The 66,381-nt window shown below is 39.5% G+C and overlaps 1 protein-coding gene and 1 long non-coding RNA gene across 7 annotated transcripts; one reads left to right on the forward strand and one right to left on the reverse strand.

Moving 5' to 3' along the window:
• Window positions 1-507: 507 nt before the first annotated feature.
• On the forward strand, window positions 508-58,798 carry grm3 (glutamate receptor, metabotropic 3). 3 transcript variants are annotated; one of them, XM_055174114.2, is made up of 7 exons: window positions 508-700; window positions 1,366-1,441; window positions 17,897-18,503; window positions 20,413-21,286; window positions 49,397-50,472; window positions 53,513-53,690; window positions 57,962-58,798. In XM_055174114.2, the coding sequence occupies exons 3-7, from the start codon at window positions 18,045-18,047 to the stop codon at window positions 58,036-58,038; spliced, it is 2,664 nt and encodes an 887-aa protein (XP_055030089.1). In that variant the 5' UTR covers window positions 508-700; window positions 1,366-1,441; window positions 17,897-18,044; the 3' UTR covers window positions 58,039-58,798. The 3 variants fall into 3 exon arrangements, with proteins under 3 accessions (XP_055030089.1, XP_055030090.1, XP_055030088.1); XM_055174115.2 differs by having other exon boundaries at window positions 1,366-1,413; XM_055174113.2 differs by lacking the exon at window positions 1,366-1,441.
• Window positions 29,787-44,442, reverse strand: LOC129455375 (uncharacterized). Of its 4 annotated transcripts, none has more exons than XR_012357745.1 (8): window positions 43,188-44,442; window positions 42,571-42,703; window positions 32,978-33,046; window positions 32,518-32,667; window positions 31,957-32,036; window positions 31,230-31,698; window positions 30,533-31,119; window positions 29,787-30,364 (listed from the first exon to the last, which is right to left on the reverse strand). It is a non-coding gene; the product is annotated as an uncharacterized lncRNA (long non-coding RNA). The 4 variants fall into 4 exon arrangements; XR_012357747.1 differs by having other exon boundaries at window positions 31,230-31,553; window positions 31,635-31,698; window positions 42,571-44,442; XR_012357746.1 differs by having other exon boundaries at window positions 32,518-32,637; window positions 42,571-44,442.
• Window positions 58,799-66,381: the final 7,583 nt, after the last annotated feature.

The following is a 66,381-nucleotide window of genomic DNA, read 5'->3' on the forward strand; positions in this document are numbered from 1 at the left end:
TAATGACAAATTATGCCCACCCAAATCAAATCAGTAGAGAAGTGACTGGATACAGAACTAAAGTAGCCTACACCTGAGACCCTGACCACGTGCTCTTTCACGAAAAGTTGATCTCTCTCTCTCTCTCTCTCTTTCTCTCTCTCTCTCTCTCTCTCTCTCTCTCTCTCTCTCTCTCTCTATCCATCCTTTTAAATGCAATTGTAGCTACACTGATCCTTATCCCTTTGAGCGTGCAATTCGTATTAATTGTTTAAAGGTGACTTCTCTCTCTTTGGCCAATAAAAATACATGCACACTAGATAGATTGTTGTTGCTAGGAGACAGAAGCATCCTGAGGCGAGGCAGCATCGCGAACGCCAGACGTGTGTGTATTCTACTACAGCAACAGCAGTATTTCTCCCTCTGTATTCTCTCTCTCTCTCTCTCTCTCTCTCTCTCTCTCTCTCTCTCTCTCTCTCTCTCTCTCTCTCTCTCTCTCTCTCTCTCTCTCTCTCTCTCTCTCTCTCTCTCTCTCTCTCTCTCTCTCTCTCTCTCTCTCTCTCTCTCTCTCTCTCTCTCTCTGATGAGTGAAAGGAGTGCTGTCAGCCTCTCTGCTGCGCTTCCAGCTTGCGGACACACACTAACTGAGTTAAGGGACAGTTTGAAATCACGCAAAGATGGAAAAATGCGAGATTTCCAACAAATGGACTATCTAACCGAGGTAACGCAGGAGAAATTTTGCACGCATAATTTTAAATGATGTTTGCTGCTGTTTCAATGATGCATGCATAAAGAGCATAACATATTCGGGCTTCATAAATCGTTTAGGCTTCATAAATCGCATGTTTGGTTGTAACGGCATTATTCATTTATGGTCGCGGGCTAATGCGTAAGTATGCGCGTAAAACTTGATGTCAATATTTGGTAAATGTTTCGTACTTACGTAATGGATTTCAAATGTATCTGCGTTATTAACTACACTTCCTAACGCCACGCAAACTTTGCGTTGGGGTGTTTTTTCTCTTTTGACATTGATCTTTGCGCGATAAATGCGTAGTTTAGCCTACATAAATGTCTTGCGTAAAAGTAGACTAGTCTACAATTCGCCGCTGTTTGAACACTCCAAAGTTGATCAGAACTAATTTGACATTGTTTGTGCGCAAATATATTTTCATTCCAGTAGCCTACGTAAGGATGCCCAAAACTGTTACGTGGACTGGTCCACAAGTCATTGATAATGTTTTGTTGTTTTATAACATTACATATCGTATGTTGAAATTGAAACTGCAGGTGAAATGCATGCGCTTTTAGCTAAAACTCGTGGTCATATATTAATTTTGGTAGAAATGCGTATTTATTGGTAATGGAGATTTCTGTCACCTGTAGGTCCACTGTAAGGTTGCAGGTTTAACGTGGACTGTCCTAGCCTTGCAGGTGGGTCTGTCATTGTAAGTTTACTTGGGTAAGTCTCTTTGGATGCTGATGGACTCACTCTTTTTAGTGCGCATATTTCGTGCGTTCTTATCAGTCAGACCCATGACCAGTGTGGTTGCAATGCTTTAGACTTCACCTGGATCTGTAAGATAACCAGAGAGAAAGACGAGAACGATCCATAATTTATTGCGTCCGGGGTCTGCGCTGAATTTTAATATCTGTGTGCATGCGTTATGCCGGAGAGATGAATGTTATAGTGAGATGTGAGGTTGTAAAGTCTGATGATGTTTGGATATTCTGCGCGCAATAGAGGTGGGGCTTCAACTCGTTTGGAATAATAATTGGCAGAAGTAGGTAACCAGGAGAACATTACAGAACAAAGCACACATTAGAAGGACCCTCACTTCAACTCCACCATTAATATAAGCAAATACTAATTCAATGTCTGTGTTGCCCTAGGTTACATTTACAGAAGGCATAATTAAACGAGTGATGCATGCACTTAAAATTGATCTCTTATATGTTTATTCTGTAATTTCTTAGAAATGTGAAGAATTTGCATTAATTTACAAATTGTTATTTACATGGGTTCGTGAGTTGCGAGAGGATTTAAGTCTAATTTGGACATTTAAAAAAAAATGGTTCTGAAGAGGCTCATCACAGTGCAGTGCCATAGGAAAAAAATTCCCATATGGTTCTTAAAAGAACCATAACTTTCTTACCTTTCGTGCAACATAAAGGTTGGATGTTAAAGGTTTATTTTGGAACCACACAGGCCAACAAAGAACTTTCTTGGACCATTTTAAAATCCTCATATTTAATTATGTGTGTGTGTACGTGCATGTGCGTGCTCCTTGCATTTAGAAATCAGAGCTATTGTACAGAAGTTGGCCTTGAATAAGCTGGACCATCTCATTGAAATGCCAGAGAGTGTGTCTGCGTATGTGTTGTTCTTTGCATATGCTGTATAGACTCACATACATGTTCGATGGTGATATGCATTGCACTGCTGCTATAATTTATAGCTTATAATGAAATTGCACATGTTCATGAGTGCACATAATTGCGTCTGCTAATTAGTATGCGTCAAAGTTGTTAGTCAAAGTGTCCTTTGGGATTTGCGAGTTTATGCATGTGTGCACAAGCGTGCTTTTCTCCAATGGCATGTGCGTGTGTGGCATTTGTACATGTGTATGTGTGGGAGTTTCAATTGAGAAGATGCACTGACAGCCTTGTATAAGACCGGAACTGGTGCTACATTTACTAAAATGCATTGTGGTATAATAATTATTAATCTTTAAACAGTGTGGTCTGCTCAGCGCATTTAAATAAGTTCTAGGGTACTCCACCCCCAGCACTCTATATACCATTCACAAGTATTATGATGAGCATGTTAGTTAAATATTGGTACACTATCACCTTTAAAAAAGATCCTAATATGTACCATTTAGGTACAAATATGTATCCTTGAACTACCAATTATTTGCATTTGAAGTACTACAGTAATATGCACTCTTTGGGTACAAAGGTACCCTTTTGAAAGGGTACTGTTCCAGTGCCTACTTTTGTACCTTTATATCTGAGAGTGTATTTTTGTAAACCTTTCATAACCTTTATTTCCTTCTTACCTTACCTTTAAAGAACTTTTATTTTTAAGAGTGCATTAAAAGCACATTAGTGCAAATTAGAAACCACTTTAATAAGCTAAACACAAAATGTTTTGAATTCCTAATTGCTGGCAAAGACAACAGAAGTAGCTTTGAATATTTATCTTTCGAGTTAATAATTTTTGGATTACATTCCTAAATGCACGATCCGAAACATGCGAGAAATGGCATTACAAGTCCAAGCCAAAAAAAAACATAGATGTAAACCGGAGCGAACACGGCTGAAGTATTTGTGAGCTCAATGATGTGAATGCAGTTTATCTCTATAAGCGTTGAAGAATCCTGAGCGCTTATATTTTTCTTCCTCCCACGCGTGTGTTCTCTAAGCTTAGGAAATCTACCTTTGTTTGACTGCCTATTCTCCCCCCGACGAAGCCCACGGGTGCAGAGCTCTGTTAGAAATTCTGCTTCAGTAAGAGACTCCAAGGCCCTATCAAGCTTTCAAAAGCCTTGCCTTCATATTCATTATTATGGAAAGCGTATGGAGCTGAAAACTAAAGCGACGTAATATTGTCCCATGTTAAATATCCAATTTGTTGCTCGTGCACTTTTAAAGTGCATCCTACTTACACTATGTGCATACTGTAATCACCTGAACTATGTCTCCGTTGACACAGATCATTGTGATATCTAAAAGAGCAGCTATGCATTATTACAATAAGAAAAATTAAAGCTATGCATCGCATTGGCATCCAGCGTGTGGCGTTCCCACTGAAAATGATTTTATAATCTTCAAAACAGCAATTCTGTTGCATAAGTCATGCATCAATCAGTAAAGAGATGTTTGAGTGTGTCCGCCTGTTTGCATGCAGAAGGAAAGAGAAAGTGATATGCAGAGATTTCAGCCCCACTCGCTGCAAAGTAAATCCATTTAAAAAGAACAGCTTTGTAGTTTTTGCAGTGTTGCTGCTGCGGAAAAGTAGTACGTTCAACAGAGCTCTACGAGTTCACAATGCAAACTGAGCCACAAACTAAATTTCAAGATGCAATAATGATAAAAAATATACAGGCGCTTTCCTGGTGCAAGACTAATAGTACGAGCTGGACTTTTTGGGAGAGAAGATACTGTGAACATTTAAAAAAATGGTTACAAGACATCACACATAAGTAAATTTACATATTTGATTGATACTGGTTTTTAGATGGAGTGTTGAGATGAGCAGGTTTAAAGGTGCAGTGTGTACATTTTAGCAACATCTAGTGGTGAGGTTGCAAATTGTAACCAACGGCTCAGTCCACTGCTCACCCTTTGCTTTTAAAATGCATAGAGAAGCTACGGTAGCCGCCACCGGAAAAACATGTCATCGTCGGAGACAACTTAGTAAAAAAGTTCATCCGTTAGAAACATGGCGGCACAAAATGGCGACTTCCATGTAAGGGGACCCTCTGTGTATGTAGATAAAAAGGTCTCGTTCTAAGGTAATAAACACATAGAGGTTCATTATGAAAGGTCTTTATACACCCCTGATAATATAGTTTTGTATATTATTTTGCATTTCTGTCAAGAGACTCTTCTAAAAATTACACACTGCACCTTTAATAGATTTGTGTGTGTGGAAGGGCCACAACACAATGTAAAATGTATCACCAACTCCTGGAGGTATATGGATCATGGTGTCACATATTAGCCCCCAAAAATTTTGTATTTTTTGTAATTATTAAGATATATTGTGACACTATTTTTATTGTCTTAGATTCTTTTTAATGTAATGCATCACTGTGTTAAGTGTATTATAGTTTCAATATCTTATAAATAAAACATAAGGTTACTTAAGGTAACAATAATTAATAGCAATATAGTTTTTCAGCATTTATTATTCTGTATTAATGTTAATGTTCACTGGTGTGGTGCATTTTGCGACTGACAGCGCAATCCAAAAGCTTTGAGAGCGGCCGAGAGCGTTGGGAAAGTTGGGCGCTTCTCTACATTATGCAAATATCCAGCGGAAAACACTGGGCAACAGCCAATCGCTTTGAAAAGTAGACAAGCCAAGATTTTGATGCATGTTTCTGACTATTTGCAGAACTGGTGGATTACTAAGATGAAACCACATCTTATTTTCTTTAAAGGGGACATTTCACAAGATTTTTTAAGACGGCAAATAAGTCTTTGGTGTCCCCAGAGGGCGTTTGTGATTTTTTTAGCTCAAAATCCAGATAATTTATTACAGCATGTTAACTATTTCGCGGCCAGCGTTTTTTTTAAAAGTTGCCCGCCAGCACCAGCATTTTTCATGATTTTAACAAAAGTTTAATGCCTTCCAGAAAATATTCTTCTTTAAATATATAAACACACAATACATCAAATGAAAGAACAGACCCTCTGCTTTCAAACAAAAAAGTTTCATCCTACCTTTAGCAGTTCTTTTGTAATCAGCTTTTGAATATGGGTAGGTTTCTGCAAAAACACCACATTTTGAGCAAAAAGCAGAGATAATTCCATTTTTGTGACGGACTTTTCATAGAAATCCCTTTCAGAGCGACCTTTAAAACAGACACGGACATGCAGCTGCTTGCCATAGGGCAATACTTCCGTGTTTAAAAAGCTGCGGAAGGGCGCCACCTGGTGGATAATAGCAGTATTGCGGAAAGCCGGAAATACTCGTCATTGGCAGGGAAGCGTTTTCTCTTGATTGACGAGATATCTCGTCAATCAAGAGAGATATCTCGTCAATGGCAGCGAAAGAGTTAAAATTGCCACTTTGTAGGTGTGAGCAAAAATGTTTTGGGGTGTTTCCTTTTAAATGCAAATATAATGATCTCTGCACTAAATGGCAGTGCCGTGGTTGGATAGTGCAGATTAAGGGGTTATCCCCTTCTAACATCACGGGGGGAGCCAAATTTCAATGACCTATTTTTCCACATGCTTGCAGAGAATGGTTTACCAAAACTAAATTACTGGGTTGATCTTTTTCACATTTTGTAGGTTGATGGAAGCACTGGGAACTTTTACAGCACTTAAACATGCACTGTAAAAAAATTCCGTAGAAATTACAGTGTTACTTGCAGCGGGTTGCTGGTAACTTACTGTAGATTTAAATGTTTGTTATTTACTGGCAAGAGTTTGTTCAAAGTTAAATACATTTTAAATATTAACAAATCTTTATCTTTACAGAATAAAACTATACAATAACAGCCTCATGCAAAGCATTCTGGGAACCAGAAATCATCATCAACCTTTTTCTGTTTTTTGCTTCAGATTTTGTTTCCCAGAATGCTTTGCTTGGTGCTGTTATTTTAGTTTTACTATGTAAAGACAAAGACTTGTAAATGTTTAATGTTCATTTAACTTTGAACAAAATGTTGCCAGTAAATAACATAAATTTAAATCTATGGTAAGTTACCGGCAACCAGCTGCAAGTAACACTGTAATTTCTACAGAATTTTTTTTACATTGTGGAAAAAGTCAGATTTTCTGACCCTATAGGTGTGCTATAGAGTAAATGTACTAACACGCCCCAAAGCAAAGGTGTTTTAGCATTGCCAGTGGCACTGAGCGGCATAGTGGACACCTTATTTTAACAGTTATAACTTTTCATTTAAAGGTGGTGTGTGTAGATTTTATCTAGGGGTGAGATATAATAACATAACGTCATCTGAGACAACGTAGGGACAAAACGTAGAACAGTTTTTAAGTTTATGGCTACTGTAGAAACATGTCAGCGATTTCCATGTAAGGGGACCTGGGGTGTAGATAAAAACGTAAAATAAAAACAATACAGTTTATTATGTAAGGTCTTTATACACCGCTGATAATATAGTTATGTAAATTATATTGCATTTCTGTCAAGAGATCCTATTAAAAGTTACCAATGCACCTTTAAAAAATGTGACCCAGTCTGTGAAAACCCAGCAACACTGACAATAAGCCAACATTGACAATACTCACAAAAATATTAAGCGCAAAATAAATAAAATATAAAAATGATATTTGTTTATGTAGACCTAGACATATTTTTATCAGATTGACTCAATACAGTTAATCTTCATACATTGTTTATTATCAGTATTCATTTTTTAGAGAAGTGAGTATCTGCCTTAAAATTCACTTTTACTTGATGTTGAACCAGACAACATCTGAAGCAATGAAGATGTTAAACATAGCGTAACGCACATCTCTCTCAGACTTTCTAATGATAGTAATTACTGACAGCGACGGCTTGGCGGGAGGCATCAGAGTTTGACTGCAAAAACTTTCTGCATGTAGTCCGGAACGAGCAAACTACTTTTGTAATTTTTTTTAGAAGCTTGATTGTGTGAGAAGATTGATCTGTTTTGTGCGTGTGTGTGTGTGACTAAATAAATGATGTGTTTTATCAGCTCAAGCCTGTGGCTTCTGTAAGTCACCACTGCAGTGCCGAATTCCCTGCTGCGTCACAGCATCCTGTCATGCTCTCTCTTTGACTTCTCTGAATGTCTTTAAGCCCCCCTCCCAAAAAACAAACTTCATGATCATTTACTTGCATCATTCTAGAGCCATAAGATTTTTTTATATAAAAAAGGGGGAGTTTAAAGAGACAGTTAACCAAAAAATTCAAAAGCCTTTTCTATACAATGAACATGAATTATGCTGTCATGCTCAATGAAATTAGTGAAATAGTGCTATTTCTTTATTTTTAGAGCTTGACACCCTTGGTCACCATTCACTTTCATTATATAGATAAAAGTAGCGGGAGCTATTAAACTTTCTGGAGGTGAATTTTTTATCCATACAGCTCAATAAACCCTCAGTAAATAAATACTGTACTCAGTATAGTATAAAGTAAATGTGGCTTCTGTTCAGTTTCTATAAAGGTTTAAATGAAACACATTATGCACATTATCCTAACACTTTAAAGAGCACCAATGGTCCGATTCAGGATTTTACATCCTTTGGTGTGTAAGTTTATATTAGTTCATGTTAACGATATGCAAAAGGTAAACGATGATGCGAGTTATCGTCTCCAACGTAAATCTCTTTTCTTGGACTACAACAAACACACGGATTGTAGGCAATGGTTTACTTTCTTGGATTGTTGATGTAGACAAGACCAACATTATCATAACTCCTCCTGCTTTGACTCACAGTCTGTAAGTTAACTCCTGTTAGCATTGAATTGTGACTGAATCTTTCAAACATGGTAAGGAGCGTCACATTTCTGGCTGACGTCAGAGGTATTCAAGCCAATCACAACGTATAGATTAGCTGGCCAATCAGGGACACAGAGCTTTTCAAATCCGTGCATTTCAGGAAGAGAGTGAAATCTGGAGCTACAAAAATGTATGATAAAATAGTGTGTTTTTTAACCAAAAACAAACTAGATACACAAAATAACATAGTTTTTTAGCAATGAAATAGGTGCTCTTTAAAAATGATGGGGTAAATAAGTCATGACAGCAAAATAAGTTCTTTAAAAGAAGTTAAGTAAACAGTAAGTGAAGTAACTCCTCACCAGTCAGGATTTTAAATATTAAGTTAAATTGACTTCCCAATTTTGTTATAGGGGAGAGCAGGGGCGAAAGTACCATTTTTCAGAAAAACTTCTTTGTTACTTTTGTCCCGACAGGATCTCTTCATATTTAAACTCAATTTGCTTTATTTTAAACATTTCAGGATGTGTTAGAGCACTAAAATAACCTGTAGATTGATCAGCATTGTAATACATTAAACGAGAAACAAAATGTGTTATAAGAAAAAAATAGCCGCTTTAGGAATTTACTTATCATGGTTGAAAACACCTATCTGGATCTACACGCGGAAAACGGTGAGTAAATAATGCGATATTTGTCATGTCTGTCAAGGGTTTTGTGCCTAAGATGCTGTCATAGTTTGGGATGCATATGTTATCAGAGCTCAGAGAAAATCGCTTTGTTACTTTCACCCCGCGTTACTTTTGCCCCGGTTCTCCCCTACCTAAAAATGTGGTTCAGCACATTTCTTAAAGTGCATGCTCAAAATTGCTGCATTAGGAGTTTTTAGTGCCACCCCTCAGTTGTGCGTTTATGGATCAGTGGCTTTACATCTGTTAAAGGAGCACTTTTAATATTTAATGGTGTGCGTTCACTACGGCGTTTACATTGTTTAATCTACAATGCATTTATCATCCAACAACAGCCATCATTTACCACTAAATATAACAAAGAATTTGTAAAAAAAAAAGTCCCTAGCTGTCCTGTCACTAGGGCAGTATCCTTTCAAAAAGTGCACCTGTGCACCTAAAGAGTGTATATTAGTCCCTAAGATGTGCATTTTAGTATTAAATAGTGCAAATTACATATTAGTACCTTAATGGTACAAATTAGGACCTTTTTAAAGGGTACTGTGCCAGTGACAGCTTGGGACCATTTTTTTCTGATAGTGTAGAGCAGGGGTCTGCAGGACATCGGCACTCCAGGACCGACGTTGCCTATCCCTGGTGTAGAGTTTCACATTGAAGTGTTTGTTCTGGTTTCGCTACTTACACTAATTGGCATTAGTAGCTCATTTCCATAACATTTATTTCCGAGCATTTATTGCAAAGCAACTTTGGATTCCACTATTTTTAGAGCACGATTGTGATTTAAACCTGCAGTCTTTGAAGTACCAGGCCTGATTCTTAACCATCCGGCCACCACTGCCCCACAACAGACAGCACACAAAGAGATTAAGCTGTATGGGAAACAAATGAGGAGCTCCCTGGCTTTGAATAGCTGCTTTCATTTAGTGGAGCTTGTGCTGTGTGTTGTGGTGCCAAGTCTCAGGTACAGTTTGGTTTTTAAAGGCAAATGTTAAATTCTCCTTCATTTGTAATCCGCATTTTGGATAGTGAATAAAAGTAACCATATATGAAAGGTTAAAGGAATAGTCTACTCATTTTCAATATTAAAATATGTTATTACCTTAACTAAGAATTGTTGATACATCCCTCTATCATCTGTGTGCGTGCACGTAAGCGCTGGAGCGCGCTGCGACGCTTCGATAGCATTTAGCTTAGCCCCATTCATTCATTCGGATTTAAAAGAGGAACTATATTTTATGGCGTAATAGCACTTTTGGGAGTACTTCGACTCGCCTGAAAAGTCCGCTCCCCTTCTCCCTCTCATAATGGGAGAGGGAGGGTGTTACTGCGCCGAGTCGAAGTACTCCCAAAAGTGCTATTAAAAGCGCTACGTTTTATTTTGTACCACCAAACTTGCTCGTATAACTACTCGTCTTAAATAGGAAAAACATTGATGTGTTTGGTCACTTCTAACTTTATCTCTAAATGGTACCATTGAATGAATGGGGCTAAGCTAAATGCTATCGAAGCGTCGCAGTGAGTTATATTATTATTTTTATAATGAATGAGATTTGTGATATTTCCCTGGCAAGAAGGATCAAAGTTAAAGATAAGCTTAATGTTGCTTTAAATGACTCTGTATCAACCCAAGCCTTTTTACAAACCAGAGACCCAACTAGTTTAACACATGATGATTTCAAAGAGACCAAGATGAAAACAGAGGTTTGTAATGAGTTGTATCTGGTACCAGACACATGGGTGAGTAATACGTCCTTCGTGCGTAATTTGCCTTCTACTCCATTTTTAAACCATGTGCTAGTTTAATGTAGTGCGCTGTGGTAATGTCCTCCCTTGATCTGCTTTGCTGATTGGCAGATGAATGGATTGGCACACTGGCTAAGACTCTCTGGCGTCTCGTTTGGTGCGTTTCATCATCCAAGGAGAAACTCGCAAAGAGGACGAGTTATCAAAGGCGATAGTGTATATTACAAGTGTGCAAATGCAAGATCTGATGAATGATTGGACGATGTCATACGTCTCGGCCAATCACCTCCTCTCGTTTTACTGCAGTAAATCGCTTTTGTGTGTACTAGATGATAAAGTGAATCTAGTCAGAGGTGGTAAATAGTACGCATTGTATGGTCAAGGTTGACAAGGAGAAATACATTTATAGTTTCAAGAGTTATGATTTTGGCCAAAAAGTGGCATAAAAAATTGTAGGGTCTTGCTACATGCGTCTTGATGTTTGGCCTTCACCCAATCAAAATGCATTAACTTTTTACATGGTCCATTACTCACCAATTTCCAAAGTGCTTTTGTTCAGTCCTACCCAGTCTCACAAAAATACCTATATTAAAAAATACCCCAAAGTATCTACAGGGGAAAAAAATATTCTTTTTCGTGATACTGTCACGAATTTCCGCGTTTTTTCGTGAGGGTATCACGAATTTCTGTTTACGTGTCATTGTCACCTATTGGTTACTCAACTGCTTTTTCCTATTTTCAAACCATTTTTGCTTCGGTTTAGGGTTAGATTTGGTGTTCGCGTTAGAATGTCACTTTAAGTATTGGTTTATACGATTTTTTTTCAGATTGTTTTATATTTTCTAAATTTTAAACCATTATCGCCTGGCATTAGGTTTAAGTTGGGTTTGGGTAAGGACGTCATTTTAACCGAAGCAACAATGGTAAGAAAATAGGAAAAACAGTTGAGTAACCAATACATGACACGTAAGCAGAAATTCGTGATACGCTCTCAAAAACACTCGGAAATTATGTGCCTATGTAATTTCATGAGAATTGGCTGTTGAGTCATTTAACAAATGTTTCAAAATGTTTTTTTTTTCAAACCTCATAGCTAGCTACATAATGTTAGTGACAAATATTTAAATGATCAGAATTCACGGCAACAACACTAAGTGAAAAATAGTTGCGTTGTTTTAACCCATGGTTGGGTCAATTATAGACAAACCCAACATTTGGGTAATAAATAAACCTATGCTGGGTTATTTCAACTGAAATGCTACCGAGACAGCAGCCGATTCTGGGCCAGATCCGCAGCTATGGTGTAGATCCGGTGTGGATCTGGCCCGGGGTCATCTGCCGTCTAACAACATCCCAACATAGGTATGTCCATATTTGACCCAATCATGAGTTAAAACGATATATCACAGAAGTTGTTTTCAAATTCTTGTAAAAGCTGTAAAATGCCGTTTGATAAAAAATGATTGTTCCAGAAGGATCTATAATGTCTCTAATAAAAATCATTTCCAAACCATTGCTTTGTGACAAAAGTTCTCTTTTGCAAAATACTTTACAACATTTACTAGCAAGTAAAACAAGTTCATTGCTTGAAACGGATGAAGAGCACTGATGCTTGGAAAAAAGAAATTTCTTTTTTGGCACAGGATTGTAAGATTGATTTTTTCGAACCGACTGTTTGATTTAAGCATGCTGTTAAGAAACTGCCTACAAGCTAAATCCAATTAATTCCTGGGTCTCTCTGCACCCAAAAACGCCCTGTGCCACTTTTTAGTCGTACCCCTCTAAACTCATTAACATGATAAGCCAAGAGGAACTTTTAAGATAGGATACAGTAGGTGGCTTTGGGAAGGAACAAAAAACGCCTGCAACTTCCCATCAGTCAAAACGGTTTGATTGGTTTAATAATGGCTGTCTTCAGATTCAGAAGTTTAGGGATTAGTTCGACCTTGGGTCACCTTTTTTCCTTCCTTTATTGAGGTACAGTGCACGCTAGAGCGTGACCACAATGACGGCCTGTTTAGTAATAAAACAACTTTTTGGATTTGTTTTTTAATAAGCAAAACACATGATTATCGTTTTAAATTCAGATGGCTATGAAACGTGATTAATTAGGCCATTTTGAGAAGTTTATCATATGTTAACACCTGCTCTTAAAATGAGATGCCAGCTTGGCTGGAATTTTAAATAATTCATTAGCACACATTTTGCATCAGGGTTTTCTTAATGTACAATAATATACATCTGATTATTACATTCTCACTGATTTAAGGCATACTTGGAAATATAAGATACATTTAAAGCTGCAATGTGGGACTTTTGGAAGGATCTCTTGATAGAAATGCAATATAATATACAAAATTATACTATCAGTGGTGTATAAAGACCTTACATAATGAACTGCATTGTTTTTATTACCTTAGAATAAACAGTTTTTATCTATATACACTGCGGGTCTCCTTACATGGAAGTCGCCATCATATTTCTACAGTAGCCCTAAACGGACAAACTGCTTTGTTCAGAGCGCGTTTCGTCCCTACGTTGTCTCAGATGACGACATGTTTGTCCTGTGGGGCTACTGTATCTTCTCTTTGTTGCAGTTCGCAACTGTGATTTCCTTGATGTTTAAACATAAAGCATCTTATTATGTTTTTCCACTGTGTGGCACAACTTGGCTCAGCACTATACTTTGGCTTGCTTTTTCCAACCTAATCTCACAAATTTCCGTGGTATAGTCACGGAATATTTAGCTAATTTATCCGTGTCATTTTCACGGATCTCCGCATTTTTCCATGTCCATACCACAGACTTTCTTTTCCGTGTCAGTTTCACGTATTGGTTACTCAATTGTTTTTCCTATTTTTAAACCATTGTCGCTTGGGTTTGGGGTTAGATTTGTAGTTTGGGTTAGGATGTCACTTTAACTATTGGTTTATACTATTTTTTTCTGATTTTTAAACCATTGTCGCCTGGCATTAGGGTTAGAGTTGGGTTTGGGTTAAGATGTCATTTTATGTAACAGAAAGTCGTACTAACCCCAAAACCAAGCGACAATGGTAAGAAAATAGAAAAAACTATTGAGTAACCAATACGTTAAACTGACAGAAAAGAAAGTCACGTGGTACGGACACGGAAAAATGCTGAGATTCGTGACAATGACACGGAGAAATGAGCAGAATGTTCTGTGACTATACCACGGAAGTTTGTAAAATCATGACATAATCGTAAACGCGACACAAACAAACGCACAACACAGGAGCAATGTAGCATATTGATGGAATGGTGTTCTTGATTCTCGGCATGTGGATGTTTTCCCCACTAAGAAAGGAGTTTGGGAACTTGTACTGTACAACAAAGCACAGATGATGACATCACTTGGTTTGCTCAATGGCGCATGAGGGTAAGCAAATCTTGCATTTAGCAATGACGCTGGTAGTGACGATTCTCTCGGACCAATCAAAGTCCTTTGCAGTGTTATACGTCTTGTTTTAGTATCTGTACGGCTTGTTTGGAAGTATTAGGTACTGTACACATTGAGAAAAAAAACACAAATAAGCCATACTGAGCCATCCCGAGCCATATTTTTCATATCAGTATTTCTGGTGTTTTTTATATTAACACAGATAGAAAGCTCCTAGTTGTCCCCAACAATTTAAGCGCAACACAGTTTCTTGCATGTCAACCAACTGACAACATCTAACATACCTTCATAACACTTCCTTTAGTTATGCTAATCATCAGGATGTGATTGGGAAAAAGCATGCATTTCCTGTTTGCCTACAAAGATTTAGTGTTTAAAAAAACACCAGTTCACTTCTTTCTTTCTCCCCACTCCCCCGGCCCACTAGATCCCCACTGGCCTGTCAGGAGAAATAGGAAGATGCTTTAAACCGGTGGCGGCCGCTCAGCGAGGGCACCATTGTTGCTGTGTGGTTGGCAGACTGAATCGGGGTGGTGGAAAATAATGACTAAAGCTGCCGATGGTGTGATGCTGCCAGAGGCCTCCATGTTGTGCTTTGTGTTGCCTTGCGCAGTAGAGATAGCATCACTGCGGTGGAGTGTTATCCAGCCCTGAAGCCCATCTCCGGGCCAGACCGAGAGTCTTTGTGCGTCTGCCAGAGCTGTGAAAACCCGTCGAGCCTTCTCACACACCTTGTAAATTTACCTCCCGCCTCCATCGCTTCTACTCGCCCACCGTTCCGAAAGCCAAAGTGGGAGAGGAAATCAGATTAGGAGCGTTTTTCTTTACAAGCGCTGAGATCAAAAACCAAGCTTAGATATCAAGCCTGCCTGTTCCAGGGGTTTAGCATTTTACTGTTAATGGAGACCCGGCATCAGATTTAACAATTAGTGGCAGATAACTTTCACTCTTTTGCTGAACACCCAGAGAGGCTATTTATTCGTGCGGCTAAATTTGTAGGATTTTCTGTCAGTCGTAGGTTCAAGATTTAATTAGCATTTCATAACTCTGTCATAAGCTCCATATTAACAATGGGAAAAATCCAGGGTTTTCACACATAACACTAACTGTGGAAAAAAACACTTATCTTCATTTGAGTGAATCCACATAACATGACGTAACAGACCCAGAAATCTTAGAAATGTCTCTCTTATATAAGAAGAGCAGTGGCGGTTCTAGAGTATAGTAAGTGTGGGGGTTCGGGCCACTTATGCTTTTACTGTGCGTTCACACCGCCAACCGCGAGGGCGTCAAAGTGTCCGGAAGTCATGTACGGTGTGAGCGTCAAGGAGAGTTGAAATCAGCTCACCTTTATGGTAATGAGCTATGACGCATATCGGCGGCAACTAATCGGAAGGCGGAAACCTCTGTTTGAAAGGATTTCATATAATGCATTCGAGTGTCAGACTCTCTAGAAGTAAACTAATAAGCAAATAATTGCTCTAATTGCTTTATTGTTTACCTCATTTGTAAGTCACTTTGGACAAAAGTGTCTGCTAAATGACTAAAGCCCGGGATACATTGCACGATTTTTGGCTGTCCCAGACGAAAAATTGCCATCGTGAAACAATCATCGCAATTTCTTTGATCGTGGCTCTTCATCGGTGGTCTTATGTCGTACAGTGAGAGAGGTTCAAAGATGTCCATTTTCTCGGTCTTGCGTCCCAAGATAGCCTACGATAGTTTCCTTACAGTGTCAGAAATTCAGCTTGATCAACGCACAGTGTGTTTGTTGCGTACCAGTATTGCGCGGTGACGTTGCGCTAACGTGTGATGCAGCCGTTGAAGCCTCCGTGTCATCATCGTACAGTCTACATGCTTGTCGTACCCGAGTTTAAACCATCCATGTAGGAGTGCGATCCATGTTCTTACAGGAGTGCAAAAATCCTGCAGTGTATTCCAGGCTTTAATGTACATTAAGAAAAGTAGCGGATCCATCAATTCAAACAAAGTTTAGAACATACAACAAGAAAACAAAGAAGAGGAATTAAACATTATTGTAACAAAAATGCTCCATAGCTTTGTGTTCTTAGATGAAATGAAAATAAAAGAAGACAATGGTGTGTGCAAACGCTGTCTATTGCCTTTGTATGCTGTTTGTAGTGGAAAAGTCCTGTTTAAATATCTTCTCTCACATGCACTGTTGTACACAGACTGGACGAAAATTACGTCATGCAGATGGTGCACGTATGTGGATGGCCCGAATATACCCTGGGCTTTACATGGAAGTCGGCATGTTTCTACAGTAGCCCGCCTAAACTGGGGTCTCATTTATAAAGCTTGCGTACGCACAAAACGGGGCTTGAAATGTGTGTACGCCAGTTTCCACGCAAAGGTTGTAATCTATAAAAAACAAACTTGATGGAAAAATGGGCTTGCAGGGTGGGATCTGAGGATGATTCATGCATGCACACTTGCAGGTGATCTGTGACTTTTAAAACAAAGCAATGTTCCCTTTATAAGTCGTAATATTTTTTGCCGTATGCCATTTTTTACTTTTGTGCATACGTAGGCTTTTAGTAAGGATCCTACGTTTTGTAAATGAGACCCCTGTAGAGCACATTTTGTCACTACATTGTTACAGACGATTAAATGTTTGTCCTTTGGCGGCTACCGTAGCTTTTCTATGTGTTTCGAAAGGGAGGGGTGAGCTGTGGACTGAGCCATTGGTTGAAATTCACTGTTACAATCGCATTGCGTTGCTTGCTCAAGATTACTCGCGGGATTTAACTTTGTGTCATGCAAATTTTTCCCTGTAGTTGAATATTTTTAACTTGGTCGAAGACGAGTTTGAGGCGAATAGCGTGTGTTTTCACGGCAAATGTGCCGCCCATATCGCGTCATTCGCATCACCCTGTCTTTGCATTGACTTTGTATGTAATCTACTCGCGCAAAACTCGCATCTGGTGTAAACCCACAGTTAGATGCCGCTAAAAATCTATACAGTGGACCTTTAAATGAAACACAACTGAAATCTCTCGAGCTATGAAAGAGCAACAATATTTTCCTCTGGGACTGCCAATTTTTGAATTCCTTTAGAAAACCAGGTGCTAAAACATCAGCGGCCACAGTTTTTAGTGAATCCACCCCCCGGGTTTACCGCTGGGATGAAGTTTGTCTCACTCCTTACTTCCTCAGCAGTTGCTATTGCCGTCTGAGCTTCTGTGCCAATGAGTTTATCTTGCTTGGGTGTTTTCCATCCTCAGAATCTGTTTTGACAAATCTGTTCGAGAGGGTACGGGAGACGCGGGGGAGTTGGTGATGGGTGCGTTCGCTGAAATTCGTTTGTGTATTTGGCAGCCTGATTTTAAGAGAATCGTCTTTCGGCTGTTAACGGTAAACTGTGATTACACAGAACAGACTGATCCTGCAAAACACAGAGGGTCTGAATAATGCTACACTTTTCCATCCAACTTTTTCTGGGTCATTCTGTCATAAACTGGTGTCTTGTAGATGAGGTGATTTTTAAAATAAACTTTATTTAAGACTACCTCAAGCAAAATACAATCTAAAAAAATGTCGAGCACTCTTTGGGGCGGATTCCCGGACAGGGCTTATCCTAATCCCAGACTAAAAGGCATGTTTGAGATGCCTTAATTTAAAAACAACTTGTGCTGACATATATCAGTGCCATTGTTTTGTCTTAAGATGCACACTCGTAAAGCTGCCGGTAGAGGCGCTAATTTAGTAAATGCATCTATTGGACATATTTGGTGAACTAAGGCCTAGTTAATCTAAACCCTGTTCAGGAAACTGCTCCCAGTTGACAATACAAACTAAACAAATTGATGCAGATGTTTCTTAATATTCTTTCCTCAGTATAGTTGTGTAATTTTTTTCTGTCTGTCTCTCTGCAGCTTAAAAGCAGATTCCAGTCCTGTGCATCTCCATGAGTAACCAGACAGAAGTCCCTGCTCCCCCTTCATGCCTTATTCAGGTCTTTGACATCCTCTCTTCACCCTCTCTCTCCCCGCCTGACCGTCACACCTCCTCAGTCTTCCCCAAATGATGTCGTCTGCAGTCCGAGCTCTTCTCCTGGTTCTGCTGGGGGCCGGGGTGCTGCTCTCCAGCGGAGATTCTCCCCGCAGGGAAATTAAAATAGACGGAGACCTGGTGCTCGGTGGTCTCTTCCCCATCCACGAGAAGGGTCAGGGCATGGACGAATGCGGCCGCATCAATGAAGACCGTGGGATCCAGCGTCTTGAGGCCATGCTCTTTGCCATCGATCAGATCAACCAGGACGTGGGTCTGCTGCCGGGCGTGGCGCTGGGCGTCCACATCCTGGACACGTGCTCACGGGACACGTACGCTCTGGAACAGGCGCTGGAGTTTGTCAGGGCGTCTCTTACAAAAGTGGATGATACAGAATTTATCTGTCCAGATGGCTCTTACGCATTTCAGGAAGACAGCCCGCTTGCCATAACAGGTGTCATTGGAGGATCATTTAGCAGTGTTTCTATACAGGTTAGAAGCAATCCATTTGATCCAAGGTTTGCATGTAGGATATTTGTCTTTCAGAATTAATGTACCACCCATGGTAAGCAAGAGATTTGTTTAAATGGGAAACATTTTTCGTTGTCTTTGCACCTCTTGTGTCTGTGTACAGCTTGGATAAAATCCATCATTGGTTTTACAAAAGTATTCGATTCTCTGGCTCTTTTAATTTGTTCCCTTTAGAAACCTACTTGGCAAAACAACACAGCCCTTAACTGAGCAACTAAAGTACTGTACGAGATACAAAATCCATTATTTAAAGGACCGACCCCAAAAAATTTTGCATTACTCTTATATGCCTGTAAATCCAATTTGCTTTGTATTCTTCATTCTTGTGTGTGTATGCATTAGTGCTGCATCTACTGTATGTGTGTTGTTTGCTGTTGTTTTCTAGTACCATTGGTGACAGAGCCATGGGAATTTGCATCACATTTGCATAACACCCTCCCCATTTGAGCCTCACCAAAAGCTGAGTACTGCTATCAGTTCCGAAATCCATAATCTGTCTAAACCCCCTTAACTTCCTTTTTCCGTTTTTGCTTTCTTTTACTTTCCCTGTCATTTTAGAGATATTGCTTTTCTGGCAAACAGCTGAGAATATTGTGACCCCACAGTGGTCTCTTGTTAGATAACCGGTGTTATTCATTTCTTTCCTTTCATTGCCAGCAACCGGGCATTGTTTTCTCTCACGACGCCGGCTGTTGTTTGCCAATCCAGTCTGCCTCTATCTGGCAGACCCTCTTCATATATCCTCTTTATATCCCAACACAGCGTCCAAATGGATAAAGTAATGCAGGTTTACTTTAAACTGAACAAAAAGAAATTACGTTTTTTGAGGAAAACATTCGAGGATTTTTCTCCATATAGTGGACCTCAATGGTTTACAGTTTCAATGCAGTTTAAATTGCAGTTTCAATTCATCTTCAAAGGTCTCTAAAAAATCTCAACCAAGGCTTAAGGGTCTTATCTAGCAAAACAATTTTGGCAAAAAAAATTACTTTTACACCACAACTTCTCTTCTTGCACTAGCCTTGTGACATGCCAGCGCGACCTTGCGTATTACGTAATCAGCCTGATCTCACCAGAAATCGTACATATTTTACGAGTTGGCTAATTTGTATCAATTCATACGAAGTTAATCGTGCAAAATAGTACGATTCTAATTAAAAAAAAAAAAAAAACGAACCCCTAACCGTGCACCTAACCCCAACTTCACAAGGGTTAAGGCAAATCGTACCAAAACTTACAAATGTGGTCGTATGAATTAATACAAATTAGCCAAATTGTAAAATGTGTACGAATTCTTGTGATAAAGCAATATCATTTTCCATAAACCCATCATTGGTTGAAAGTGAGCAGTAATCCATTTTGCAATCAAGTATGGCAGACTATTAACTTTTAATAGTATTGGTGCATGGATCAGAAGTCCTGTCTGATTTATTTTTATTAATCAAATTAACATGTTAAATGGACAGCTCTGATAATATTGTACTTAACATCCAAAATAATTAATGTATTTATCAGGACTGAACTATAGCATAGCTTTGACGTAATGAGTAAAGTCAGAGCCGCAAGCTGTGATCGTGATCGACGATGACAGCGTTATGCAAGGAAAGAGACGCTATCCAGCGCATATCTGCGCAGTTAGCGTGGGATGTGTCATATGGAAGAGCCAAGCTGTGTCTCACCAAAGAAAAACATTTCCACTCTGCTCAACCCTGCTGAGAGTGCCTGTGTGTTTTTAATTGGGCTAATGTGACTTGATCTAATCTAATGAAATAGAAAAACTATATATTATGTATTAGACTTTGGATAATTTATTCACAATGTGTTGACTTATTGATCGAAACTGTTGTGCATTTGTGTGTTTCTCTCACAGGTTGCGAACCTGCTCCGGTTATTCCAAATTCCTCAGATTAGCTATGCTAGCACAAGTGCCAAGCTCAGCGATAAATCCCGCTACGACTACTTTGCACGCACCGTACCTCCAGACTTCTACCAGGCCAAGGCCATGGCTGAGATCCTGCGTGCCTTTAACTGGACCTACGTTTCTACAGTTGCCTCAGAGGGTGACTACGGAGAGACGGGCATCGAAGCTTTCGAGCAACAAGCACGTTTGAGAAACATCTGCATTGCCACTTCAGAAAAAGTGGGGCGATCGAGCGCGAAGCGTTCCTCGTACGAAGCCGTGATCCGTCAGCTTCTACAAAAGCCCACGGCCCGCGTAGCCGTGCTGTTTCTGCGTAGCGATGACGCACGGGAACTCATAGCGGCTGCAGCCCGCCTCAATGCTTCTTTTCTTTGGGTGGCCAGCGATGGATGGGGGGCCCAAGAGAGTATTGTAAAAGGGAACGAGTTTACGGCGGACGGAGCGATTACGCTAGAGTTGTCCGCTTACCCGATACCCGAATTTAATCGCTACTTCCAGAGCCTAACCCCCTTCAATAACCACCGCAACCCCTGGTTTAAAGACTTCTGGGAGCAAAAGTTTCAATGCTCACTAAGTGGAACTTCATCAGCGGGAGCAGGGACACCCAAGCCACCTTGTGACCAAGATTTGAGGGTGAACGAATCCAACTTTGAGCCCGAATCGAAAATCATGTTCGTCATAAACGCAGTGTACGCCATGGCGCATGCTTTACACCGCATGCAGCGAAGTTTGTGCGTCAACACGACGCGGCTGTGCGACGCAATGCGGAGTCTTGACGGCAGAAAGCTCTACCGGGACTATCTGCTTCATGCCAACTTCAGAGGTAACCTAGCTTGGTTTATTTTTCTTTCTTCTCTATTTTCATTTACCTTGTGTTTCCCCTTCCTGCTACTGTAACCTGACTGTATGCCGTTTGCCGCGTATCGTGTCACTCTTCGATTGGAAAAAGACAGGTTTATAGGCTCTGTAATTAGACACAGTGTGTGTCTTCATTCTCCCAGTCGCAATCAAGCAGGAGTCGGGCGTCTTCTGTCAGTGCTGCCGAGAGATCGGCTTTGACTGACAGGTGAGGAAAGAAAGAGAGAGAGGCAGGTAAAAATAAACTATGTAAAAGTGCTCAGCACGCTGAGGTTGCCGTGGCAGGTAGATGGGATTATGCCACACTTATCTGTGACTATGCACAAACACATTCAAACTCAGAGTGGAGGAAAGAGTTTCGGGAGAGGAAAAGATGAGAATTCTGAGGGAATGGCAGCACAAAACTCTATAAATACATAATGCATAAATAATAGAGATAAAGGATAATATACAGTCAGTCAGTTGGTGGTTTGTTACCAAATAAACCCTGACAGGGTGATCAAGGCCCCCAGTTTGAAAAAGTGGGGTTTTCTGTAGTTACATCGTGTACTAAGACCCACTGAAAATTAAAAGTTGCAAATTTTTAGACCGATATGGCTAGGAACTATACTCTAATTCTGGCTAATAATCAAGGAGTTTGCTGCCGTAACATGGCTGCAGCAGGCGCAATTTTATTTAAAATAATTGAATTTTCTGTCAGTCTTAGTACACGATGTAACTACAGTAGAGTCAAGTTTTAAATAGGAAAAATATTGAAACTCTTTGGTTATATTTTAGCGCAATGCTAATGTTCTAATCAGATTCAATTGATTATGCTAAGCTATGCTAAAAGTGGTACCAGTTTGCTCTCAGTTTGAAAAAGTGGGGTTTTCTGTAGTTACATCATGTACTAAGACCGACGGAAAATTAAAAGTTGCGATTTTTTAGATCGATATTGCTAGGAACTATACTCTCATTCTGGTAATAATCAAGGAGTTTGCTGCCGTAACATGGCTGCAGCAGGCCAAATATAATGTAAAATAATTGAATTTTCTGTCAGTCTTAGTACACAATGTAACTACAGTAGAGTCAAGTTTTAAATTGGAAAAATATTGAAACTCTTTGGTTATTTTTTAGCGCGATGCTAATGGTCTAATCAGATTAAATGGATTGTGCTAAGCTATGCTAAAGGTGGCACCAGTTTGCTCCCAGTTTGAAAAAGTGATGTTTTCATTACCCCAAATTATTTTGCAAGATGTTATCCTGCTCATGATATGGCTTTTTACCAAGAAAATCTATAGATGATAATATAATTGCAGGTACATTCTGGTGTCCAAAGTCTGTTTTTTTTCAAATGTTTATATTATTGGTATTATGTGATAGTATTATTATTATAATTGTGTACTATAGTACAGTACTATACAGTAAATTATACACATTACATTAGACTACAGTATACTAGACACTATCATCATCCATTCTTTAATGTACCTTGGAGTAGCATGTAAATAGCATGGTTCTTACAATCCTAAGGTATAATGCACAGTCTGATAAAATGCTTCGTTTGAATGCACTGCAAGTCATTCTGGAGCAAAGCAAAACAAAATGCATAAATGTTAATGTACATAAATATGGTAATCACATATAACCATGGTGATAACGCAACAGTTTTTCGTAGGAGCCAGGCAATCGCATGTATGTGCATGAATGAAAGATAGCAGCAGAGAGAGATGGAGCTACATTTACAGAAAAGAGAGAGAAAGAAAGAAAGAGAGAGATGGAGCAGATAAAATAACGGTAGAGAGGTTGAGTGGGCTGGTACGCATCAGTAGAAGAACATTCTCTTTGAACTTCACCATCTTCATTTTTCAAGCGCAGAATCAAAGACGTGTGGGGTTTGCTGTCTGGGGCGATCGAGAGGGAGGCAGGAGGCAAAGCCATGCAGGAGAACAGGAGGGAAAATCGTCATCATCGTAGAGACTAATGGATGGAGAGAGAGGGAGAGAGAAAGAGAGGATATGGAGCTGCTGAAGAGAGACAATGATTTTAGTTGTGCTTGGAATCACAAAAAGGGGGTTTGGTAGATGATCTGCCATGGAAAAGGAGCCAAGAAAGGATAGAGGGAAGAGTAGGAGAAGGACTTGGTGTTCATACTCTCTTATACAAATATGGTCAAACCCAAACAACCCAGCACAATGTTATATAGCCCTACAGTTGGATTTGTCCGATTTTGACCAAACTATGGGTTAAAACAACCCAGCATTTTTTTAGAATGTATGGTCCCATGAAACCTATAAAAGTTTTTAGGGCTTTTAGTAAGAATTTGTTAACCTTAAGGATGTTTATAAACGACTGTGCTTAAAAACATTGACAAAATTCACATTTAGAACATTTAAGCCCTTAGAACTTCCAGCAAGATCAAAGAATTTTATGACATCATTCTGCACTTCAGATTGCAGTGAGGTAAACTTAAAGGGACACTTCACGTTTTTTTGAAATTATGCTCATTTTCCAGCTCCCCTAGAGTTAAACATTTGATTTTTACCGTTTTGGAATCCATTCAGCTGATTAGACTATTAGCATCACGCTAAAAATAACCAAAGAGTTTCGATATTTTTCCTATTTAAAACTTGACTCTCTTGTAGTTACATTGTGTACTAAGACCGACAGGAAAATTAAAAGTTGCGATTTTTTAGGCCGATATGGCTATGAACTATACTCTTATTCTGGCGTAATAATCAAGGACTTTGCTGCAACAAGGTTGCAGGAGGCGCAATGATATTACGCAGTGCCTGAAAATAGTCCTCTGCTATTGAAAGTTACCAAGTCTACCCAGAGATTTCAGGGTTAGCCAGAGATTGCAGTTAGCTAGACAAGGTTGTTGTGTCCCACAAAACGTTATTCACATCATGCTGTTGTAAAGACTTTGCATCAGTTTTTGTGTTGTGAGAGGTTGTCACATCTCCAATGGTACTATTAGTTGAATGCCCTAACACAATGTGGCAACATACTGTTGCTATAGCAATTAGGTCGACACATGGGATCAAGCAATGAGGTAATCCAATAAGATTAAAGGAGGTGTCCTGTCAAAAGTTCTGTCACCAGCATGCAAGAAAAATAGAGCAACACAATTATTTAATCGAAACAAAAACAATGTTTTTATGTAACGCTTTTTTGCAATGTTACATTGTATCAAAGCGGGTTTACATGAATAAAAACACAGAAACCGGGAAAACGAATGACTACATAATAAACTTTATACTAAATGTACTAATACTAATGCTTAAAGAGCACCTATTTCATTTCTAAAAAACAACGTTTTGTGTATTTATTAAAATACAATGTGTTCGCATGGTATATGTTTAAAAAACACATTATTTTCCACATATCGTACATTTTTGTAGCTACAGATTTCACTCTTTTCCTGAAATGCACGGATTTGAAAAGCTCTGTGTCCCTGATTGGCCAGCTAATCTGTACGTTGTGATTGGCCTTAATACCTCTGACGTCAGCCGGAAATGTGACGCTCCGTACCATGTTTGAAAGATTTGGTCACAATGCAATGCAGACAGGAGTTAACTTACAGGGCTCTATCTTAAACCCGGCGCAATGCAGCGCAATGCGTGACGCAAGTGTCTTTCGCTAGTTTCCACCCTAATTTTCACGTTTAGCGCCGCGTTGTTTAAATAGCAAATGCTGGTCTGAAAACAAGGTGTGTTCAGGCGCATTGTTGGCGCGTTGCTATTTTGAGGCAACTAAAATAGACTACACCATTGACCAACAAAAACCTGGTCTAAAGTCTAAAGTCAATGGCGCAATGTGTTTTATGTTATTTAAAGAGCGCATTAGTAATATGCGCCTATAAATGGGAGGACAACGCGGGTTTGCTTATCACAAAGTACATGAATGCGCAGCAGCACAAAAATGCTTTTAAATATGAAAGATTAAAGGATTGAATGTAAAAGATTATTATTGAGTCTCTTGGACATAAATGAGGACTAATTATGAGACGTTAGAAGGCGCAAAGAGCTGCTTCACCTGTAGCCTGGTAAGAAAATAAATGCTTTGCTTTAAACAAATGCATCGGTTTTTAAATGTTTTTTAAATGCTACCTCACGGATTTATTGTATATGATGACTCTGTACCTGCGGATATGGTGAGATGAGAAACATTTTTAAGTAATGCTTAAAAAAACTCTTTGCTAAAAAAATCGCTGTCCAAAGTGCTGAAACGCGCAGAGAGCCGTTTGTAAATTCTTTATCTCATGTTTGTTACAAATAAAGTATTTTAGAGTACAAACCTTTTCTTACATACTTGTAAATTATTTTTTTGATGATATTGGATAGCCATACATTTAGAGCAATTACAAGCCTGCTTTTTTACTTCCATGACTAAAAGAAAACGGGTTTTAAAGGTTTTAATAAAAAAATAACAATTTCAATACAAGTGAAAAACAACACAATTATTTAACATTAATCTTAAACTGGGAATCTTCTTCCTCCGCTTAGTTTTTCAGTTTACAAAGTTCGTCATCTAAATAGGGATTAGACATAGCGCCAGCGCAACTTGCTTTTAAAGGGGATGAGAGCTGAGACTCTCATTGGTTTACTGCACGTCACGCCCAACATACTCCCATTACAATAGGACCAACCTTTTTCGACCATGCGCTCGGCGCACAAACCATTTTTCCCGTCGTTAAATTAGCAAAAGTGGATTTGGACACGCCCATTTACACGTTGCGCTGTGCGCTTTAGACAATGCGCTTAGATCGTTAAAATAGGGCCCACAGGCTTTGAGTCCGAAGTGGGAGGAGTTATGATAATGTCGTTCTTGTCTACGTCACCAATCCCAGGAATTAAACTGTTGACTACAATCTGTTTGTTTATTGTAGTTCAAGAAAAGAGATTTACGTTATTGACGATAAATCGGGTCATCGTTTACTTTGGGGTATGTATTTTTTGCATATCGTTAACATGACAATAATACACACTTACACACCAAAGGAAATGTAAAAATGTGAATTGGACCATTGGTGCTCTTTAATACTAAATTTAAATGTATGTATTTGACAGACACCTTTATCCAAATCAACTTAAAAGCTATTCATTTATCAGTCTCTGTGTTCCCTGGGAATCAAACCCATAACCTTTTGTGCTGCTAACACAATGCTGTACCAAGCTATAGGAATACATTTACTATTTTTCAAAACTAAATTGATTCAATTTATGACTGACATTCCTCACCATTCCTCCTAAGATGCACTGCTTTGTCGTTTTAAATATAAATGCGTTTAAAAACCTTGTTGCAATGCATTCTGGGTTTGCATTCTCTGTAGACTCTGCCTTATGCGGCTTTCACATAGGACGCGGTTTGCGCTACGCTATGAAACCCATTCATTTCAATGGCTTGCGCCGTGCGAAGGCGGTCTTTTGTTGCGTCGAGCAAAGCGCTCTGTGACGATTACCCGCACGGCCAATAGAAACGGGGCATCCAAACAAGCAAAATGGATGAAAAGCTTATACTCGGAATTCCCGGAGCTTTATAATACAAGTTTATGCTCCTACAGAGACATCGGAGGGAGAGCCGTGTCATGGAAACAAGTAGCAGTTCAAGTTGGCATGTCAGGTGTGTTTTAAGTCAAGTAGCTTGTTGTAGGAAGGCAGCTTAAAGTTACGTGAAATGGAGACGGGCAACGTGAAATGCTCGGCCAGAGCAAGGTATCCAAAAAGGGATAGTTCACCCAAAAAATGAAAATTCTTTCATAGTATTCTTTTTTCCTGCTATGGAAGTGAATGGGGCTCAAGTTTGTAACAACATGAGAGTGTGTAACTGATGACAGAATTTTCATTTTTGGGTTAACTATCCCTTTAAAATATATGCCTATTTTTTGGAACAGCCTTTACCTCAAGAACGCCTTTAACTGTCTAGGTAGCTTAGTATGGAGATGCACACAAAGGCACACACGAGACACAATAGGATATTTGTGTTTTGCCTTTTCTCAGACACTTTCAACCCACACACCATGAAAGAATACAATTGGCCGCCCACCATCAACACACAAACACGCAGACACACACATAGCTTTAACCATCACCTCCATCTGTAGCCACTAGATCACTTACAACTAATTAGCCGCCTTTCAAATTCACAGATCCGGAGTAAATATTTATCATGCCTCACAACAATAGATTATTATTTGAACGCTACTGTAGTTTCTGAGCGACAAAAGCGCTTGGCGATGATGAGCATCTACTGAAGAGATTTCACCTTGCATACACACACACACACACTCGGCTGCATGATAATACACTATAATAACAACACAATCGCTCATCCACCCACCATTAACACAGACGCACATCACAGACACGCACAGGAAAGAAGAACTGTTTTATTTGTTCTGTTGAAGATTTACTGTGGTGGGTATCATGATGCCAGGCTTATAGGGTTGTGTCGATCGAATGTTAATGCTACTGATATTATATTGAATGAGATTAAGAAGAGATTTCATTATTCATTAACAAAAAAATACCTTTAAATATCTCTAATCTAACATTTCCAACATCCAGCAAATTGCCTGAACATTGAATGCCAAACTGCAGCACAACACCACACTATTAAATCTACAGTTAGACCAATAAGATTTAACAGTGGGTGGTGCTACCACATGCTGATTATTCTAAAAACACACGTTCCTCTGACTCGAACACAGCGGTACAGCTGAACAAACATTTCGGCATACAGCCGGAAAGATCTGCGGATGTGTTTGTGACTATCTCCTCATGACACACCTCTCTGTATGTTTCTGTGCCCTCATTTCTGTATGAAGGAGCTCTTCATAAATCAAGTGTCAATCTCAGCTGTTTGTCTTCAACAAAGGTTTAGTATCTGAATGGTGACTGTGAGCTAAATAGGTGTGTGAGATCAAGATACATTGTTTTGTTTACGTATTGCAGTACCTCGAATCCCGCAAAGCGGTGATGTCACATCGCCAATGTATGTGTGTCTCTGTCAAAGCTATTAGAATATAACTGTGGAACTTAAAGAGTAAACGAGAGCGAAAGAGAGAGACATTAAAGTGACGCAATTTTGGTTTATTAAAAATAAACATTATTAAAATTGTATTCGATTATTAGATTTGAACCCGAACCTCTTACATACAAAATTGAACCTGTACCACTGATTACACCCTAAAAAAATTCATTTTTTTTCAACCATTGGGTCAAAAAGGGGCAAATGCAGCCCTTGAGCTAAATTATTCTCCTTAAATGTTTATATTTGACCCAACAATGGGTAGGTCAAAAATATATATATGTTAATTACAACCCAGCCAGTTGGTTGGTTCCTTTATGACCTAGTGCTGGGTTGAAAATAACCCAGCCTTTATTAGAGAGTAGAGCATACTGTCAAATACTTATAAATTGGTATTAAACTGTTGGTTAAACATTTTTGCTGCCAAGCATCATGGGAGTAGCTGGTGTGATATCACAAAAATAGATGCAGGTAAATGAAGAGTTTGGTTCCAAAACGCGATAAACGCCTTTTTTTAAAAGAATAGTCTACTCATTTTCAATATTAAAATATGTTATTACCTTAACTAAGAATTGTTGATACATCCCTCTATCATCTGTGTGCGTGCACGTAAGCGCTGGAGCACGCTGCGACGCTTCGATAGCATTTAGCTTAGCCCCATTCATTCAATGGTACCAATCAGAGATAAAGTTAGAAGTGACCAAACACATCAACGTTTTTCCTATTTAAGACGAGTAGTTATACGAGGAAGTTTGTACAAAATAAAACGTAGAGCTTTTCTAAGCGGATTTAAAAGAGGAACTATATTTTATGGCGTAATAGCACTTATGGGAGTACTTCGACTCGGTGCAGTAACACCCTCCCTCTCCCATTATGAGAGTGAGAAGGGGAGCGGATTTTCAGGCGAGTCGAAGTACTCCCAAAAGCGCTATTACGCCATAAAATATAGTTCCTCTTTTAAATCCGCTTAGAAAAGCTCTACGTTTTATTTTGTACCACCAAACTTGCTCGTATAACTACTCGTCTTAAATAGGAAAAACGTTGATGTGTTTGGTCACTTCTAACTTTATCTCTGATTGGTACCATTGAATGAATGGGGCTAAGCTAAATGCTATCGAAGCGTCGCAGCGCGCTCCAGCGCTTACGTGCACACACACAGATGATAGAGGGATGTATCAACAATTCTAAGTTAAGGTAATAACATATTTTAATATTGAAAATGAGTACACTCTTAAAAAAAATGGTTCTATATCGAACCAGAAATGGTTCTATCACCCGCTTCATATATGGAACCCCCAAATGGTTCAATATAGAACCACTTTAATGGGTTCATTAAAAAGAACCCCAAATGGTTCTTTGAATCAAAGTTAGATGGTTCTATTTAGAACCATTAAAGGTTCTTTATTATTATGAGTAATTTATTATTGATAAGAAATTATAACCGATCTAGAAAATTATAAAAGTTTACTATTTATTAATTGTATTATACAGAAATATAAATCTATAAAAATTACTTAAAATCACATCTCTTTATTCTGTATTAGACAGCAAAACTTTAGTTTACATTTAAAATGTCTCATTACATTCAACCATTTAGTTATTTAATTATTTCCATTAAGCATTTTCACTTTTTAATAAACATACATACGTTTATATCTAAATAATATATATAAATAAATTGCATCTCTGTATTAAACAGCAACTCTTAATTACACTATACATTAAAAATTTTGTTCGTTATTTCCCTTACGCATAGATACTGTACAGTATATGCAGTACTAATTTTTAGTAACTTTTACATGTGTCTGAAATGATGAAAAGAAATCACGGTAACACTTTACAATAAGGTTCATTAGTTAACATTAGTTAGCTACATTAGTTAACATGAACTAATAATGAACTGCACTTATACAGCCTTTATTAATCTTTGTTAATGTTAATTTCAACAATTACTTTATTAAAATCTTGTTAACATTAGTTAATGCACTCTGAACTAACATGAACAAGCAATTAAAGCTTAAATTTTTATTAACTAACATTAACAAAGATGAATAAATACTGTAACAAATGTATTGCTTATGGTTTGTTCAAGTTAGTTAATACATTAACTAATGTTAACTAATGAACTTTATTGTAAAGTGCTACCGAAATCGCAATGCATTTAAAGACAATTCATGAACAATCTATTAAATAGAATGACAATTTACACAAGTTGATTGTACATTTGTTTTGTACAGGTATTAAAACTTAAGCATATATTTTATAAATTAAAGTCACTGTATGCTTAATGGCAAAAGGGTATTGAACATTGAGGAGAAAAAAAAACGCAAACAGTTGTCACGGAGTGACTATGCGGGGCGGAACCAAAAGGAGAGTGAAGAGGCTCCACCCGGACCGGTTTGTACAGACACCGGCACTTGCTGAAACAAGGCACAGCTGTGTGAGTGACGTGGCGAGCGATGGTTGGGCGAGCCACGCCATGGAGGAGGATATAAAGAGAGAAGGTAGAAGTTACCGGAAGGGTCGATTTTCGTGCGAGTCAACTTCCGCCTTGGGCAGCACAACGAAGACCAGCCTCCGAAGAGTCCACAGGCTCTGCTGATCCGGCGACCGCTAGGTAGCGGGCGGAAAGAGTGCGAGGCTGGTCCGGGCGAAAGGACGGCGTGGTTGTGTATAGGAAGTTACTTGTCAGAGTGAAGTTTGATCGCGTTGGATATGTGCTGCAGATGCCGGCTGGGTTGTTAGTCCTTCGGGTGCTGAAATACGTATTTCTGCTACGGCTAGGAGCTGTGGAGAGAGAAGAAACACTGTTCAACAGTCAAGTAAGAACCTCTTGAAACGGAAATACACAAAGCTTTCTTGAAGTGTTGTGCTGTGTCCTTGTCGTCCGTACTCACCTTAGGAGGGTCTTGGACCTTTGTGGATGCCATCAGGGGCCGCCGCGACGGTGTGTGCCCAACCCACCCAGATACGCTCTGTAGCGGTGTTCCAGCTGGAGTCACGTGGAAACCCCTCCAACGTCCCTGGCCCCGTAATACTCCCCCTGAGGACGAGAAGCGAGATTTTTAGATTCCCTTTCCCATTCCCCACTTTAGTTTTAAATAATTTAAATAAAGCTTCTATTTCTATATTTTACTTATCTCTGGTTTGTCTGGTCATTGGGGTGCTGTGGGACCTCCTCGAGACAGGGGCGGTCCGCTTCTCTGGTCCGCTTCTCCGACCTGTGACACAGTCATTCCACAGCCTGTGATGTCAATGTCTTCCACATATTAAGTTCACATTGTCCATTATAAAGTTGAAACTTTCAGATTTGAGAAGATCAGGAGAGCCGTTGAACACTATGGTTGGTGTGGGACCTTTGGGTTCCTGTAAAACAAACATTTCACCTTTTAAGTGCTTTTTACCAATTAACAGAAGCCATCAAATAGACTAAAAATTATCCCATAATAACACAAATAAATTATGACAACTAGGCAAGCGACACTCACGAACCAACAAGACTCATAATAATTGATGTGGAGCTGTATGCTATTTAAGGGTAAACAGAGTAATATTTTTATATTTGCATTGAATGTTACTTTCAATAAAGTGCCTCAAATGCTAACTAAATTACAGAAGACTTACACTATTTACACAGTAAAGGAAGCTGGGATTTTCTTGAAATAATGCTTGCAATAACATAAGTGCAGCATTCCTCACCAGACCTACAAAGATACAAATTATTGTACATTAGGTACAGATATCAATTACAGGGACATTTTACTCAAAAAAGAAAACTCATTCACTCACTCGTTATTTCAAAAATTCACAGCTTTCTTTCTTCAGCAGAACACTAACACAAAAAAGATTTTGAAGAATGTCTGTAACCAAACAACTCTGCTAGCAATTTAATGGACACAAAACCAATGCAGGTCAATGGGCACCATTGTTGTTCGATTACCATACTTTTTCAAAATTTCTTCTGTTGTGTTCTGCTGAAGAAAGTGACGACAATTTTAATTTGTGGGTAAACTTTAACTCTTTCTCAGCCAGCGTCTCTTAATTAACAAGTTTACTCTTCAATGGCAAGGAAAAAGTTTATACTAACATTATTTTCATATTTTCACTTATACAATTTATAGGTGCTAGAACCTTTACATTGACAATGCAAATAAGGCTACTTTACACTGGACAAAGAACAAGCACCTTATGTGGTTTCCTCTCCAATGAGATTGGCATAGAGATGTTTTTTACTTCCTTCTTTTGCACTCCTGATGATGTTTGGGGCCATTTTATTAAGAGATGTTTCCATGTTCTTCACCAAGTCTGTAACCACATTGTCATTCCATGCAGCATCTTAAAACACAAAATCTTTATATATCCACTTTCAGACAAACAAGTTCCTTAAAGTCTACATTAACTTGAGGTTGCAATTGACTAGTGATGTATTTTTCAAAACACAATGTTCAATAAAAAAATAGTGTGAAATATACAGAATTTAAATTAAATCCTCAAACACTTTACAGTCTTTAATGCTAAATTCTAAATGAAATACATACAGTAAGAATTAGCATTAAAGCTACAAAACACAGATTTCTTTTATTTTGCTCTTTGATGAACATTAGGGACAGAAGTCAGATTTACGAGGTCCTTTTAAGCACCTTACCTTTTTGCATCAATGGGGTTTATATTTTAAAACCAGTGACGTGTCTGACCATTTATTAACCATGGTTATCTGTGAGGGAGAGGAAAAAAAACATATAAATTACACTTCACAAACCAAATACACATAAAAACCTGAACAGGTTTGGTTTTTAAAACATTTGAATGTTAAATGTAAGTGTCTTAACAGCTACCATCACATTAATTAATTGTGTGCATCACAGAAAACATGCATGTATAGACTTATTGCGGATACGAACGCTGCACTGCAATCGTGCATTTATAATACAGACCAGCAGAAAGTTCTTAACTGTGGCCAGCAGTTTCCACTTTCCTTCAAGGTTTAGCTCCAACCCTGATAAAACACTCGTGAACAAGCGAAAAATACTCACGGAATATGTGTAAAACTGCGTCAAACATTTACATATATGTGACAGAGCCAAAAAGGTGACTCTGTCAGTGACTACGCCACTCCAATTTACATGGGTAGGAGATCCCACAAAAAGGGCTTCCTGCACAGTTATCCAAATAAATGAATACACTCAGGCCAATATTGCATTAAATCAATTAATTTATTAGATGGTTTTTCTCTTTTTGACTTAATCGTACTCAGGACTTAAACCATCATACGTGCACAGCAGTTATTTCTAGTGAGGGGTTAGCCACTTCACAATACACTTCAAAAAAAAGGAAAAATAAAGATAAACCAAAGTGCAAAACAAAAGGAACCCACACAATACACACCACACTGGTAAACTTAGTAGCGAGTAACCCCCCTCTAATGGTCATAAATAGTACGCGACCTGGTGTAATACTGTCCTACTGATGTTAGGAGCACTGTAAGTCATTAAGGAGACAACATAATCATGGGCCGATAGAAAATAAATCAAACAAACTGAAAATAAATAATCAGCTTCAAATCCAAACAAACTACACAAAGAAATAAAGGTAGGGAAAACAGTGATCAACAGGACCACCAGCACATAGCACTCTACAAAAAAAAGACAATATATGGAATTAAATACACAAATCACACATCAATCCATGATTACACTGCACCATTACATGATTCCAAATAAAGGCATTAATCCAATCGCTAAATAACACAATACAGTACATCTTAAACCCATCTAAAAGCATTAATTTATTATAATCATTAAAATCCCAATATTACATGAATCAGTTAAACAAACATACCATTTTACAGTTTCTTTTACTGCATACCAGACCCAACAGAGAGTTGCTGCAGCCTCACGTTTAATACAATACAATGCAGCACATAGGTCTTTCAGTGTTCCCCCTGCACCATCAGTATTAACTGGTGACAATATCTAAAATGCACACACATAGAACAGACTAGGACAAGAAAGGAACACAATTACACAAAACCAGTCTTATTCTGAGTATAAAAGATCTTATTTAATAACATACACTCACATGCAGTGTGCTGCACAAATCCTTTACGTTCACCGTTATCGACCAGTATGGGTAACCGCAACGTTCGCGTCACATATATAAAATTAACTGAACAAAGGAAAAGGATCGTTACACCCAAATCCCGTTCTAAATAAACCACTTAAATGCCATCAGTCAGCTCATTTTAATAAATAAACTCACATGTAGCATCCAATACCAGCCTGACAGCATTTACAAGTAGAGTGTAGTAACTAAATGCAGAGTTTGGACAGCAACACTCAGAACATACTAGTAACAAAGAAATAAATAAATCAATAAATACATCAAACTCCCTTAAATACCTTCATTAAAAAGAAGACCTACCAACACTTTGTCCTTCCAGCAACGAGCAACCACATGCACGCCAAACAATTGAACAGCGCGCTGTATCCACCGGAAGTGGCGTATATAAAGGCAAAACTACCCAGCCGCGGATGACGCAATGAGGAAAAATAGCTCAACGGCACCCCCTACTGACCCTACTACATACACCCCTGGCTTAATGATCACCGTCCCGGTGAATACTCAACCTATATCACTACTGCCAAGGTCTAAAGGGGGTGAGCAGAGAACTAACTTCTCCTATCCTAGGGGTAACATTCGGGGTCACAGCTTGGGGCAGACGAAAAGGATTTGGGTGCTGGCCTGCTGTACTACGTGTAGAACGTCTAACGGGGTCAGACATTTCTGACTCCTTAATTAGCTGGTCTACAGGGTGATCTAATGGGTCATCCTCAGTACTAAAATCAGACTCCTGTTCTGTTGTAATACCTTCAGGTTGTACTACCATGGGCACAACTGCACTTTCTGTAGGGGTACCATCTTCTCGCATCCCTAGTAAATCAACCACTACTCCCGGACACTCGACCTGAGGGCTAGGACCTGAGTTTTCAACTCGCGTCCCCGTTCTAGTATGAACCACCGCGACTTGAGGTTGGCTTTCCAAATCAGAGTCCTCAGAATTCTGTTCACTCCCGGGACCCAAAGAGGTAGTCGAGTTACTTCTAGCAGCTAAACCGGCCTGATTCGTACTATGTGGTAACGGTTTAAGCTCCGTGCGATGCATAACTTTAATAGGGCCCTCTGTTCCCCATGGCCTTATTTTGTACAATGTCCCTACCTCATCACTACAAGTCACTATCTCATACATAGTAGAACTCCAAACATCTTGGATCTTGTGACGACCCTGAAAGTGATTCCTACAATATACTAAAGTGCCAGGAGGTAAAATAGATACTGACTGAGGACCCGCAGCCCTACGACGGTCGGCTACTGCCTCTAATTGCTCTTTGGCACTGGCATAAATAGAGGTCAGGTACTCTTGGTGCTGAGTAACCCAATCTAACGGGGTACGCTCCACGGTTTCATCACTACTGCCTAACAACCGGTCAACAGGCAATTTGGGCTTCTGCCCAAACATTAACTCGTAGGGCGAGTGTTGTGTCGATTGATGTACTGTAGTATTATAAGCAAAAAGGAGCTGAGGAAGCAATTGTGGCCACTTTCGCTTTTGTTCGGGGGGCAATGTGCGAAGTAGGTCATGCAAGGTCCTATTGAATCTTTCACATTGGCCATTCCCCTCAGGGTGGTACGGAGTAGTCCTACTTTTAGCAATACCATATAACTCACACAGCCGCCTTAACAACTCTCCCTCAAAACTGCGCCCCTGATCAGAATGAATCCTTCTTGGTACCCCATAGACATAAAACCATTTCTCAGTCAAAATCTTAGCTACTGTATTTGCCTTCTGGTCGGGGGTGGGGTAGGCTTGTGTAAATTTAGAAAAAACATCTGTTACTACCAAGACATTTTCCTGTCCATTACTTGCCTTTTCCAACACAGTAAAATCAATGGCAATTATCTCCAAAGGCCTATTAGCTCATAGACCCCCTGCAAAAGTTCTTACCTTAGGCTGTGAGGCCTTAGCCACCATACAACGCTCGCATTCTGTACACCATTTTTTTACATCTCGCCACATGTTAGGCCAATAACACCTTTGGCGAATAAGATCTGTAGTACGCTCTACCCCCTGATGACCGTGATTATTATGGAGGCTCGTGAGCACTTCTACTTGAAGCACTTCCGGTAACAGCAGCTGCCATACCAAATCCCTAGACGGCGGCATCTGAACAGTCCTGTACAAAACCCCTTCCACCTCTCGTATCCGAGACCACTGCTTCACCAACTGCTGAACATTACTTGGGACCCTTCTCAACTCAGCAGCCGCTGGGTACTGCCCATTTTCCCAAAAATGTAGAAAGGCTTTGATACAGGGATCAGTTACCTGCAATGCCCTCAGATCAGCCTTACTACGGATAGGGACAGCATCTACCGTTAGCAAGTCCACCACTTGCTGCTCAAACCCAAGCGGCCTCTCCTGCATAAACATTAGCTCGGGGACCGTAACCCCAGATACATTAGTCACAACCTGATCTGCGGAGTATGATGGAAGCCTTGAGAGTGCGTCTGCATTACGGTTTGCAGTACCGGGGCGATACTTGATCTCATAATTAAACAAAGCAAGTTGAGAAACCCACCGCTGTTCGACTGCCCCCAATTTTGCAGACCCAAGATAACGCAGTGGGTTGTTGTCTGTATAGACTGTCACTGTATTACCAAGAAGATATTCTCTAAATTTTTCTGTCATTGCCCATTTAAGGGCCAACAACTCCAACTTCATTGCACTATAGTTAGTCATATTCCTCTCACTTGGTCGCAACCCCCGACTAGCAAATGCAATAGGCCTTCGTACTCCCCCTTGTTCTTGCGACAATACTGCACCCAAACCGGAATGGCTTGCATCTGTCTCTAGAATAAATGGCAGAGTAAAGTCAGCATACCCTAAAACAGGGGCCTGAATGAGGCGTTCCTTCAGCTCCACAAATGATTTCTCACATATATCATCCCAGTGCTGCGCAAAAGGACCCTGCTTACTAACTGCGGCCTGCTTCCGGTTGCCATGTAAGGCACCTACCAGTCGGTGTAGAGGGGCCGCCAACTGCGCGAACCCCTCCACAAACCGACGGTAGTAAGACGCGAATCCCAGAAACGACCGCAGATCTTTGACTGAGCTAGGTCTACTCCATTCAGCCACTGCCCGAATCTTCTCGGGGTCTGTTGCAACCCCGGCCGCTGATATCACATGGCCAAGATACCCAACTTCCTTTTGGAAGAAATTACACTTCTTTACTTTTACCTTCAAATTATGAGTCCGAAGCCGACTCAACACCATATCCAACCTCTCAAGATGTTGTTCAAAAGTACTGGAGAAAATAACAATGTCATCCAGGTATAGCAAAAGGGCATGGAGGCTCTGATCACCAAAAATACGCTCCATAAGCCGCTGAAAAGTACTCGGTGCATTGCACAACCCAAAGGGCATCCGATTAAATTCAAATAGCCCAAAGGGAGTGCAGAATGCAGTCTTTTCCCTATCCTGTGGAGCCACTGAAACCTGGTTGTACCCACTAGCTAAATCCAATGTACTAAACCACCTAGCCCCACTGAGTGCGTCCAAAGTCTCCTCTATTCGGGGCAAGGGAAAAGCATCCTTGTGTGTTTTTGCATTAAGTTGGCGGTAGTCTACACACAACCGAATAGATCCATCTTTCTTCTGGACCACCACAATAGGTGAGGCATACGGACTACAGCTAGGCTTTGCTACATCACGGTCCACTAACTCTCGAATATGACTCTTAACCAGATCATATTGAGAGGGAGGAAGGCGGCGATATCGTTGGCGCACAGGTACATTATCCACTAGTGGAATAGTATGCTGAAGCAAATCTGTACAACCCAAATCTCCATCACTATAACTAAATACATTGGAATAGTTCTCCAGTAATGCTTGGGCTTGTTGGTTTTCTTGAAAAGTCAACTCAGGCCAGGTACACTGAGAGAAATCACATGTAGAAGTACTCTCTACCTCAACCGCCCGAATAAGTGCTACTGCTTCTACATCCTCATTGTGCACCTGAAACTGCACTGATGTTGTCAAAGCGGGTGACTGGACAACATGCAATTCTCCAAGTATAGTCTTTGGCCCAAGCCAGCGATCTTGACTACCCACATTAATAACTGGTACCCTCACTACCCCACTGACTACTGTTAAGCAAGCAGAGGGGACCAAAAGGTCCCCCGGCAACCGGCCCTCCACAAATGACACTGGTTCCAAATAACAGCTATTATAAGTAATCCCCAACCCTGGATTACAAGTTGCTGGGACCAATTTCATAGCCCCTGCTGGAACACGTACAGCTGGACCTTTCTGCACTCTAGCCAAACCTACATGCCCAGTTTCTAACGAGCGTTCCCACAATTGACACTCTGAAAAAGCCTTCTGCCATACCTTCCCTTCCGATTGTATAGGGGGTGACCTAAAAAGCATATCTCCATGCTGTAAAAAGAGTTCATGGTAACAACTACTAATTATGTTCATCCCCAAGAGACCAGGGACCTTCTCTCTCCTTGCTTGAATGGCCGGGTCAACAGAATCTTTCACAACTAAGACGCCCATCTTAGGCAACGTCTTGCCTAGTATGTCTATATCTGCCTCTAAATACCCCAGATAAGGAATATCGAGACCATTAGCTGCTTTAAGCTTAAGCCACTGACAAGATTGTAGCCGAGACGGAAGGCATGGCTGTAAATACTGTTCGAAAAATGTTTGGGTGACCGTAGTGACCATTGATCCCGTGTCTAGCAAACATGTGAGGGTCACCCCACCAATTTTAATCTGCACTATTGGACACCTGCCTAAAAGTTGATGCTCATTAGCAGAGGGAATGCCCAAAGGTTCCCCACCCGACACATGGGCAGTGCTGTCGGGGGGCACTAGTTTTCCGACGGCTGTGTGGTCGGTCTTGAGCTTACAGTTACCCTTGGTATTGCTCCAAGTTCGACTTTGCAAAATCTTGCAATGTGGCCAGGTTGGTTACAACGCAAGCATATAGGTCTACCATCTTGATGGTAACGATACTGAGAACCACGAGTCTCGACCCTAGGGGTTGGAGGCATTTGTGACAAAAGAGGTCCAGCTTGGGGAACAGAGGACTCCAAACGCTTCAAAATAGCATCCAACTGTGCCTGTTGTTTACGAAGACTTTCTTTGACTTCAGTCAACTCGTCTGTGGGCTTACTAAAAACAGCATTAGAGTGAGCTGCTAGTTCTGTAACATTAGTAATACTAAAGGACTGAGCACGAGGTCGCTGCATACATGGGTTCTCACCTTCCTCCACCCAACGCAATGCTTCCTGGCGAGCCTCTAAAAAACTCAGAGTGGGATCAAGTCTAACTTGACGTCTTAATTCGCGACGGAGCATACCATCTTTCACGAATTCTATGAACTGATCTCGTAAAACAATATCAGGGTTAGCAAAGCATGTGGGGTCTTTGCGCTTAATCACATCCATAAATGACATAAGAGCGTGAGAATACTCCCTTAAGGACTCACCTTCAAGTTGTCGTCGCTGGAAGAACTGTTTCTGAAGACTAATATAAGACTGGGAACACCCATAAACACTGATAAGTATATTAAATATTTTCTCAGGGTCATCTCTCTCAGAAACTGGGCGAAACCTAACCTCTGTCCTAGCCTCCCCATCTAATAAATCAAAAATGGCCAAAACCTGTTCAGAACGTAACATTGGACGCATAGACAGATGGCGTCGGGCCTCCTCAACCCAATCCTCTACTGTCAAGGAGTCCTGGGACAATCTTCCAGAAAATCTAGGGCACTTGCGTTCACGTGGAACATAAACATAACGCTCTATTGCTCCTGCAGGACTTGCTACAGCAGCACCTACTGCACTATCACTAGCAGGAGGGAGATTTTGTTCTCTAGGGAGAAGGCCTGCAGGCTCAGGGGGCACACTCTGGCTTACCTCTGCTTTGAGCTTTGCATTCTCTACCTGGAGCTGTTGTACCATCTCAGTAAGCGCCCTAAGCTGAGCTGCCATATCCTCGTCTGCCATACTACTACTACAAGAGAGAAAGAAAAGACAAAAAAACTAACAAAAAACACAAACACCAAACAAAAAAAAACAAAAAAAAAATGCAAAACAGTCGTCTTCAGGCTTGACCACGATGATTCATGACAGGAATCGATGACCACTGTTTTCCCACCTTATACATATACACAAAAAAAACACAAAAAATACGGCCCAGACTAAATTTATTACTGTCTTTATAGCAATACGGCCTTTAAGATAATCCTGCCGACTACGCCAAATGTGACAGAGCCAAAAAGGTGACTCTGTCAGTGACTACGCCACTCCAATTTACATGGGTAGGAGATCCCACAAAAAGGGCTTCCTGCACAGTTATCCAAATAAATGAATACACTCAGGCCAATATTGCATTAAATCAATTAATTTATTAGATGGTTTTTCTCTTTTTGACTTAATCGTACTCAGGACTTAAACCATCATACGTGCACAGCAGTTATTTCTAGTGAGGGGTTAGCCACTTCACAATACACTTCAAAAAAAAAGGAAAAATAAAGATAAACCAAAGTGCAAAACCAAAGGAACCCACACAATACACACCACACTGGTAAACTTAATAGCGAGTAACCCCCCTCTAATGGTCATAAATAGTACGCGACCTGGTGTAATACTGTCCTACTGATGTTAGGAGCACTGTAAGTCATTAAGGAGACAACATAATCATGGGCCGATAGAAAATAAATCAAACAAACTGAAAATAAATAATCAGCTTCAAATCCAAACAAACTACACAAAGAAATAAAGGTAGGGAAAACAGTGATCAACAGGACCACCAGCACATAGCACTCTACAAAAAAAAGACAATATATGGAATTAAATACACAAATCACACATCAATCCATGATTACACTGCACCATTACATGATTCCAAATAAAGGCATTAATCCAATCGCTAAATAACACAATACAGTACATCTTAAACCCATCTAAAAGCATTAATTTATTATAATCATTAAAATCCCAATATTACATGAATCAGTTAAACAAACATACCATTTTACAGTTTCTTTTACTGCATACCAGACCCAACAGAGAGTTGCTGCAGCCTCACGTTTAATACAATACAATGCAGCACATAGGTCTTTCAGTGTTCCCCCTGCACCATCAGTATTAACTGGTGACAATATCTAAAATGCACACACATAGAACAGACTAGGACAAGAAAGGAACACAATTACACAAAACCAGTCTTATTCTGAGTATAAAAGATCTTATTTAATAACATACACTCACATGCAGTGTGCTGCACAAATCCTTTACGTTCACCGTTATCGACCAGTATGGGTAACCGCAACATTCGCGTCACATATATAAAATTAACTGAACAAAGGAAAAGGATCGTTACACCCAAATCCCGTTCTAAATAAACCACTTAAATGCCATCAGTCAGCTCATTTTAATAAATAAACTCACATGTAGCATCCAATACCAGCCTGACAGCATTTACAAGTAGAGTGTAGTAACTAAATGCAGAGTTTGGACAGCAACACTCAGAACATACTAGTAACAAAGAAATAAATAAATCAATAAATACATCAAACTCCCTTAAATACCTTCATTAAAAAGAAGACCTACCAACACTTTGTCCTTCCAGCAACGAGCAACCACATGCACGCCAAACAATTGAACAGCGCGCTGTATCCACCGGAAGTGGCGTATATAAAGGCAAAACTACCCAGCCGCGGATGACGCAATGAGGAAAAATAGCTCAACGGCACCCCCTACTGACCCTACTACATATAATTTCCCTTCCACCGTCTTCCACCCGGTTCCTTTGACCACGCGCTTCATTGAAATAACACCCCTGTCTCGAATTTCGTCTCCTTACAACACAGCTGTCTTATTGTGCTTGGCAATTTAATTTAAAATGACAAAGAAATAAAGCAGGACTGTAACGTAATTCATTAAAACCCGGAACAAAATGTATTTAACAGAGCTTTTATAATGACGGTTGACGAAGCCCGTCAGTGCTTTAACGTTACCAGCAGTATTTTTTAACTGAGGTAAATATTATAAATGTAGCTAGTATCACTATTTAGCACAATACCTACTCTAACAAAAATAAATATTAACTAATTATACTAAATATTTCAGTAATATCGTTTCAAAAATGTAGAAAGTTTACTTAACAGTTACCTCAGGGTACAAACAAGCAAAAATGCCGGTCCGGAGTCCGAACTCCTCAGTTTAAAAAAATAACTGTCACGCCTCGAGGCTCATCTTCGCGTATGGTGGTGGTCTTGGTCTGCCTCTCCACATAACCACCGCTCTGGTTTAATAAACAGAGGAATATAAACACACACACATACATAAATAACATGTTTAATATAATAAAGCTTGACGGTGAAAGATTTTATACCCTAAAATTGCCAAGTTTCCCTCAGACATCACACGTAATTGAATTAAACACTATTGGGCGGTTTTCTCGGACAGGACTTATCACTGACTAAAATACTGACATCTCTTAACATATGAGTGCTATTGTTTTGTCTCAAAATGCACGCCAGTATTGTATTTTATAAGATTTGTTTGTAAAAATGTCCCAATTATAATTAAGACGGAGTCCTAAACCCTGTCCGGTATTATCTTAACTAAAATAACTCCACTTTAACTCGGACACATAACACACACTTTAAGTCGGTCACATAACATAACACACCTTTATATAACTTATATGTTTACAAAAACGTCGAGTATTTGCGTCTTTGCCAATTAATATAGTCTAAAATTAACATTTATTTACAAACACTTACCTGACGTGACCTTGAGGAAACGGCTGATGACTTGTGTCGTTGTGGGAAACAGTGAGTGATTCCGGCTGTTACATGCGGAATGTTCTCAGATGAAATGACCTGTGATTCAGATCCTTCCGAGTTAAGTTAAGACATTTTAAATTAAAAACTCACGCACATACTGTATATACACACGCGCGCGCGAGCGGGTCGCGCGCACGCGCGCGCGCACACGGGTACACACACGGGCATATTTAGAAGTTTTATTTAAGATTGTTATGATATTGGGACTATTTCTCCACCCGCTCCTTCAGCTCTGAAGTTCAAATTCGCATGCAGTCCGGTTATAACAAATGTAAAAGATACGAAACATCACTCAACAGCAATATCAATTAAGTGCAATCCTAAAATATGATTTAAAACATAACCCTTTCATTGTTAAGTATGAGAAATTAAAATGAATTAAATCGCATGTTTAAACGCCACAGAGATATCAGAGCCAGCAGTCTGATGGGCTTGCCGAGGAGAGGCTGCGCTGGGCGGGGTGTGAGCGCTTAAGTGTCTGTGATTTTCTGGAGCTCATATGGAGCTCATCTACGTCCGAAAGTGTCCGAGCACATTTTTAAATAGACGCTATCTTTATTAACCGACCGCATATTTAAACTTTAAGCACATACATTCACGCATGAACAACTCTTACAATTACATTTTGTGACCAAATAACAGTAATATTATGAGCATTTTGTTGTCAGGAAACATAGCTGTCATAAGTCCACATATTTACCTGATTTGTCTTAATTAGTTCAGTCAACACTAGCCATTCTGAATGTTGACTGGATTTGAAAATAACCATTCATTTAATATTTTAAACACAGATCTTCTCAACTAGCTCAACAAAAAAAATTGGTTTAACTTATATATTTTTGCCCGTCCAACATTTCATTAGTTGGATTTTTTACAGTGTACACTAAATATTAGTAGCCTATTTGTTGACTCTCTCTTTATTTGACCACAACCTATTGACACAAAGGTTTGTGAATGAGTTGTGTAGGTTTGTAAATGAGTTGTGTAGGTCTGCAATTATTGTGTAATCTTTAGTTTACACTTCAGTCACAAAACGTGAATTATAGAACCATTTTAATAAAAATGGTTCTTTGCCTTCCAAGGGTTCTATATGGAACCCGTTTTTTGGTAAAAGGTTCTATTGGCCAAGTATAGAACCCCACGGTTCTATATAGAACCTCAAGGAACCTTTTTTTTTTAGAGTGTAGACTATTCCTTTAAGTTACTGTCAAAATTAGTATTGTATCAGGCCAGTATTAAAAAGTTAATTCTTCATTTTACACTAAATCCGATATCCGCCGTGCTATTCTGTCATATTTTCTCCCTTTTTACCAAACTGCGACAAACGCCAGTCCTCCTTCTCTGCAGAATGCAATAAATCCGCTTAACAAATCACAGCGCACCATTCCACGCATTGTAAACAATAATGGCGGCGCGTTGAATACACACGGATCCTAGTTTTCCTCATCTACTTTGTACTTCGTGATCAACAAAAAAAAAAAAAATAGTTATTGTGATGGCATTGATAAACCTGTGTTGGTTTTCTGTTGTGGAGAAGAAACGTAAGCCATCAAAATCGAGCGAAGGAAAAATTTCTGCAGTTGCTTGTTTTCCCATGACAGCATTAAGCTTCTGTCATTGACCCCCCAGGGGATCTTATGAAAAACTTTTCATTATTTTACATAAAGTCAACGAAAATCAAGCAGGATAAAAACATTTTGCAGCTAATCGCTGTCAAAAAAGTTCAGCGACGACATCCCAAGGACGACAGCAGGAATGACAGTGTTCTTAATATGACAAAGTAAGTGTTTTGATTAATGCCATTAATGTTTATGCCATTAATGTTTATTTTTTTTAATCAGTGTATACTACTAGTCAACTAAATGAATATAACATGGTAAAGATGAATGCACCTTTATATATTGATTCAATAGATTTATAGCATTTAAAAAAAAACTTGTCATGGATTTATAGCATTTTGCGAAAAATAATCAGTTTTTATAATAAATCTTTGAAAATCAAATTATGGATTTGAATTTTAATGTTATTATAACCTAAAGATGCTATGTGAACGTTTGTAACAGAAAATAGCGGTTTTTATCTTGTCACTTTCTTGGTATAGAAAACACGTTTTTACCCAAATCAAAATGGATTTATTGCGTTTTGGAACCAAGCTCTTCAAATATTCTGTATACTGTAAATAACTGTAAATATTCATTTATTCATATCAACTATATGTATAATGTTTCATTTATGATTAAATGTGTCAAAAGCTGTAAACACATTTGTGAATCCCCTACAGTAGCTTAAACAAAATGTGTTCATTTCATTACAAATTATTATAAATTCATGTTTCTCAGAAATCATTCCCTGAGGAGATTTTGCATCTATGTGTTTGTGTCCCTCTGCTGTAAAAAAAAACACTGAGTGATTTGTATTGAGCAGTAATAGAGAAAATTGTTCTTCTTACACGTTAAACTCACGGCTCGCTGGCTCTCTGCAGATCAATAGAGTCATTTTACTGTAGGCGACATCAGACAGCGAGACTGATTTATGCTTTCCATGACAAATCATTCAATCTAGCGCCAATAAATATTTTGCTTATACCAATTGCCCGTAATTAGGCAATATAATTACAAATAAGTATGTCTGTAGAATATGCATCAATTTTACATTATAATTTAGAAGATGGATTACTAAGTAGGTTTAGGAAATAAATACACTTTTAATGGATTAAAAGTATACTGTTAGACTTGGAGAAAATACCCTTTAATAGTGGTTAAAAAAATCAATAATAAGGTCAAAGATATACAGCAGGTCAAAAGTGAAAATTCACAATCTATACTATTGTGCAGAATATAAAGATCAGAAAATGCAGAATTATAAATAGATGTATGGGAATCTTCTAGGGAGTAAAATAAAAAAAATCTAAACTATCTTACACTTCATCTTAAAAGTAGCTCCACATCTGTGTACACTGGTTATACATATTCTAGTTTAATTGGATAAACATACTTCCTTAAATATCAGTATGAATAGAACTAAATTTAAAACCTACAGACAAATATTTGTGTTATTGCTTATATCTGTATTGTTTTTACTAAATAAAAAACTGCTTTACAACATTGTAAAATGATGAAGAGAGCTATAAAAATAAACTTGAATTGCACAAAAAATGCTAGGTTTGTTCAGCTCATGGTTGGGTAAAATATGGACCAATTCAACCGTTGTTTAAGTAAAGCTTGAAAATGTCCACGTTTGACACAACCACAGGTTAAAACAACCCAGATATTTGTATTGAAATAAACCAACATAGCTTAACTTAAACCTAAGAGTTGGGTTTGTCCATATTTTACCCAACCATGGGTTAAAACAACCCAGATTTTGGGGTTGAAACAACTCAGATATCTGGTTTAAAAAAACATAGCTTAACTTAAATCTAATGGTTGGGTTTGTCCATATGTTACCCAACCATGGGTAAAAACAACCCAGATATTTGGTTTGAAACAACCCAACATAGCTTAACTTGAACCCAACGGTTGTGTTTGTCCATGTTTTACCCAAGTTGAAACAACACTGATATTTGGGTTAAAACAACCCAGCATAGGTTAATTTAAACCTTAAGTTGTGTTTGTCCAAGTTTTACCCAATCATGAGTTAAAACAACCCAGATATTCAGGTAGAAACAACCCAGCATAGGTTAACTTGAACCCAACAGTTGTGTTTGTTCATGTTTTACCCAACTATGGGTTCAAACAACCCAGATATTTAGGTTGAACAACCAAGCATAGGTTAACCTGAACCCGACGGTTGGGTTGCTCCGTGTTTTACCTAACCATGGGTGAAAAAACCCAAACATTTGGGTTGAAAAAGCCCAGCATAGGTTAACTTACCCAACGGTTGAGTTTGTCCATATTTTACCCAACCATGGGGTAAAACAACCCAACATAGGTTAACATAAACCAAATGCTTGTGTTTGTCCAAGTTTTACCCAATCATGAGTTGAAACAACCCAGATATTCAGGGAAAGAAACAACCCAGCATAGGTTAACTTGAACCCAACAGTTGGGTTTAGTCATGTTTTACCCAAACATGGGTTGAAACAACCCAGCATAGGTTTACTTGAACCCAACAGTTGTGTTTGTCAATGTTTTACCCAACCATGGGTTGAAACAACCCAGCATAGGTTAACTTGAACCCAACAGTTGTGTTTGTTCATGTTTTACCCAACCATAGGTTGAAACAACTCAGATATTTAGGTTGAACAACCAAGCATAGGTTAACTTGAACCCAACGGTTGGGTTGCTCCATGTTTTACCTAACCATGGGTGAAACAACCCAGACATTTGGGTTGAGAAAGCCCAGCATAGGTAAACTTAACCCCAACAGTTGAGTTTGTCCATATTTTACCCAACCATGGGGTAAAACAACCCAACATAGGTTAACATAAACCAAATGGTTGTGTTTGTCCAAGTTTTACCCAATCATGAGTTGAAACAACACAGATATCCAGGTAGAAACAACCCAGCATAGGTTAACTTAAACCCAACAGTTGGGTTTGGCCATATTTTACCATGGGTCGAAACAACCCAGCATAGGTTTACTTGAACCCAAAAGTTGTGTTTGTCCATGTTTTACCCAACCATGGGTTGAAACAACCCAGCACAGGTTAACTTGAACCCAACAGTTGTGTTTGTTCATGTTTTACCCAACCATGGGTTGAAACAACCCAGAGTCTGAACTGAATATTCTCAAATTTCATTAGATATACATCCAGGGTGTCTACAAAAGCCATATTAAAGGAGATTCAATGTAGGCCAAGCACCTGTTGACCATTTTGTCTTCACTATAAAATCCATCCATCCTACTACATACATAAATCCCAAAGGAAACCCACTTCTTGTTCCACATAAGGTACGCTTGAAGGCTCAGCACGAGCATGTTAACTGCAATCCGTGATTGTTCAAGTAATTAAATTACAGCTATTAATCCAGATTATTACAATTATTTGCCGATTATGTAACACAGGGCTATGCGCCCTGTATCTGTCATCAATGAGAGAAGACTGTGATGAAGATCACGTGGCATCAGATCAGAACGTGAACAGCTAAGTGTCAGAAAATAAAAGGTTAATCTGATCCACAATGCAGTCTGAGAATATAAAACGGCAGCGTGAACGTTTCCGTGCACCTCAGCTGCATGAGTGTAAGGTGCATATGTGGGTGTTCGAGTGTTGACGTTATCTGTGTGAATGATGGGGTTCATAACTTCTAACCTGCTTTCCTTATCTGATGAATCATCATCCTCCGCCAGGTTCTCAGAGACCCTCTGAGCAATTACACTATGCACGGAAAACACACTGCACACCAAAATCAGCTGTAGCCATCCATTTGTGTGTGTGCATGTTTTATGTAAAAGTACCACGGTATTATTGCGATTTTGTTGTAGTATTGTACTATGATAGCGAACAGGATGGTATAAACTTCACGTCTGTGTAAGACATATATACATTTTATATCTCCACAATTTCAATTCTCACTTCATCTTCTGCCACAGTGGAAAAGCAGCTCTTAAACAAAAGTGACAAGTTCACGTCATCCCTTGAGGGACATTTTCTTCTCCCATTTTCTCCTGGTTCACAATATCTCCTTTTCCCCGAGGCTAAAACGCAAGGCAGAAATATCAGCTCATCTGTGCTCATTTACGCGGTCTTATTTTGCAATGTGCTGACCAAGGACGTTGTCTTCCAGAGCCCTGAGCTACAGAGGTGTGTGGGAGACTTTATATGAGTGATAAAACTCCTCTAATCTAACCCCCTATACAATTTCTATTCAAAGTCGGACAGCAGCGGTTTGACTTCAACATTATTCACTATAGGGTCTCATTCAGGCAAGAGATTTGCTGTGGTACTCCCGCTGCAGGGATCATGGTGTTATTGGTTTTCACACTTAACATTTAAAGCATTTGACTTTAAAAAGTCAAGCGGTTGTGCAAATGAATTAAAAATGCGTCTGTTTTGTCAGGGTTGCATGCTACACAGAAGCGGTCTTTGTTATGGTCCACAAGGGGTTTTGCAGTACAGTTTATTCACTTTTCTTTAGTTTACAATGTGTGTCCTTCTGTTTGATACTGAATGTGTAAATTCATTTCCCTCTCTTTTTCCCTAGCTCCATTCTCCCCACCTGGCTCGGAAAATCAAGTCAAATTTGATGCGTATGGTGACGGCATGGGATGCTACAACATCTTCAACTACCAGCGTGTGCCAGGCAGCGACAAGTATGCTTACATCAAGGTAGGAGAGTGGGCGGAGAGTCTTTCCCTTAACGAGGCCATGATTGGCTGGCCTAGGGGAGCAGACGTCCCCACCTCTCAATGCAGTGACCCGTGTGCTCCAAACGAAATGAAAAAGATGCAGGCAGGAGAATACTGCTGCTGGATTTGCACTCCATGCGAGACGTACGAATACCTGCCGGACGAATTCACCTGCATGCCCTGCGCGCCTGGCCAGTGGCCCCGCCCTGACCTAACCGGATGCTACGACCTGCCAGAGGATTACATCATGTGGGAGGATGCTTGGGCCATCGGGCCCACCTCTATTGCATGCGTGGGCTTCATCTGCACCTTAATGGTCTTTGTCGTTTTCATTCGCCACAATGACACGCCACTAGTCAAAGCGTCTGGTCGTGAGCTGTGCTACATCTTGCTCCTGGGTGTCTTCATGTCCTACACTATGACTTTCATATTCATTGCCAAACCGTCGCCTGTCGTGTGCACGCTACGCCGGCTGGGCCTCGGTACGTCGTTCGCAGTGTGCTACTCTGCCCTGCTAACGAAGACCAATCGCATCGCTCGGATCTTTAGCGGGGTAAAAGAGGGCGGGGTTCAGCGGCCGCGCTTCATCAGTCCCAGCTCACAGGTTTTCATTTGTTTGTCACTGATCTCAGTGCAGTTGTTGCTGGTGTCCATCTGGCTCCTGATAGAGGTGCCCGGCACGCGGCGTTTTACCACGCCGGAGAAACGTCAGACTGTCATATTGAAATGTAACGTACGGGACTCTAGCATGCTGCTGTCGCTGACCTACGATGTAGTTCTGGTGGTGCTCTGCACCATTTACGCCTTTAAGACCCGCAAGTGTCCGGAGAACTTCAACGAGGCGAAGTTCATCGGCTTTACCATGTATACTACCTGCATCATCTGGCTGGCCTTTCTGCCCATCTTCTACGTTACCTCCAGTGATTACAGGGTAAGTTTCTTATTATCCGATACATGCATGCACAAAAAAATGGATATACTGGATTGTGGTTCAATCAAACCATTGCATTGATTGCACAAGCATTTTTTGTGATTGACGATTTTCTAAATAAAACCATCCTAGATAATGTAAAGAACATTATGTGAAAATATAACCTTGATATCTTTAAAGGGGACAAATCTTAGTTTTTTCTAAACTAAAATCTAAACTATCTTACACCTTATCTTACAAGTAGCCCCACATCTGTGTACTCTGGTTGTACATATTCTGGTTAAATTTGATAAACGTACTTCCTTAAATATCAATATTAATATAACTAAATTAAAAACCTATAGACAAATATTTTTGTTTTTGAAAATGTCTGTATTGTTTTTTACTAAATAAAAAAGTAAAAATGATGAAAAAAGCTATAGAAATAAACTTGAATTGCACAAAAAATGCTGGGTTTGTTCAGCCCATGGTTGGGTAAAATATGGACCAATCCAACCGTTGTTTTAAGTAAAGCTAGAAAATGTCCATATTTAACACATCCATGGGTTAAAAAACCCAGATATTTGGGTTAAAACAAACCAACATAGCTTAACTTAAACCTAACGGTTGGGTTTGTCCATATTTTACCCAACCATGGGTTAAAACAACCCCAATATTTGGGTTGAAACAAACCAACCTAAACATAACAGTTGGGTTTGTCCATATTTTACCCAACCATGGGTTAAAACAACACAGATATTTGGGTTGAAACAAACCAACATAGCTTAACTTAACCCTAACGGTTGGGTTTGTCCATATTTTACCCAACCATGGGTTAAAACCATCTGATATTTTGGTTGAAACAACCCAGCACAGGTTAACTTAAACCCAAATGTTGGGGTTGTTCGTGTTTTACCCAACCATGGGTTAAAACAACACAGATATTTGGGTTGAAATAACCCAGCATAGGTTAACTTAAACCTAATGGTTGGGTTTGTCCATATTTTACCCAACCATGGATTAAAACAACCCAGATATTTGGGTGGAAACAAACCAACAAGCTTAACGTAAACTTAATGGTTGGGTTTGTCCATATTTTACCCAACCATGGGTTAAAACAACACAGAAATTTGGGTTGGAACAACTCAGCACAGGTTAACTTAAACCCAAATGTTGGGTTTGTCCGTGTTTTACCCAACCATGGGTTGAAACAACCCAGATATTTGATTGCACAAGCAGTTTTTTGTAATTTACGGTTTTTTATATAAAATCATCCTACATAATGTAAAGAACATTCTGTGAATATATAAGGTTGATATATAAAGGGGACATATCATGAAAATCTGAGTTTCTTCATGTTTAAATGCTATACTGTAATTGGGGCCCCAGTGCTTCTGTCAACCTAGAAAATGTGAAAAAGATCAACCCTGTAACTTTGCAAGCATATGAAAAAAATACGTAATTGAAATATGTCTCCCCTTGTGATGTCAGAAGGGGATCTTATTATAGTAATACAGCCCCTTAATCTGCATTATCGTACCACGCCACTGCCATTGTGTGCAGAGAGAGAAAAAGAAAATAATTGACAGCACTTTGAGTTAGATTTTTGACAAACCAACCATCATTGTGATCAGTGTTTGCATTTCATCAGCTCATTTGCATGTTAAAGGACACACTCAAAAACTGCACTTTTTTGCTCACGCCTACAAAGTGGCAATTTAACATGCTATAATAACTTATCTATATGATATTTTGAGCTAAGACTTCACATAAGTACTTCTAGGGACACCAAAGATTTATTTGACATCTTCAAAAAAATTCAGAATATGACCCCTTTAAAATATTGACTGAGTAAGGTCATATCAAAGATTGTTATGCTTGCAAAATAAAACTTAGATTATGAGACTTTAACCTGAATTTTACAGATAGGGTCACAAATACAAATCCTGAAAAAAAAAACTTTTTGCCTTGCTTGCAAGAACAGCGAAACACCTGCTGTTCAGATAGCGGTTACATGTACTGTATTAGAAAACACCCAAAGCAAGCAGAACTGTCAGATAACAATCTGTTGAGGAATTTAAGTCTACAGCAAACACCCTCAACAGACAACTTCTCAATAGCTTATTGATGCAACAAATACATCAAACTGAGTGATTCATTGTGACAGTACCCGAGCGCCTCTATAACAGCGCATGTCATTCACTAGACCAAGTGAATCCAATGGGAAGAGCCTGGTCTGATGTTATCAAAACAACATTGGCACTCGTGAAGAGAGGTGCAGGGATTGGACTGCGGACATCCACAAAAATGCAGAGGAATTCTTGCAGATATAAAGGTCTTACTGGACCACAGTCAATGAAGTGAAAAGAGAGGCTCGCTGCTCAAGAGATTCGGGCCCTTAGAGACCACTCACACAAAACGCTGATGCCGGTGATACAAACAAAGAGCTTTCTAAATTGCACACGCTGATTGTATTGCGGAAAATCGGAGCTGATTAGAAACGGATCGGACTAATAGGACGGCTTATCAGTCAGCTTATTTTTAGCAGGATGTAAACGCACACGCGCGGGTAACTTATTTAAACCTGCTGATAAGTGGTAATGAGACAAAGCGAAACAGTGATTATCAGAGAGTTCATTTAGTTTCCTGTGAAATTGTTTCTTAAGTGGAACAGTGTTGTGTTGTTAACAAAGGTTTAGATTCCCCCGGGTTAAGAAAATCAGCTCGGTTCAAACTATATCCCCGTTCCAATGCTCGGGCACACAGCGGCTTCCGTTGCGGAAGGGTTGGTGGCGGACCGCAGGGGGAACATTTCAAACTGGAGGGAGGAAAATGATGTTGCTAATGGGAGATGTTCAACTAATGCCTAATCAAATGGTATTTACACAGCACTGTGTTAAATGTCACTGTTATTATACCCTCGCGTTCCACCTCTCCATTAGCATGAGAGCTTCTGGAGAGCTCCCGCTAATAGCTTCTGATTATCAGAATGAATGGGAGTCACCATAGAGACAATTGAAGGGGTTAGTAGAGAAAAATGAATCTTTTTTCTCTCTCATAGGTTCAAACCACAACCATGTGCATATCTGTCAGTCTGAGTGGATTTGTGGTGCTGGGCTGCATGTTTGCTCCTAAAGTCCACATCATCATGTTCCAGCCGCAGAAGAACGTCACCAGTCATCGACTAAACCTGAACCGACTCAGCGTGAGCGGGCCGACCACCAGTTATGCATCCCAAGGTAAGAACAAATAAATATTCTTATATGTATAAACTTTCTTTTTTATTGTTTTTAATAGGCTTAGGCAAAACCACAGTTAATATTGCTTAAACTTGATTGGGTATCAAATTCCTTAAAGGGATAGTTCACCCAAAATTGAAAATTCTGTCATTATTTACTCTTATTTTGTTACAACCTGTATACATTTCTTTGTTCTGATGAACACAAAGGGAGATATTTTGGGAAATGTTTGTAACCAAAACCATCAGAAGCCCCATTGACCTCCATACAGGGTTCCCACACCTTAGTTAACTTCATATTTAAGGACTTTCCAGGTCCGATATCCTCAAATTCAAGGACTAAATGTGGGGACACATTTCAGGTCAGAGAAAGGTTACATCATGTTACATTTTAAGATACATTGATATACAGTTCACTTTTGAGGGAACTCGCGCTGCGTCACTGCGGTGACACTTTGGGTACGCCTCCAGGGGTAAATGCATCTGAATGTGTATATCAAATTCAACCAATGGTGAGGCTTAACGTCAAAGACAGGGTGACGCATGAGCCAAGAAGTATATCACTGTCTGAAATATTGCCAAAGATGGCGTTACAGGGACGCAGGAAGTATGGCAAGGGAGACGCAGCGTCTCGTTCCCTTCTCAGGGAACAACAGTTACATACGTAACCCGAGATGTTTTCATGTGTCAAACACAACTGTGTAAAAAAGCATTTTGGTATGAATCAACATTCACATACAGAAGATATAAGCATTTAAAGCTAACAGTTTAGCACACAAACTAGAATTTTTATGATATTATCCTACACTACACAGGGAATAATATGGATTTTTTCCAGAAAACTTCTTGCATAAAATAGATTCAAGCACTTCCAATGACCTGTATCTATATGTATGTATATTTTCAAAAACTTCCCAGGGCCTTGAATTTGTTCCCCCGGATTCGCAAACTTTCAAGGATTTCAAGGACCCGTGGGAACCCTGTCCATAGTATTATTTTTCTTACAATGGAAGTCAATGGGGCTTTTGATCGGTTTGGCTACAAACAATCCTCAAAATATCTTCCTTCGTGTTTATCAGAACAAAGGAATTTATACAGGTTTGTAACAACATTAGAGTAAGTAAATGATGACAATTTAACTATCCTTTTAACTGTAATTAATAAGTACATGCTTATTAAACTGCATGATTTGTGTGAAATTATATCTAAAAGATTAGATTTTTTGTATTTTACAATGCGATAAGACATCATATACCTAGAAATAGACCAAAAGCCATAAGAAAACAGAGAAATTATTGTGTTATATTTGGGGGAAACGAGAAAAATAAAATGACAAAAAAATATATAAAAACTAATAAAATATAAACACTGTGAAATAGAGAATACACTTTTTTATAAACATATTATTAAAAAATTATAAATATTATAAAATATTAAGAAAACACAGAAAAATTGAAAGAAATGAGAATATGCTAAAAATTGGAAAATAAAAAAGCACTGAAAAAAGAGAAAAGAACGAGAAAACACTTAAAAAACAGAAAACAATGAAACATAAATGAAAAAAAAAAACACTAAAAAATTTGTGCTGTAATTCAAGCCATTGTGGGTTGGCACTGTTACTATACCTTTAAACGGACAATGTGTCATTTTTTAAGTATTTTATTAGTCAAAATCAATGTCTTTATTCATAAATATGTCCTCATTGGTGTCAAATGACCTCTGCCAATGATCTGACTTTTCTTTGTAAGCTTAGAATTTCTTCTCTTTATTTACATTGATTGGGTAAGTCCAAAAAGTCTTCCATATCGTTCCGCCGTATTGAAAAACTATAATAGCAGAGAGGGAGAAAAAGCACTAGCCACAACGCGTTTTCTATAGAACATGTAAACCAACTGAAACGGACAAGGAGATCAATGAGTTCATAAGCGTAGTTGCAACACGCATTTGGAAAAGCGAGGCGCTAGAGAGCACTATTCGTTTGAATGCAAAATACAATTTCACCACTAGATGGGGGAAAATCCTACTTGCTGTCCCTTTAATGCCACTCAGTGTTATTACACTCTTAAAAAATTAAACACTTTGTGATGCCATTGAAGAATCATTTGGCTGATGTGGACGTTGAAATAACCCAGACATGCTTTAGTAAATTTTGTCAGATAACCTACTTGGCCCAAAAGTTAACAAGAAAAAACTTTTTACGGTGTATCTAATAAGTAACATGACAGAGACTATGAAAAAGTACAGATCACATACAGGAAAGGAATGAGAGGATGAGAAGAGATAAATAAATGGTACCTTTTTTAAAGTTTGTGGTGTCTGTAATTGAATTCGCGAACTGTAACTCAAATTTATGTTCAGTGAACAACAGTTCCCTATTTTCATCGCGTACCCCTTTAAAAGTAGATAAACATTTTATTTATTCAGCAGATCCCAAGCAACTTGCAAATAAGAAAAACACATGCAATTTAAGATAGGAGGCAACAGTACTAGTAGATAAATTGTGTTTAGAGTTTCTGTTGAAAAACTAAAGCTTTTCTCTAAGTTTATCACTACATACTTGACGAAAACAAATGAAAACAAAACATAAGGTTTAAGTTTTTTAAGGTTTGTACTGTTCAACATTTTGAAACTACTGAAATGGCCACACAATAGTAATGAAAAGCCATTTTTTGCCTGTATGGCTCCATAAAGCCAAGTTTTCCAAACCTGTTTCTGGAGGCACATGGGGGGGGGTCTACACCAAGGCATTTAGGTCTGCAACCATCGTATGTTTTCAATTGTTTTCATTGAAATCATGGCTTTTCAAAAACACCAGCAACTGGCATGTTTTTTCCACGTTCAGCGCTGAGTGCCACAAGTTAAAAAAATATTCAACCTCGGGTGAAACGCTCAGCTCGTCAATGTCACTTTTCAATCAGCCGTCCGATCCCAGTTGAGGACGGGCATGACAAATACCACAAAAACCATTGTACAATGACTGATAAACAAAACAGAAGTATGATCTCAAACAAAGTGCTTAGCTGAAGAAACGCTGGCATGTGCCCACAGTTGGCGTACCCCTGGCCTTTTTTAGCTGCGATTAAACCATAAACTGTAAAAAAATATGAACATAGTGTCCGTGACGTCACTTATTTGTGAAGATCATTTTTAAAGCCTAAAATATCTTGGCATTGCGTCACTTCTGGATAACCGAAAAGTGCCAAAGAGGTGGGACGTGGGTGGACCTAAGGTGACGGGAGTGACAGCAGCGTCAATTCACCAGTCATTCAAGATCAGATCTTTAAGGCTTAATATAATTTCAACAGATTAGTTACAGAAAAATTCACCCCACTCACAGTAGTCATGAAGGGCAAAATTAACTCCAGTATATAGACCAAAAATACTTGTTTCTGCTTTAAAGTTGGGCATTTTAACATCAGGGTCTATGGGAATTGACTCCGTTTGGGGCCAGTCGATAAATTGCAGTTTAAGTCACTTCCGGATTGGCGTTACGACAGAGAACGGTAGGTCTCCTTGATTTAAAAGCTTTGGTGTACACGCCCCCCAACAGTGCAACTTTTGGATGCCTCCCACATCTGACCCCATTATTTCCCATCTTGAAGTCTCTACAATGAGTTAATGAGTGAAAATGTGCAGTGCTATGTTGGGTTCACACCAGACGCGGTAGAGGCGGCAAGCGCAAGTGATTTACATGTTAAGTCAATGCAAGGACGCAATTAGGCATCCTGTGGCGCAATAGGCACGGCGCGAATGGCGCGGATGGGGCGTTCCGCGTAAATTGAGTGTTGCCACAAGAAACGAGCGTGTTGAAAAATCGGAACTTCGGCAGATTTCTGCGCCACGTTAAACAATCAGGACCTTGCTGTAGTAGTGACGTGATTACAGGAAGCGAGCGGAGTCTCAGCAGTGTTGCAGAAGCCCCTCCCATGACACGAATTTCCGTGTGAATGTCTAAAATGACTAGAATTTCACTTGCGAATGAAGTGAGTAAACTCAATGTTCAAACTCCCAACTACGCGCGAATAGCGCGTTTTTGCCGCCTCTACCGCGGCTGGTGTGAAATGCACCATTAGTCTGCCTCCAAGAACAGGGTTGGGAAACACTGCCATAAAGAACCTTTAACATCCAAAAAAGGTTCACCTTAGTGAATAAAGGTTCTGCAGACTTTAAAGGATAAGATAGAAATGCTTGGGATCACTGCAAATGTCAATTTTTGGGGGGCTTAGGGTTTAAATTTTCGTCTTCTGATTCTCTTTCTTTTTCTTTCTCAAGCATCTGCAAGCGCCCACTACGTTCCAACGGTGTGCAACGGCCGAGAGATCGTCGACTCCACCACTTCCTCTCTGTGACCCCATCCTTTAAAAAAACTCCTGCTCCATAGCGACTGTTAGCCAATCAGCACACATTGTGCTCCGCCCAAGAACTAGGTCTGCCTACAGTGTGTAGAAAGTGTGTATTATGATTATTATTAAATTATTTTTAGGGCTCGTTGTAAATATTAACTGACATTGTTGTAGAGAAACAAAAGAACAACAACAAAAAAATCTTTTTAGAGGGATTTTGGAAGCTTTTGTTTGATAGATTTATTATATATGTTGTAAATGATGTGATGATGTAAAAGTTTTTACAGTAATCGGGCCACAGTAGTGACTGACAGACCGGCTCCACCTGCAATACCGGACACAGTTTGTGGTCGTTTTCTTTTGTAGGCCTCATTGTAATAACTTAAACTGTATGTATTTTTATGTTGTATATTTTGTACAGAATCTTAACCGACGGTTTTAACAGCACAAGTTGACTGTGTTAGAGTTTCCTGCAGAAAGCGAGCACTCGCTCTTAAAATCACGTTGGCTCATCGCAGGCATTGGTTGATAATTACAACATCATTAAAGTAAAACATAACATCTAAACGCATGTTACATTAACTGCATCTGTTGAAGCATTGCGTAACATTTGAAAAGACGAGCCTTCTGTGAACGAAAGGTTTCCAGATACCCGCACCGAGCATCATTTCGATGTAAAAGAGAAAATACTAAATCACATAATTACTGACGTGTGCAATGCTTTGTGATGCAGCGAATGTAAAATGTACTCTGTTGTTCGATATCGGCTTGTCGTGCCTTATCATTTGTCCTGTAGTTTTAATACCAGAGGTTCCCCAGAGCCTTTGAGCGGATGGGGACCGAGCCATTTTCTAAAGATGTCTTTTTTACATTTCAGAAGTTTTATACATTTAAATGTTTTTGTGTTGATTTGTTTGGAAGAGAAAGATGCTCGAGCTGGTGACAGGGAGCTAATCGTATAAGTTTTTAGCTCGGGGCCATCGGGGGCTCCAGGGGAATATCACGACACCCAATGCAAGCGTCTAACTGTATCATGCCACTGTACGCTCACCAATTCTTGGCCTGTCATAGAGACATAGCAAACAAACACGTAACCTAGAAATGCTAAAACTATCAACATTCATAATTCATCAGCAGTCACTCGCATGTCAGCGAACAGCATCAGCAGGTGAATGTGCGCAGGGGAACAGCAAAAACATGTCGGTGAGGGGAAAAATAACAGCCAAACAAGGACAGATTTCGTCTTCCAATGGGATCAAGATGACACAGAACTTGCTTAAGGCAAACACACACACGCACGCACATACACAGACTTAGACTTCATTTGTTCTGGCTATAGGGCACAGTTCTGCTATAAACAAAAACAAGCGCATGCAGGCAAACTCACAAATTAGATCCCCCCCTTTCAATCTCTCATTATTCTAAATGTGCTTTAAACATCATGCAGCTTTCAGAAAAATTTCTCCACTTAAATTTGCTGACAATGAAACAGGTGAGATAAAACCCTTAAACGTACACTATAGGAGAGATCAGAGCCATATTTGGAGACCAGACTCTTTTTACTCGAGTCAGCAAACCATCAACTAGCAGTGCCCTAGAAAGAATCCAGGTCACCTTAGCAACTGCATAGCAACACCTTAGTAACCACACATAGATATATACACTAGATGTCACCTTGGGGTTCAAAGCATGCGTCAAAACCGCCGCCATCTTGGAACAGGGGTCTTGTTATAGGAAGTACCTAGGTAACGCTGCTATCCCAGCCTGTACTTCGAATTCATGGACGATGCCGGACGTTTGTGCATTATGCATTAATGCATTATAGTGGGAAAAAGTAGATTTTCATAATATCAAAACATTAATTTTTTCTGGACTCAATGCTAAATACGTGTCTGACTGTTGGAACGAACCAAAAGAAAACCTAGAAAATCGCATTCATTATGATTTATGGTGATTTTATTTCCATTACACCATTGCCTACAATGATGCTGATGCAGGGCTCCCCTATTTCAAGATGGCGGCTCTATTTGACGCATTCGTTACAATGAACTGCCATAGCCAAGGCGAGATCTAGTGTACATATCTATGAGTAACCATCCAACATCAAATTGGCATCAAAATGATCCCTGCGTCCAAAATCGCATACTGTGACAGTACGTACTGAATTAGATGACGTACCTACATTCGGTACGTTCTATATACTGTAGTACGAATATGGGTAGTGTGAATGAAATTCGGATGTACTATGATGATGTGCCATGTTGATACATCAAGTGAGCCGTTAACTTGGATGAACAAGCATTAAACACGCACAATGTACCCACAAGGAACAAGTGGTTGCCTTATGTATTTACCTTTGAAACGATTTTGACATTTTGAAAATGCCAATACCTCTCCTTTTTCTTTTTTGGGTAAATCCTCTCCCAGGGGCTTACTGGATAGTAAAGTGTCCACTAAAAGCACACTTCATAATCTTGCTGGAAGTAGTAGGTCTTCCGGGTACTGCTCTTTTTCAATTACTACGAAGGCTGCGATTTCGGACGCAGCGGATACCCATGATCATCTTAGTTTGAAATTGTACCAAAGTATGTACTACAAATCATTACAAAAAGCCTAAACTGAATCATTAAGAAAGAACAACACGGGAAGATAAAGTCAGCATTTGTAATGAAGACAGTACATATGTATGCATATCTGGAGAGGAAAAACATTTATGTAAAGCAGTCTCCTGGCCCATAAACTTCAGCAGAACGCAGCCACCCTCTGCTTTTGTTACGAGGCTTACGCAACGCTCTCCCAAAATCTGCACGCGAGTTGCTAGGGGACCTGGTGTCGGCGATAGCCTCTTTAGGAATGTTTTTGAGAGAAGTCGAAATGTAGCGGTTTCGTCTGAGTGGCTTACATTGGGTTTAGGAGGGAGGGAAGACTGCAGTCTGCGCAGAAATGAGCCTCTCTCGCCCTTTGTGGGACTCACCCACTGCAGCAATTTCATTCAAGTCACAGTGTGGATAGAGGCTTTTACTGCAAAATCAGCCGGCTGTGTCTAAACCATGCCGCTGCATGGAAAATTTTAAGGACAGAAAACTTTTACTGATTTGTTCATTGTTTGTTGGAATTGTCAGGCAAAGTTCACGCAGAGGCAGAATACGATTGCCAGTCCTGTTTGGTGTACTTGGTACGCAGATTGGTTTAAAAAGAGAGTAACAAATGCATTCTGTGACCATAATGACTACTTTTAATTTTCAGGGGTCACCAACACATTCTGAGAGCCAGTTTGGTTGATATCCTGGTGCACTCTTAAAAATAAAGGTGCTACAAAGGTTCTTTACACTGATGTAATGAAGAATCACTTTTGGCTCCCCAAAGAACCTTAAAAAGTTCAAAGAACCATTCTTTTCTGACATTTTATAGTCTGAAGAACCTTTTAGGGGCGTGTACACCAAAGCATTTAAACCGGGTGTGCCTCATACATCTTGAAAGTTAAGCCGCTGGCTATTTGATCGCCCCCTGGTGGCTGGCTGCAGTACAAGTCATAAACCCACCCTCTCCATGCAAACGATCCAATAAAATTTTCAGAAAGATGGATTTGGTCCTTTAAAGGAGACATATCATGAAAATTTGACTTTTTCCATGTTTAAGTGCTAACGGGGCATGTAGTTACGATTGGCGTGGTTGAATTGGGCACGCAAGCATTCGGGCGGAAATTTGATACCGCGGGTCCGCCTCTGGCTCCACGGACAATTACTTCTGCGCATGCCCTGGCTCCAAACTGACGTTTTTACGTAACATGGCAGCGCCCATGGTTAGACATTTTTGGCTTCAATTTATTACAATGGAAGGAAGAGACGTCGCATCGTCCATTATTTTTGCAGTCTATGATTTAAACACATATGAAACCGCCAGGCAGACACCAATTGTAGGCGCTTGCCAGTGTTTTTTCAGCCAAGCACTTTGGTTGGTATGATACTTCTGCTTAGTTTATCAGTCATTGTACGATGCGCCAATTGGTTGTTGTAATATTTGTCCCGCCCCTCCTCCACTGTTATTGGACGGCCAAGTGACATTGACGAGCTGAGCTTTTCACCCGACGTTTAACTTTTTTAACTCTGGGCGCTCAGAGCGGACAAAACCCGCCAAGCTGCTGATGTTTTTGAAAACTGCGGCACTTCTATTGGAAAACATACGCCGGCCACGTGCTTAAAAGCTTTGGTGTACCCCTTATGAAACAGAAAGGAGGTCCCTGGTTCAAACCTTGGTCTTCTGTGTGGAGTTTACATCTTCTCCCCGTTTCAGCATTTGGTAATCTAGTTTCCTCCCATAGTCCAAAGACATGCAGGTTAGGTGAATTTGGAATGCCAAAGTGTCCAATTGTCCAGATCAACCTATACAGTAAATAGATCAACTTGTGTATAGATTAACCAGTTCACCATGTATATCCATAGATGCGGGAATGGCATTAAAAGAATGAATAAATAACACCCAAAGATGTTGTTTCTACACTCTCAGAAAAAGGAACAAGAAGGTACAACAGTTGTCACTTTCATAAAAAGTAGCCTAGAAGCTGCATATTGGTTCCTCAGGTACAACCTTAGAGGTACAAAAGTATACTTTTTGATAAGGTACTGCTCCAGCGACAACTTTGTACCTTTGGCATCGTGTTGCACCTTAATTTTTAAGAGTGTACGAAAATAACCTCATGCAACAGTTAGCATTGATGACGAATGTAGAGTAAGTTAACTTATTAAACGGAGCTATAAGAGCAATATTCAAATTATTCACTAAACACGCCAGGGTTTTAAAACCGTCTAGTAAAACTGTGAAAAGTGTATACACTGAATGATAGGAGTTTCAGTTCTTTGTAACTTTCTGCAGTTTGAATTGATTCCCACTTCCATATGAAGTAGTAATTGCTTCAGTTCTGTGTGTCTATACTGACATTCAATGCGCTGCTTTTCTACAGTATGTACATGACTATTTAGGAATCACACATGTGAGTAAATATGATTGTCATTCCCAAACACTGACTGTGATAATAGTTTGGACATCCTCTCCTAGTCTGCCTTTCTGAAATGTTCATTGTGTGCATTAAAGGGATAGTTCACCTGAAAACGAAAACTTTTTTTGTTATTTACTCATGTTTAATCCCCAAATGTCTGTCTTTGTTGTTTAGAACCCAAACCCAAAAGTTGTTTTAGGTTTTCCGATTAATATACTGTAGGAGTGGATGGTGACCCTTGAAGCTTCAAAAGGACCCAAAAGTTTTTTAATAAATAACTCCACTCGACTTATGTCACATATTTAAAGTGTCCTGAAGACATTTACTTCTCTCCACTGTAAGGAAAAAGTTGGTTCAACTTAATAAATAAGTTACCTGGTTGCCTTACATTTTTTGTTAATTGAACTTAAAAAAAAAATAGTTGACAAGCATTTTACACAACTTATTTTGAGTTAACTGCACTGTAAAAAAATAGCTGTAATTATGCAGCTGGTTGCGAGTAACTTACTGTAGAAGATAAAGACTGAAAATGTTTCATGTTCATTCAACTTTGAACAAACTGTTGCCAGTAAATAACATAAATGTAAAATCTACAGTAAGTTACTGGCAGCTAGCAGTAATACTGTAATTTCTACAGACATTTTTTTACAGTGTAATATTTTTAAGTTGAATTAACGTTTAAGGCAACCAGGTAAATGACTTTGAGTTGAACCAACTAATCTTTTTTACAGTGTACTTTTTTGAAAATAGGCTCACCAGCTCCCCTAGAGTTAAACATCTGATTTTTGCCTTTTTGGAATCCGTTCGGCCGATCTCCGGGTCTTGCGGTACCACTTTTGGCATGGCTTAGCATAGTCCATTGAGTCCGATTGGACCATTGGCATGAAGCTAAAAAATAACTAGGGAGTTTCGATATTTTTCCTATTTAGATCTTGACTCTTCTGTGGTGGCATCGTGTGCTAGGACTGACGGAAAATTAAAAGTTGCGATTTTCTAGGCTGATATGGATAGGAACTATACTCTCATTCTTGCAAATAATCAAGGACTTTGCTGCCATACCATGGCTGCGGCAGGCGCAATGATATTACGCAGTGCCCGAAAATAGTCCCCTGCTATTAAAATAACCAAGGGGACTATTGGTTGCTGCGTAATAATATTGCGCCCGCAACTTTTAATTTTCCGTCGTTCTTGGTGCACGATGTGGCTGCAGGGGAGTCAAGTTTTGAATGGGAAAAATATCGAAACTCTTTGCTTTTTTTGTGCGGTGCTGGTGGTCTGGTCGGATTCGGTGGATTGTGCTGGGCTATGCTGGGGGTGCTGGCGCCAGACCCGTGGATCGACTGAACGGATTCCAAAACGGTAGAGATCTAGTGTTTCACTCTAGGGGACCTGGAAATATATTTTCAAAAAAAAAATCCCTTTAACACTTTCGGAGTGGTTGACTCTTCAAGCTTCAATAAAACCTCATTAGTAACCAGAAAACCCAACACAACGCCTATGAAAATCTGCATTTGGGTTCTGAAGAACAAAGAAAGATACTGGGGAATCAACAACATGGGGATCGTTAAATAATGACAGTTTTAGGGTGAACTAATCCATTGAGAGCAGTTTGGAACCTCAACGTTTTACGTAGGGGTAATGTTATCACTGTAATAATGTTATCTCTCATTCAATAAGGTACAAAAGTGCTGTATTTTAGGAAGGCACTCAACTTTTCGGCTTGAACACAAAGCAATAGAACAGTACCCATGGTGCAGTGTGCAATAAAAAGGACATGTGACATGAAAATAAACCAAGAACTAAATGCTGAATCGTCTCTGTTTCTCTTCATTTTCTGTTGCCGTCATCTGTAGAGAGGTTGTGGGGTTCAGAATAAACAAACCTTTATCTCAGTACAGACATACGCGAGCACACGCTGACATAATGCACTTTCATGTCAACACTCTTCTTCGCAACTGCTGCGAAAGATTCAGACATCTCACGGTGACAAGCCGGGTTAGCGTTTACTCACTGTTTACAACTTCCTAGAGTACAATCTTCCAAATAATTCTGCTGACGTCCAATCAGCTGGCTTCCAGCTTTCGAAAGGGGACGAAGTGGAGATTATAAGCGAGCAAAATTAAATGCAATTTTTCCCAGGGATTTTCTGTCCGGAATCAAACGCGTAAAGTGCTGCGTCCTTTGAAAACTCTTTCCTTTTATCAGCCCCATTGCTTCCTCTGAGGAGAGCGAGGAAAGGTGAGCGAGAAAGGCATGAATGAGACTGGCTGTAAAGCGAAGGCTGAGAGAGAGAGATAGCAAGGGAGGTTTTTTGTCGAATTGTGCAAATCACACATTCTTCATCCTCGGTGGAATTCTAATGGCTGTAGGAAAGAGTCGGAGCTTTTATGGAAGATATCAGCACCGCTCCAATTTTACAGGTTTGACACGACCTCCTCAAACCACATTATCTTCGAAGCCCTGAGAGGCTGGGAGGTACAGGAATGAGTGATGGTGAAAATCAAGAGAGAGATATATGAAGAAGTGACATTCAAAGAAAAAAAGATAAGTAGCCAGTGAAGATGGCTAACTATTGCTCTATTATTTAGTCCTGTTCCTGTAGCTTAATTGGTAAAGCCTTGCATTAGCAACACTCCAGTCATGGGTTCGATCCCAGGAACAAACATACTCATAAAAAACATGTATAGATTGCATGCACAATAAACCTCTATGGATAAAAGTGTCTGCCAAATGCACAAACGTATAAGAAGTGTACACCTAAAAATTACAATTCTGTTATAAACTTTTGAAAGAATCTGTTTGTAAAAATGTAGTTTATAGTGATATTTCGTGATGATCATGCATGTCCAGTCCCAAATAATATAAATGTCCATGCTTTTGTGCTTGTTTTTAATCTAAGCCATAGTATGAGGAAAAAGGCAGTGGCATTATTGGTTACCGAGTAGGCAAGGCTTTAGAAGACTGAATATAGTACGAGTCACAGCAACTACTTTAAAGGGACACTCCACTTTTCATGTTTGGCGGTACCACTTTTAGCATAGCTTAGCATAATCCACTGAATCTGATTAGACCATTTAGCATTGCGCTCAAAAATAACCAATGTGTTTCGATATTTTTCCTATTTAAAACTTGACTCTTCTGTAGTTACATCGTGTACTAAGGCCGACGGAAAATTTAAAGTTGCGATTTTCTGGGCCGATATACTCTCATTCTGGCGTAATAATCAAGAACTTTGCTGCCGTAACATGGCTGCAGCTACGCCTGAAAATAGTCCCCTGCTATTGAAAGTAACCAAGGGGACTATTTTCAGGCACTGCGCAACATCACTACGCCTGCCGCGGCCTTGTTACAGC

This window comes from Misgurnus anguillicaudatus, chromosome 15, assembly GCF_027580225.2.
Source record: "Misgurnus anguillicaudatus chromosome 15, ASM2758022v2, whole genome shotgun sequence".
Taxonomy (NCBI): Eukaryota; Metazoa; Chordata; class Actinopteri; order Cypriniformes; family Cobitidae; genus Misgurnus; species Misgurnus anguillicaudatus.

What these genes read in the sequence shown, in the direction of transcription:
- grm3 (XM_055174114.2), top strand. Translation starts at nt 18,045, where the DNA reads ATGATGTCGTCTGCAGTCCGAGCTCTTCTCCTGGTTCTGCTGGGGGCC. An exon ending in TTACCTCCAGTGATTACAGG is followed by an intron (nt 50,473 to 53,512) that starts GTAAGTTTCTTA and finishes TCTCTCTCATAG; the next exon opens with GTTCAAACCACAACCATGTG. An exon ending in CACCAGTTATGCATCCCAAG is followed by an intron (nt 53,691 to 57,961) that starts GTAAGAACAAAT and finishes TTCTTTCTCAAG; the next exon opens with CATCTGCAAGCGCCCACTAC.